This window comes from Strix aluco, chromosome W, assembly GCF_031877795.1.
Source record: "Strix aluco isolate bStrAlu1 chromosome W, bStrAlu1.hap1, whole genome shotgun sequence".
NCBI classification, from domain to species: Eukaryota; Metazoa; Chordata; class Aves; order Strigiformes; family Strigidae; genus Strix; species Strix aluco.
Window position 1 is genome coordinate 36,215,201 of NC_133970.1, and position 71,541 is coordinate 36,286,741.

Below are 71,541 nucleotides of genomic sequence, written 5' to 3' on the forward strand. Positions count from 1 at the left end.
TGGATCTATCTGTCACAGTGGTTTTAGCGTGGACCCTCCTGTTGCTTTACCTGCCCCTCTGTTAGAAATTACTGTCCCCAAGAAAGGTGGCAGAGGCAGATCTGTGCCTGAGCCGACAGTCAGGCACTCGAGCTGTGACAGAGTAAGGGCTAAAAGTAATGCCTTGGCCTCTGAACCGTCTGGCTGAGGACAGGCACAGGTTGGCTTCTGTCGCATCTGCTGTGGCAGTGGTTGAATTCCAGAGCTGCTGGAAAGTGAGCAGGGAGGTCCTATGGCTGGAAGTGAGCTCTCTTTTTGGTTCCAGACCTGCTGTGAAAGCGTAGCCCCAGCCAGTCTCAGAGCTCAGTTCTCCCTCTGGCCAGGAAGGATGGTGGCTATCAAGGGCATTGACTGATGGTCACTTAGGATGACATTTGGCTTGGCAACTCCAGTAGGACTGATAAGGCCTCTTGTTTATTCACAGCTAAAGCCACAACAGGACTTAGGTGATACAATATTTCTGTACCCATACACACCCTGCTGCCTGCTGAGCTCTTCCAGGGCCGGTTAATGGGTGCAGCCCCCTTCCAGCCCCAGGAGCACATCCAGAGGAGAGGTGTGAAGCCAACGCATTGCAGGGTCCTTGGCAGAAAACCTGCAGCAGGAAGGGTGGGAACATCTTTGCCACACGATAGCCTCTGGCCTCATGGTTAGGACATGGCTTTGAAACCTCTCAAGGGAAGAAAATTGAAAGTGTGTCTCCCACATCCTGGGAGTGTGCTGTGGCCACCACGCCACTGGGTTAAGATGGGCACTATTGTTTTCTGCAGGTTTCTACCTCAGGAGATGGTAGAAACCTTTGCTGCCCTTGTGATGAGCTCTTCCTGGGAGGATGCTACCAGCAGGAGCTTCCAGAGCACAAAGTAGAGGAACAGTTCAAGTCTGAACACACTTGGATCTTTGCTTTCAATGCCTGCTGAGAGTGAGGTCTTCCTGGGCATGCACAGCACAATCCCCAAGGCTGGGTGGTATGTACAGGGGAGCTAAGAGGGATGGCACCAGGGGAGTTTAAGGTAAAGTCCTATGGAGTTGAGATTCCAGTAGGATTAGGAGGCAGCTGCCTCCTACACAGGAGTTTTCAGGAACATGATTTTGGACTCACATGCCTAAATTTTCTGCTTAGGATCCAAAAGTTCTTTTCGAGTCAGCTCATGCAAGCTAAATATCCAAGGCAGCTGGTACACTGGGGGAATAATCTGGGTAAATCTCAACAAGGGCACATGCTCAGCTGCCCCAGCCCTGATCTCAGCACCAGATATATGCTAGGTTGCCTCTGAGACCAGTAGTTAACCTCCCAACAAAGATGAAAACGTGCATCTCATTTCCTGACACCACCCACAGAAGCTCCTACCTCTACACTTTCACCACTGCAAGCTCTCAGCAGCTGATCATAAACACATGTTGGGGAAACAGAAAAAGCAAGTAACAGAAAATGTGCCCTGTTTGTTTTGGATCTGATTGATGAACACAACAACCATGTGATAATTCCTACCGTGTGTCAATGACTGTGATGGTTTAGCCCCTGCCGGGGTCTGAGACCACGCGGCCGCTGCCCCTCCCCCACAAAGGGAGTGAAATACAAAGCCCCAGGACTGAAATAAGGAAAGGTTTCATACAACAATGCTATAGCAACACAACAAGCAACAGCAATAACAATAACAGTAATAGTGACAGCAATGAACAGAGCAAAATAGCTACCAAATACAGCACTTTGAAGCACGATGTACAAGACCACGAGTGCACCGCGCTCCCGCGCCAGGAAAAATGTGACCTGCCAGGATGTGACGTCCGCATGGTATCTGAATAACCCGGCTAGAGCTCCCCCCGCCACTGCTGGGGAAACTTAACCCTATCCTGGTTAAACCAGGACATAATCCACCCCTTTATTCTATACCATGTGCGTCACATCCAGCTGCCACTTAGCAATTAGCACTGACAAAGAAAAAATTGACAAAAGCACAGTATAACTCACAGTGTGTTTTCACCCACAATCAAGTCCCCTTGTGGCACGCATCGGACCTCTCCATCCTTCTGCATCACCCACCAGGTGCACCCAGGTCCTTGAGCAAAAACAATCCCGTGGATGGGTTTGCCTTTGCCTGGCACAGGACTAACCCAGACCATTTTTCCCAGCAGGTCCCTCATGCGCACCACAGGGACTTTATCCCCATCTACAACACGTGGGAGTTTTGACTGAGCCGGGCCAGCTCGATTGGCAGATCCTCTTGTGTTCACTAACCAAGTGGCCTTTGTCAGATGTGTGTCCCAGTGTTTGAAGGTTCCACCCCCCATTGCTCTCAATGTAGTTTTTAACAGTCCATTGTAGCGCTCGATCTTCCCGGAGGCTGGTGCATGGTAGGGGATGTGGTAGACCCACTCGATGCCGTGTTCTTCTGCCCAGGCATCTATGAGGTTATTTCGGAAGTGAGTCCCATTGTCCGACTCAATCCTCTCTGGGGTGCCGTGTCGCCACAGGACTCGCTCTTCAAGGCCCAGGATGGTATTCCGGGCAGTGGCATGGGACACTGGATAAGTTTCGAGCCACCCAGTGGTTGCTTCCACCATTGTGAGCACATGGCGCTTGCCTCGGCGGGTCTGTGGCAGTGTGATGTAGTCAATCTGCCAGGCCTCTCCATATTTATATTTCATCCATCGATCTTCATGCCGCTGGGGCTTCACCCGTTTGGCTTGTTTGATCGCAGCACACGTCTCACATCCGTGGATGATCTCTGCGATGGTGTCAATGGTGAGGTCCACCCCTCGATCTCGAGCGCACCTGTATGTTGCATCTCTGCCTTGGTGGCCCGAGGTCTCATGGGCCCACCGGGCTATGAACAGTTCACCTTTACGCTGCCAGTCCAAGTCCACCTGAGCCACCTCGATCTTAGCAGCTTGGTCCGCCTGCTGGTTATGTTGGTGTTCATCAGTGGCCCGACTCTTGGGTATATGGGCATCCACATGGCGCACCTTCACAATGAGGTTCTCCACCCGGGCTGCAATGTCCTGCCATACTTCAGTGGCCCAGACGGGTCTGCCCTTGCGTTGCCAGTTGTTCTGCTTCCATTGCTGCAACCACATCCACAGGGCACTTGCCATCACCCACGAGTCAGTGTAGATATAGAGCCTCGGCCACTTTTCTCGTTCAGCAATCTCCAAAGCCAACTGGATGGCTTTCACCTCTGCGAACTGGCTCGATTCACCTTGTCCCTCAACAGCTTCAGTGGTTCGTCGTGTGGGATTCCACACTGCAGCCTTCCATCGTCGATGTTTTCCCACAATGCGACAAGACCCATCAGTGAACAGGGCATATTGTTTTTCTTCCTCTGGCAGCTCGTTATATGGTGGGGCCTCCTCAGCACGTTTCACCTCTTGTTCTGGTGACATCCCAGCATCTTTGCTCTCTGGCCAGTTCATGATCATTTCCACTAATCCTGGGGGGTCGAGGTTCCCTATTCGAGCCCGTTGTGTTATCAACGCAACCCATTTACTCCACGTGGCATCTGTTGCATGATGTGTGGAGGGAGCCTTTCCTTTGAACATCCATCCCAGCACCGGCAGTCGAGGTGCCAGGAGGAGCTGTGTCTCAGTGCCGACCACTTCTGAGGCAGCTCGAACTCCTTCGTACGCTGCCAGTATCTCCTTCTCAGTCAGGGTATAGTTAGCTTCAGAGCCTTTGTATCCCCGGCTCCAAAAGCCTAGAGGTCGGCCTCGGGATTCCCCATCTGCTCTCTGCCAAAGGCTCCAGGAAGGGCCATTCTCCCCGGCTGCGGTGTAGAGCACGTTCTTAATCTCCTGCCCTGTCCGGACTGGCCCGAGAGCCACTGCCTGGGTAATCTCCTGCTTAATTTGTTCAAAGGCTTGTTGTTGCTCTGGGCCCCATTTAAAATCGTTCTTCTTGCGGGTTACGTGGTAGAGAGGGCTCACAATCAGGCTGTAGTTTGGGATGTGCATCCTCCAGAACCCCACAGCGCCCAGGAAAGACTGAGTCTCTTTTTTGGTGGTTGGTGGGGCCATGGCTGTTATCTTGTTTATCACCTCCATTGGGATGTGGCGACGCCCATCTTGCCATTTTATTCCTAGGAACTGAATCTCCCTTCCAGGCCCCTTAACCTTCTGTCGCTTGATGGCAAAACCAGCCTTCAGGAGGATTTCAATTACCTTCTTTCCTTTCTCAAAGACTTCCTCAGCTGTGTCCCCCCATACAATGATATCATCAATGAACTGCAGGTGTTCTGGAGCCCCACCTTTCTCCAGTGCAGTATGGACCAGTCTATGGCAAATGGTGGAGCTGTGTTTCCACCCCTGGGGCAATCGATTCCAGGGGTACTGGATACCCCTCCAAGTGAATGCAAACTGTGGCCTGCACTCTGGTGCTATTGGGATGGAGAAAAACGCGTTAGCGATGTCAATCGTGGCGTACCACTTGGCTGCCTTCGACTCCAGCTCATACTGGAGCTCTAGCATGTCCGGCACTGCAGCACTCATCGCTGGCGTAACTTCATTCAGGCCACGGTAGTCCACAGTCAGTCTCCATTCGCCATTAGGTTTTCTCACTGGCCATATAGGGCTGTTGAAAGGTGAGTGAGTCTTGCTGATCACCTTCTGGCTTTCTAGTCGACGGATCAGCTGATGGATGGGGACCAGGGAATCTCGGTTAGTACGGTACTGCCGCCGGTGCACCGTCTTGGTGGCAATTGGCACTCGCTGCTCTTCAACCTTAAGCGACCCCACCACCGAGGGGTCCTCTGAGAGGCCGGGTAAGGTGGACAATTGCTCAACCTCCTCCAGGGCAGCTATACCAAAGGCCCACCGGTACCCTTTTGGGTCTTTAAAGTACCCTCTCCTGAGGTAGTCTATACCTAGGATGCACGGGGCATCTGGGCCAGTCACAATGGGGTGCTTATGCCAGTCCTTCCCAGTTAAGCTTACTTCAGCTTCTAATAGGGTCAGCTGTTGGGACCCCCCTGTCACTCCGGAGATGCAGATGGATTCAACCCCACTGTGGCTTGATGGCATCAAGGTGCACTGTGCGCCAGTGTCTACCAAGGCCTTATATTCTTGTGGTTCTGATGTGCCAGGCCATCGGATCCACACCTTCCAGTAAATCCAATTATCCCTTTCCTCCACCTGGCTGGAGGCAGGGCCCCTCTAATCCTGCTCACCATCACTCACTTGATCTAAGAGTGACTCCTGCAGGAATGACTTCCTGGTCCCCTCAAGAGGGTCAAGCATACTGTTGGCCATTCTATTCTGTCTGGGGGATTTCTGACTAGACACTGGAGCTGCATCTCTCTTGGAAGACTCCCCTTTCATGGTGGTCTTCCCTTTCAGCTGCTGTACTCGTGCAGCTAGGGCGGAAGTGGGCTGTCCATGCCACCTTCTCATGTTCTCCCCATTGTCGCGGAGGAAGAACCACAGGGTGCCCCGTGGTGTGTACCTTCTACCGCCCTTCTCTTGGGTGGGGAAACGCCTGCTTCTAATGGCTGAGACATCGGCCCGTGCAGGTGAAACATAGGACATGTCCTGTTCCATTTTTTGGAGCCTCTGAGACAGTTCCTCTACGGCTGAAACCCAGGCATGTTGGGAGGAAGGGAGACTTCCCTCATAGTGCCGGAGCTGCATAGTCACTTCATCCACTGTCTGATTGTCTCGCCACCAGGATGCTGCTGCTAATGCTTTGGAATGTGCCTCTGGTCCACTTTGCAGGAACTTCCGCCACATCAGCTGTGTGCAAGGGACCTGATCTGGATCCAATGGTGACTGCTCATCATTCAGATCACCATAGATCATGTCAAACACAGACATTTCCCTGAGGTTTTTGATGCCTTTCTCCATGTCGGTCCACTTGCCTAACCGACACAGAGAATCATCCTTGTAGGGGTACCTCTCCCTCACAGCGAGCAGGAGTCGCCTCCAAAGGCTGAGGGTTTGAGCCTGTTTCCCTATTGCCTTGTCAACACCAGCCTGCTTGGCTAAAGGTCCCACCTGCTTGGCCTCTCTTCCCTCCAATTCCAAACCAGCAGCTCCAGTATCCCAGCACCGGAGCAACCAGGTGCAAATTTGCTCGCCTGGACTGCGGCTGTAATCCTTCCGCATATCTCGCAACTCACTGAGGGATAGAGATCGGATGATTACCTCTGGCTCTTCCTCCTGCTCTTGTGATGGGCCTGGTTCATTATCGCCCTGTGCACTGCGAGGGGATTTTTTGGTATATTTGGTTTTCCGTATCGGGGCAACTGATACTGGCACTGTTTGTCCCTCTGGCTCAGCTGCTGTGCTGGTGGAGGCGACCGGTACTGGCGCTGCCTGTCCCCCTGGCCCAGCTGCTGTACCAGCAGGCTCACTTTCAGACCCTGCAGCCCTTTCTCCCCCTTGAGGGCAGTGATCAGTGTTAAGGGCGATGCGGTAAGCATGGGCAAGCCCCCAGCACATCGCAGCGAGCTGCATCTCCCGGGGTTTGTCAGATTGGCAGCACACCTTTTCCAAACACTCCACCAGTTTATCAGGACTCTGCACTTGTTCGGGAGTAAAATCCCAGAACGTTGGGGGTGACCACTCACTCAGGTACTTGCCCATCTTCTCCCACACACCTTGCCATTTATAACTATCTGCCCCCGGGGCAGGTTTCCGGGTGGTGCTATTGTTGGAGAAGTACCGCATGGCCCAAAACAAGATCTGGCAGACACTCAGAAAGCACAGAGCCGCAAGCACACTGGCCTGGGTGCTCCAGGGATAGCTGAAACTCTCAAAAACCGAGAGGATCTCTTCCCCTGGCTCACCCATAGAGGGGGTGAGACCCCAAACAAAAGACCAGGCAGCAAACAGGTAGCGGTGCACCCCCACAAGCAGCGAAACGAGCCCATTATAAGCAGACAGTAACCAGTATAGCAAAATAAAGCCCTTGACACATTTTCCACCGACAATAAATGCCAGTACTAGGAGCACAGAGTGGAGATGAGGATTAATCCAGCCCCACCACGCAAGCAAATTGCCCAGCATTGCAAACATTTCTTATCAAACAATACAAGTAAAACAGAAAAATAACACCTAACAGATTGCTCTAACACACTTCTCCTTTTGTCCTTATTTCAGTCTTCTCCAGCCCCACGTTGGGCGCCAAAGTTGTGATGGTTTAGCCCCTGCCGGGGTCTGAGACCACGCGGCCGCTGCCCCTCCCCCACAAAGGGAGTGAAATACAAAGCCCCAAGACTGAAATAAGGAAAGGTTTCATACAACAGTGCAATAGCAACACAACAAGCAACAGCAATAACAATAACAGTAATAGTGACAGCAATGAACAGAGCAAAATAGCTACCAAATACAGCACTTTGAAGCACGATGTACAAGACCACGAGTGCACCGCGCTCCCGCGCCAGGAAAAATGTGACCTGCCAGGATGTGACGTCCGCATGGTATCTGAATAACCCGGCTAGAGCTCCCCCCCCCCACTGCTGGGGAAACTTAACCCTATCCTGGTTAAACCAGGACAATGACTTATGTCTCACACCTGTCTTCCAGCTTTGAATGTCTTGTTGCTTCTGTGCTTTGCTGCTAAGAAGCAGTTGCATGTAAAGGTGCTTCCATGGAAAGGCTGGTTTCTTCAACCAGCACTGGTTTCCTATGTGGAGGCATGTGTGGAGTGGAGGGCAGAAACGATGAAGGAGTCAAGTTGCATTCACATGGGCTGTGAGAGGTGATTCCCACAGTATGGTGGGGAAGGCCATGGAAGCATTTGAGGACCTCAGCTTTTGCTAATTTTAATTAATTGCATCTGGGAATTTAGCACTCTTGGAAATATTACGATTCTTGTTCCATAGGAAGGAGAACTGAAACACTGAAGTGTTGGAAAGTGTTGGAAGTCATCACTGAGATCTCTTTTTACATATTTACTGTTTCCTCGAAGTCATGAGACCCCAGAGGGGCCACTTTTTCTTGTCTGTTTATTTTTCTCTAGTAATGCTTGACTTAGTGTGAGAGATGAGAAACCAGGCCTGTGAGAAACTAAGAAAAACAGCCTGAGAAAGCAAAAGTTGAGGCTGATCAAAGAAATGCCTCAAACACTCGCAAGACAAAACTATGAGTCACAGGGTGCATTCTGTGGAGGTCGAAGCTGATAAGGCTGCCCGAATAACACAAGATGGGACTGGAGGAGGGAGCCCTGTGGAGACAGGACGGCTCTGCTCTGGTGCACCTGGCCAAATTTCAAGGGCCATCTGTCCGGTGAATGACCTTTGCTTCATTATCCACGAAATGCATATTAAAGTTAACACCCCTCAATATGCTAACGAGGGCTAACATGATCATGCTAATTACATCATCCCATGAAACACCTTACCCCTCCCCATACATGGGATACGTAGGGATGTGGGTTGACCTAGGGGACGGACCAAGGAAAGTGGGTATAAATCAAGGGGGGGAAAGAAAGGGGGGGCCTGGAGAGTGCAGTGAAGCGAAAAAGACAGATGCCTCCTGGAACCCTCGCTGGTGGGATGCCGACGCGGAAGTCTCGGACACAACTTAGACGACCAATGTGATCGAGTTGATGCCACTTTATTAAAGGCTACACAGCAATTTATACTCTATCTCAAACTTCACGCGCCGCTATCTTATTGCTAATAGGCTAAAGCTACTTGTTCACGCGCCCTTTTGCCCCCTATGATTGGTCCCGGTGTGGCGTCCACGCGATGCTCTCCCCCCAGGTAGACCCCCTGTTTTCGACATTCCAACATCTTTATCTCTTGGGAAGGAATGTAGTTTCTCAGGCCGTCTCGGCCTTGTTTTTGTCCTTGAACACAGCTGCAGCTTGTTGTTACAGTGAGGCCCCTTGGTCTGGATCGCTCATAATATGTCCGTTATTTTCCAGCCATTCCACAAATCCCCCTTTTTGTTTTTGAGCGATCCAGACTTCTCTTTTCTTAAACATTTGTTCACCCAGACTATTCAACATCCATCACAAACACTGAAACAGACAGGGAAGAAGCAACATCAAGATTAGTAAACCTACTAGCACTATCAATACTCTTTTGACCAAGGTCTGCAACCAGCCCCTCATCCCGAGTCTAGTCGTCCAAGATAACAAGGACCACTGACAGGTCGTACAGGAATACCAGGCCATGCTCTATCCCCACAAATCAGAAAACACTCCAGGTGGAAGTTTAAAGCCTCCGGTGGTTTCTACGGAGAATCCTCCTGTTTTCAAATTATTCCAAGAAGAATGCCCTGTCACATTTTGACACCTACAAATAAATCTCGGTGACCATTCTGAGCTAACCAAATATGCCATGGGTCACCAAACCAAACCACTCCTGTGCCATTCACTGGCTGCAGCTGAGGAACCACATTATGGCAGTTCGGCATCCCGGTAACATCAACATACTTAACAGGTGTAACACTGGCCAACAAATCCAATTCTTGCAAGGGTAAAGAAGTTAACTGGTTTAGATTCTCAATGACTGTCTTTTGCCAAGCTGCATTACGCATGGAGGGCCAATTTAAAATGAAACAACTATCATCATCTGGTCTGCCAATCAGGTCCACTCTCTGTTGTTTCCAATATCCTTCAAAATCAGTTTCATTTTCCTGCAACGGAATGCCAATTAAACAGGTCCTAAAAGGATCATCTGCTTGTTGTAGACTCAAACAGAAATCCTTTATCCCAGATGCGTTTGCCCAGGTTACCCAAATGGTTGCTCTGGGTTCGATGTCAAGAATCCCTTCATGGCTTAATGTGAGCCAAACTAGAACAAATGTGGCCCACATTTGACGTGTAGTCATCATTTCACTTTCCTTTCTCAGGTGTCCTGGTACACCTGCCAGCTTCGAGAGCCATTCTTTCCCAACACCACAACTCTTATCTACTATCTTATTGTTCTAATTAACACACTGCAAAGCCAAACGTCTACAAAGCTTCAAACTCAATTTCTGCTAGAATCCTTTATCTAAGGTTTTCAATTAAGCCTATAACTTTAACAAACTACCGCTGTTTTCTAAAAAATTAAGCCTGCCTTTCTGTAACTAAAAGTGGATTGCTGAAATGTTGGCTCGTTGGCAATTTCAGACGACCAGCTTGCTTCAATATAAACTTCTGAACTGTGATAAGCGGCTGTATTCGAACAGCCGTGCAAAACGACTGCAAGCCCAGGAAAAGACAAAAGGCTTCTCTGTTTGCTGGATGTAGTGCTGTTAGCAACGAGGTCAGAACCAGGTGCAGTCGATGTTCATGTCTCTGAAGTGCCTCAAAACACAGGGTCCTCCGTCCAGTTTGCAGAGGCCTACGTAGATGAATTATTACCTGTAAAAACACAAGCAGGAACCCCTGCCTAGGACCTGTGAGTGAGCCTAGTGCTCTGCGTCGTTCTTCCTGACTTCCCCTTTCCAGGGCCGCACCCATCGACTCGGTACCCATCTGACGCCGGTATCTGTAACAACACAAGCATATCCCCGACCGGTCATTCTTAGTTCTGCAGGTCCTCTCCATTCCCCTGTAACGACATCCCTGTATTGAACAAAAACATTACTGTCACATTGGTTTGTACCAGATTTCAAACCCAAACTATGTATTACTACTGGTGGTTCATTTCTATCACCTGTGAGCCGTAAGTAATTTAACACATACACTGCTTTTGCAAGTTGCTCTGCAGCAGCCAAGACCTCTCCCCCTTTTTGTTTTTGCAAAAGCGCTTTCAAGGTTTGGTGCGCTCTTTCCACGATGGCTTGTCCCGTGGGGGAATGCGGTATTCCTGTGATGTGACGTATACCCCAGAGTTGGCAAAAATGAGTAAATTTCCGGGAAGTGTAGGCCGGACCATTGTCAGTTTTGATCTCTGCAGGCACGCCCAGTGCCATAATTGCAGCATGCATATGTTTGATGACATGCCGTGCTGTTTCACCTGTTTGCGCTGTTGCCCAAAGGGCTAGAGAAAAGGTATCAATAGAGACATGCACATATTTAAGCCTGCCAAATTCTGGGATATGGGTCACATCCATTTGCCAGAGTTGTAAAGGTTGGAGTCCTCGGGGGTTTACTCCCAAACCGAGGCCGACTCCTACCTTCTGGCAATCGGGACAGGATTGCACAATTCCTCTAGCATCAGCCACAGGAATGTGAAATTGTCTGGCTAACATTTTTGCTGACTGGTGAAAAAACTGATGTGACAGCCTGGCCTGTTCAAAGGTGTTAACGGCAGGGCCCGTCCAGGCTGGAGCGACAAGTTGATCGGCTCGAGCGTTTCCCAACGCAAGGCCTCCACATTGTTGATGACTGCGGATGTGCATAATAAAATATTCATCCTGACGTTGGTTCAAAAGTGTCAGCAATTGTAACAACAAAGTATGTAATACAGGATTTCGCACAGGTTTCACCATGCTGTTTTCCAGACGTTGTACTGTACCTACTACATACAATGAGTCTGATACTATATTAAGAGGTTCTTGAGACCAGCGTTGAAATGTCCAGATAACAGCTCGAAGTTCTAAAGTCTGTAAAGAGTCACCAGGTACTCCAGGGAGTAATTGATGTTCCCAGGTGTCCCCTTCCTTCCAAGTGACTGCAGCCCTTCGAGATTTTCGTCCAGCATCAGTGAAGACAGTTATCCCTTCTACTGGAACCTCTGATCGCAAGGGTAAATGTACAAACCGCTGACGGCATAATAATGACAAAAGCTTATCCGATGGATAACTATTGGTGATAGTACCTAAGAAATCAGCAATTGCTATTTGAAAGACAGTTGAAGCAGATAATAACCAATCTAAATAAAACTGAGATACAGGTATGTAGATGACTTCTGGTTCGATGCCTGAAATATCTGAAATTCGCTGCCTCCCTTTTATGACAAGCTGTGAAAATAATTCAGGACGTGTAACTACTGTGTTTCTGGGCTGAAAAGGGAGAAAAATCCATTCCAAAATTCGTAAATTTGGTTTTGTTTCACTCAACTGAATAATAAGCCCCAATGGGTGTTCACGTTTACCCCCAGAGTTAACTATCATAAAAGAAAGAGCTTTATCATCCAGTCGCCTGTGAATATAAGTTGTCATGATTTTGTTGCTAATTACTTGTAAAGCTTGCTGTTGATCCTCATCCAGTTGACGGCGCTCCTGAGCTTGTACAGACGTGCCCAGGAGTGGCATCAAAGGTTTCAGATCATCGTTCGTAATTCCACAGATATTACGAACCCAATGGATATCCCCAATTAATCTCTGCGCATCAGACAATGTTTCTATTTTTGTGTTGATTTTAACCTTTTGAGGGCGAATCACTGCGTTTGTAATAATCCAGCCCAGATACAGCCATGGTCCCTGCTTCTGAATTTTCTCTGGTGCTATCTCTAAGCCCCTCTCCCTGAGACTGCATGTTAGCTGGCCCAATATTGTCTCGCAGTCTAGTTGTTTTCCTGCTACTAAGATATCATCCATGTAATGATAAATGAGTAAATGAGGATACTGTTTTCAGATGGGTTCCAGAGCCCACGCGACGAAAGACTGACAGATCGTGGGTGAATTTTTCATCCCTTGCGGTAGCACCACCCAGTGATACCTCTTTGCTGGTTTGGCCTTATTAATCGATGGCACTGTAAAGGCAAACCTTTCAGCATCCTCTGGATGTAAGGGGATTGTAAAGAAGCAATCTTTTAGATCGATAACTACCAGATCCCAGCCTTCAGGTAACATTACTGGGGAAGGCAAACCAGGTTGTAAGGTGCCCATGTCACAGATAACCGCATTAATCGCTCTCAAATCATGTAACAGACGCCATTTCCCAGACTTTTTCTGAATTGTAAAAATTGGTGTGTTCCATGGGCTAGTTGAAGTCAGGATATGTCCGGCATCTAGCTGTTCCTGTACCAAATCATTAATAATTTGCAGCCGGTCCAGTTTTAGCGGCCACTGGTCGATCCATATGGGATCATCAGTTTTCCAGGTTAATTTTAGGATTGGCTGCTCTACCGTGGCCGCGCCTAAAAAGGCGAAGTAATCAATCGAGCTCCCATTTGACTGAGCAGATCTCTGCCCACCAGTGCCACAGGTGAGTGCATCACATAGGGACGTGTGGTTACTAGCTTGCCATCCGGAAACATAAATGCTATTGTGTCTCTGCTGATGGATGTGACTTGAGTTCCTCCAACCCCTAGAATTCCTGTATTAGCAGGCAGTAAAGGCCACTGACTAGGCCATAGATAAAGTGGTACAATTGTGACATCTGCTCCAGTGTCAATGAGCATTCGTAATTTACTCGTCTGTCCATTAGGGTGTCTCATCTCCATCTGCTCCTCTGGCTTCCCCCGACTAATGTCCAGGGCTAACAAAACATCTGGTTGTCCGGTGGACCCAAAGCCTTTTTCACCTCTCTTCTTTTGTTCTGCATTAGGCACTTTTGATTCAAATGGAATTAGCTGAGCAATTTCCGATCCCTCCATGATAGTCAAAGGAGGAGTAAGTGTGTATACCGAGACTTTAATTGTTCCCTCAAAGTCAGCATCAATAAGTCCTGGGATGACAAAAATACCTTTTGTAGATGCTGAGGAACGTCCAATTAATAAGGCACTTAAACCATGTCCCAGAGGCCCCACCAGATTAGAATCAACCAGATGTATTGTAGTGTCTGTAAGTGTAATAGCTACTGCTGTTGCCAAGTCCACCCCTGCGCTTCCGGAGGTGGCAGCGGAGCAGCGGTCCAAGCACCCTGGACTTGTGTCGTCGCGCGAGGGCGGGGCGCGCTCTGCCTCCCGTTTCCCCTCTTACGAGACACGTGAGCACGACATTCTGATTTAAAATGACCCAGTTGTCCACAGTTAAAGCACTTCTTATCTCGCTTGCCTTTGATGTGTTTGCCTCTGACAATTGGTGTTACTGCAGCTCCTACCGCAGCAGCCATAAAGGCAGCTTTCTCCTGATCAAGCATTCGCTCTGCTGCCTCCAGCAGCTGACCTGCAGTAGATTGTCGTGGGAGAAGGCTTAAAGCTTTCTTAGTTTTGTCGTTAGCATTGTCATAAGCAAGCATATCAAGGAATTTAACTTTCATTTCATCACTTAAATCAGGATTGCTATTAATGGCGGCATGCAATCTGTCGATGAATTTTGGGTAGGGCTCCGTGGGCCCCCGTCTCACGCCTGTAAACGCTGGCGCCGCTTTTTCATCATGTACGGCTAGAATGATTTTGAGAGCCAATTCCTGGGTTAACCGTAACACTTCTGGTTGAAATCCCACTTGCCAATCTGGGCTAGCAAAAGGACCTGCCCCCATCAGCATCTGAGCTTGCACCCCATATAGAGGGTCTCCTTGCTGACGGGGTGTGGCTGCGGCAGCGTCGCAGGCCACTTGCCAGTGCTGGAAAAACTGCAATTGTTGTGAAGCTGTTAGTAAGGTTTGTACAATCATGCGCACGTCATACGGAGTCAATAAATGTGCTGTAAAGATATGCTGAATTACCGAATTTGTATATGGTGATTTCAACCCATATTGTGTTACGGCTAATTTTGCTTCTTTAATCATTTTCCAATCTAAGGCTTCCCACTCATTGCCCTGTGGGGTCACTATTACCGGGAACGTCATTGGGCCAAGTTCGTTAAACTGCCCCTCTATTATAGCATCCCGAATAACTCCCCGCCAACGGTTTGCCGGATTATTATTACCACTCGCGCGTCCCAGTGCCCCCCCTCCCCTTTGAGCCAGTGCCCCCCCTCCCATTTGGGCCAGTGGTGGCGGAGACCCGATAGCCACCGTTTCCCTCTGACCAACGCCCCCCACCGTGTCACGGAAGAAGGGGTTAAAAGGAAGAGGCGGCGGTGCTGTGGGGGTGGGCTGAGCCGCTTGCTGCATTCGGATTTCAAGTTGCTCTAACTTTCTCGTTAACTCTTGCAAGTGCTGATCTTGTAAAACCGTAACGAGATTGTTCTTGCGGCGACTGAGGTGTCGGGGGCGAGGACGGGGGCAGGGGTGGGTAGGCGCCGTCCTCTAAAGAGGAAGCAGCTGCGGCGGCTGCGGCGGCGGCGGGGGGGTCGGGCGGGGGCCGGCGAGAGCGGGGCCGGCCCGTGCGCTCCGGTGATTGATCTTTTGGGCTTGAGGGAGGGGAGTCGAGCTGGAGCAAATCGGCTGATTTTTGCTCGCGCCGTACGGGTGCCGCGCGTGCAGCGTCCCCGTCCCTCCTTTTTGGAGCCACCTTAGGGAACAGGGATCCCGCGAACGTCATAGCGGTAGCGGAATCCTTGGCACCAGCACTTTCTGCCTCTGCTGACAAGGCAGCGAAAGCGGAGGCGGTGGTCTGCCGTTCCGCTTTCATTTCTTTCAGAGTGTCTAGGACCACTCTCCACACGGTGGAAAGTTTCCTACTGTCTTTGGAACCTGAACTAATGTCATCCCACAGTGCCGCGCCAATCTTTTCCCAAGTAGTTAACTCGAAGGCTGCGGTCTCTGAAGCAATTAGTTCGTGCTGCCGAGCCCACAACAGCACCCTCCTCAGGTTCCCCTCATCATAAGAAACTCCTCTCTTAGAGAGTATATGTTGGAGGAGCTTAACCGCTGCCGCTTCTTCTTTACTCAGCGTGGACCCCATCTCCTCCCCAGCCGCTCACCTGATCAGGGCGAGATTCCCGACGATTGCGCGCGCGTCTTCCCAGGCGCCGGGGCAGCGCCTGCTACGGCTGATACTGCCCCCTCTGGGCCGTCTTCTCTTGCTCGGGCGAGCACCGACGGGAGGGTCCCGATTCCCCAGGGCTTGAGTCCCGCGTATTCGATGAGACTCCCTCGGGTCCCTGTTCGGGCGCCAATTGCCGACGCGGAAGTCTCGGACACAACTTAGATGACCAATGTGATCAAGTTGATGCCACTTTATTAAAGGCTACACAGCAATTTATACTCTATCTCAAGCTTCACGCGCCGCTATCTTATTGCTAATAGGCTAAAGCTACTTGTTCACGCGCCCTTCTGCCCCCTATGATTGGTCCCGGTGTGGTGTCCACGCGCTGCTCTCCCCCCAGGTAGACCCCCTGTTTTCGACATTCCAACATCTTTATCTCTTGGGAAGGAATGTAGTTTCTCAGGCCGTCTCGGCCTTGTTTTTGTCCTTGAACACAGCTGCAGCTTGTTGTTACAGTGAGGCCCCTCGGTTTGGATCGCTCATAATATGTCCGTTATTTTCCAGCCATTCCACAGTGGGATCGATGTAGAAACCCAGACCAGTGATCTGTATTTCCCTATTCCCTCTATCCCTCTTTTCCCTTTCCCATTAAGCAATGCAAGGCATATTGTATTGCTTGCCACAACTTGCTATATACTTAGCCAATTATCGTGTGTTCAATTAGTACATTGTGGGTAGTTAATAAATGTTTGGACTTGGAGACTTGTCCACTCCATTGGGGATTTGCGAATCTGAGTCACTTGTCTCCCTCGTCTGAGCGGGATGTGACACTTAGAAAGGCAGTCCTACGTTTATTTTGGCAGTGCTTATCCTTCTTTGCATTACCACTATTCTGAGATGATTGTGTGTACTGAGGCGCTGAGTGCCTTCTAATCCCATGGATGATGATGGAAGTGCTAATTGGTGAAAACAGATCTTGAGTATCTCAAAGCAAGCATGCAGGACCAAAAGCTAGCGTGTGTTCTTGTGAGTCTGGGCTCCTAACTCTTGTTTTCATGGCAACTTTGTATATAAGAAGAAGAAATAATATTTGCCTGCATCCCAGCAGGTTTCCCTGCTTTGAGATTGGTGCTTAGAAGTTACTTGGAGACTTTGCAGAAAGCTTCCCCTGGGAAGCAAAGTAAAGGGCACATTTTAACACAGGTGAATGGAGAGCTGCAGTCACAATCAGAGCTCTGCAGTGTCCAGCCATGTAAATATTTCATAGAATCATAGAATGGTTTGGGTTGGAAGAGACCTTAAAGATCATCTGGTCCCAACCACCCTGCCATGGGCAGGGACACCTTCCTTAAATAGTTAAACTATTTGTGATAGTTCAAATATTTTCTTCTTCCCATCTGGGTGAAATCTTAGCTTCAAGGCTTTGAGGGTTTTTAGCACTAAACAAGAGATCCAAAAATAGCCTCATGGTCAGAGCATTTACATGGGCAGTAAGTTCTTGCTCTGCTGATTTCTAAACTGTTGGAAGTGTGGGAAAAGCAAAACAGTGAAAAACTGCAAAACACACATTTCCTTAACACATGGTGCCCAGAACAAACACAGGACGGGATGGAGATCCAGGGATTTGTGTTGCCGTGGCACCAAGGAGGAATGCGAAGCCAGGTGGAGGCCACGCGGTCCCATTCTTCCACTTTTCTCAAGGAATATTTGACACGACTATGCAGATTTATCTCCTGCTCTTCCCCTTCTCTCAAGGACTGTTTTGCAGAACTCTGCAGACCTTATCTCTCATTCTTCCTCTTTTCCCACAGAACCAGCGCACACCTTGCACCAAGGAATGTGCTGTGTCGTTACTCAAGAAACAATGGCTTGACCACAGTCCCACCCACTCACATATACATACTTAGATAAATACTACCCCGAGTTTGTATCGAACTTGGAGGCACGATAATCCGATACCAAATTGGAGGGACAGATCGACGGGTTTGTGCTCCTCGCCCCACCCCAGAAGGATGCCTTTTGGTAAGATTTGGGCCCTCGGCTATGCCGAGTGATTGCCCAGGAATTAAGTGTGTGTGATTGCAATCGGTTTTTGTGTGTAGTGCTATATAGCCAACCTGCAGTTTGTGCATTTATCATAGGCAATCTCCAAGAATCTGTAGATGCTGCATAAGAATAAACCGTACTATTCATGAACCTGACTGCTTCTCTTGAATGCAACCGGACCTACAGCATACGGGCTGTTCGTGCATCTGGTGTCAGGCCTATAGTTACAGCCATAATTGGCATAGCTATTAAGAGATAAGTCCAGCCGCCCCCAGCCCCTCTAATCTCTGAGGACCGGCTAGAACACAAGGGGATTCTCTCTTACCAAATTAATTCATTACCTTAAATGCAACATAAACGCAGAGTTGAACCCAGACTGTCTCATGCCAGGGAGGTGCCTGGACACCAGACTAATGGCGTCTTGGGAAGATGTTTCTCTTCTTTTCCCTCTCTGTCAAACTTTTCTCAATGAGCCTTTTGCTGGAGCTGGGTACCATTTTCAGGAAATGTTTGTTTTATTGAACTGCTGCTTTGTCAAATTTCCCAAGTAGTTCTACTTGCATACACAGCCTAAAATGTAAAGAAATATTTTATTTTAACAAATAAGTTGTTGGGTTTTTTATAATGGTGCAATAAATACCAGTTGTAAGTTATAAACATGAATCTCTTTGGTCTCATTTCTTGGATACCTGTTAAGAGATATGCTCCTCTATTCTCATCCTGAACTGTCATCTAGCTGCAGCCCTTAGGCTTGCTCCTTTGTCTACTCTCAACTGATCTCTGGTCTGCAAACAACAGTGGCCTTGAGCTGAGGGTTAATAAAATTGTGTCTTGGTTCCAGTGACAGGCTTTCCTGAATAAAAGAGATCTTTTCTCCGGACAGCAAGAGATCTGACGGGATTAAACCCTCAGGGTGGCGGCCCGGCGCCATTTTGCAGAGGTAGGCCTGGGGCTGTGGGGAGCCCTGCACAGGTGTGTGTCTGCATCCACACTCCCGCACACAGACATGAGGATGTTACCTGGTGCACATGTACGTTTTATTTTCTCATCTCAGGCTCACACGTGGAACCATGCCACTCTGACCAGCCCATCACCCTCAACCTGCCACCACGCGTTTGTCGACAGTCCCTCCAAGCGCCCTTCCCCCCGCGTTCGGCGCAACACCTCCGGGACACTCCCTGGCCGAAATCCTGTCCGGGCTCTCGCGAGATCTGGAGAATTTGCCAGCTCCTGGCATATCCTGTTCTTCCCCTTTCCTGCTGCTGCTCTGAGTGAGGGAATTATAGCGGTTAGGAAGTCGATCTCATCTGGGTCCATCCTGTTCAGGGCGCCTCGGGGAAGTGATGAGGGGGCGAGGGTTCGGTCCGTCTTGCTGGACGCCCTCGGTTTTTGCGGGGCTGGCGCGGGAGAGCTCGGGGATGGCAGAGCTCGCGGTGAGGTGGAAGCAGACCCTAGGGAGAGGCCATGGCTGTGGTGATGACTTTCTTAGGACACCTTTGGATTTAATTGTGAAAAGAAAGTATAATTTCTGAGCAGCTCCTTCCGTTAGCTGTCAGCAGTAAGGTGAGCAACCCAGGTTCTGCATGTCTGTGTTAGAAGCTTAATATAGGGTTTTTTTAATTGCTTGTTTGCAGTTGAGCTCCAAAAATGGCGCGCTATTCTCTGGATCCGGAGAACCCCACAAAATGTGAGTTGTTTTTCGTGAACGTTGCGTCAGACCTTCACCGAAGCCATGGAGGTTTTAATTCCAACAGTTGTTCTTTTTTCTCTGCAGCGTGTAAGTCTCGGGGATCCAACCTGCGAGTGCATTTCAAGGTACGCAGTGTGTGCGTACAGGAAACGCAAATTCATTTGGTTTGGGGTTTTTTGTTTGGTTTGGGGTTTTTTTGTTGTTGATTTTTTTTTTCAAGGAAGTGTCTTTTACTCTCCTGTATCGTTACATAGTTACCTAAGGGTGGTAGCCTAGGTTTATGGCCTGTGTTTGCTATAGCTGCTTGTGATGGTTTTCATGTACAGGATCAAAAATAAGATGGTGCGTCCTAAAGAGCTTCCTGTCCAACATAAATAATAACATACAATAGGAAAACGGTTGCAGTGAATTTAGGAGGAGGAATTGGACTAGTGGTAGATAAGAGATTTATTTCATTTATCTTAGACTGCCTTTTTGGTTGTTTGGAAAGAACATCATGTTCATCTGATCATGCTGCTGGGCAAGAAGTATGGCAGGGGAGGCTTGCGGTATTTGTCATGAGGACATGGGTTCCTCTGGAAAAGGTTTAGGTGCAGGACATGTTCAAGTTAAGCACAAGACCAAAGCTGAGTGGATGCTTTTCTGTTCGGTGTTATATAGTGCAGGTGAAAAGATTTCACTTCTTTTGGTTTGCTCTTTTATTGTGATCAGGTAGCGTTATAGTTACTCTCTGACTTTCACATTTAGTATGGTGTCTTAAGCACTGTGATACCATATCCTTGATTTTTCTTTTTGAGACTTTTCTTTTCTCCCCTTTATAATTCCCTTATAGAGATAATTACATTGCTTGTAGCTTGTTTTCTCATCTCTTCCTTTGTGGTGCCATATTTGACATTTTAGTAGGAATTTATCCTTCGGGCTCCTGCCTTTTTTGATTAGCGGCCAAAGAGGAGCTATGAAAACTGTAAATACTCAAATTTTAATTTTGCTAGTTGGAAAGATCTAGCCATTAGGTAAAAAAACAATAAAGATGTCCCAGAGCTGCAAATTTAGTAATGGAAGTCATACCAAGGGTTAGAAAAGTAGGTAGCAAAAAAAAAAAAAAAAAAACCAAACCAAAACATTGTTAATTATTCTTAATTATATATTTTTTTTTGTGTGTGTGAGTGCTTCTTTTAAACTGAGTTTGTAGCAAAAAGAATAGGATCCAGGAAAGGGAGAGGAGTGCTTTTGCTCGTGTTGTAACTTGGGAAGATGTCTTAAGAGGAACTTTGCTGTGCTTTTTGTTGCTAGAACACGCGTGAGACTGCCCAGGCCGTCAAGGGCATGCACATCTGCAAGGCCACCAAGTACCTGAAGGATGTCACCCTGAAGAAGCAATGTGTTCCCTTCTGTCGCTACAATGGGGGAGTTGGAAGATGCGCCCAGGTGAGGTCTGAGATGAAAATGTGGGAAGGAGGCCTTGGCTGTGGCTTGTTGAGAGAGAAAGATGACGTTGAGACGGTGTGGAGAATAGTCTGTCATGGTTGATGATAATGTTGTATTAAAATGTAAGAGTTACTCTTAATTCCAGTATAGCAAGCATTTAATCTACTTGCAGTGTCAAGTCATTGATCAAATTTAATTATTTTGGTATGCAGTGTTACTAAAAGGGGATGTAATGGCAAGTTAATGGTGTGCAAAGGGCAAGTTGTGTTGCACCAGGACAAAAAGGGAACTCTCTTCTTCTAGGCCAAGCAGTGGGGCTGGACGCAGGGACGCTGGCCCAAGAAAAGCACCGAGTTCTTGCTGCACATGCTCAAAAACGCGGAGAGCAATGCTGAGCTCAAGGTTGGTCACGTATATGTTATGACACCAAGTGCTGGTGTCATGCTGTGTGTCAGTGCTCCTGAACTCAGTGGCTGGACAAGGCCTGAATTGTACAGAGGCTTTGGTGTACTATTTGTTTGAATTGGGCTGCGTACGTTTTCTGGGTTAAAACGTGAATAATAATTTTTCACAGGTAGCTAGCTTGTGCATGGTTATTGACTGTTTAGATTAAGTGTGGTTTAGATCTCTTAAAAAATCTACCAAAAATAAGCAAAATCTGCAGACTCTTGGTCAATTTGTCTTTGTGATATACTCAGTGCTTAATTTGGTAATGTTGATGGCAGTCTTAGGACACCTTTGGAATAACAGTGAAATAATAACTCCTTCCTCCTGAGCCATCAGCATAATTTTAAATCTGTCATGACCTGTACAAGGGTGGTTGGTGTTTTTCTGACTTCAGCTGGTGCTTCCTCGGTAAATACTCAGTTCTGTGATATTGCCAAGTTGATTGAGTGTGGGGGGGTGGTTATTCATGTTTTTGCTGTGGAGATTATTAATTTGAAGAGAAAAACAAGTCACAAGTGTTATCTCAACCCCTTGCCAGGGTCTTGATGTGGATTCTCTGGTTATTGAGCACATCCAGGTCAACAAGGCTCCCAAAATGCGCAGGCGCACCTACAGAGCGCATGGCAGAATCAACCCCTACATGAGCTCCTCCTGTCACATTGAGATGATCCTCACTGAGAAGGAGCATATCGTTCCCAAGCCGGAAGAAGTTGTTGCTCAAAAGAAAAAGGTACTGAGTGTTGTATCTTTACTCCTCTTTAATGTCACTGGCAAGAAAACGGAGTGTTGATGCTCTGTGTTTTTCAGACAAGAGGGGGTGCTGTGATGACTATCTTAGGACACCTTTGGAACACCCATGGAAAAAAAAATAAGAAATTATTTCTGAGCAACCTCAATATTTACTGTAAACACACTGTTGAGAGATTAGGAAAATGGTTTCTATTGCATGGGTGGTTGGTTCTTCCCTCCCCCAGAGCAGCTGCATTATTCCCTGTCCCTGCACGTAAAGCTGTGATATGTTACAGTAAAATTTATGTTGAGTTGACAGCCTGTAAGCAGCATAGTACTTGTGCACAGGTATGGTTAGTGGATCATTTTGTAAATGTGTGAAGAAATTTCTAACAATTCTCAGTACTCCTTTCAAAGGATGACCGTAAACTTACTTGCAAGATGTTTTGGGAAGGTGTTGACTATTGCCATTTTCTCATTTCTGTGTTTGTTTTTCAGATATCCCAGAAGAAGCTGAAGAAGCAAAAGCTCATGACTCGGGAGTGAATCTCTTAGAACAGATGTACATAAATAAAATTTAAAAGTTATGGTTTATTGTGTGTGCTGCTTTGCTCTTTTGAGGCTTTTGCTGTATATCTTGGCTTTCTGCACCACTCAGTGTGTTACACGGGTGATGGGCAGTCAGTGCTGCCCTCACAAACTGTGTTACTTCACCCGGGGGGGATGTTGATGACTTAAGAGTGTTATTCATGTATAAAACAAGATAATCAGAAACAAACAGTCGTGTTTATTTTTCTGCACCTCCAAGGCCCGAGCCTGCAGCAGTTGTACGCACCCCAGGCCCGGTGGGGTTCGCTCCGTCCGTTTTTCCAGGCTGAGGGCCGCCTGGCGGGGGTCGTGGGGGAACCGGGGGAACCCCGGCCCGGGACCGCGACCACCGGGTTCTAACGCGCTTGCGGGGGCGGGGCGTAGGCCATGTGACGCGCACAACGCCTTCTCCCATTAGCAGTGAGGCCGCGTTGTGCGTCAGCTGGAAATGTGGGGGTTGGTTTTGGTGCAGTGGAGGAGGTTGCGTTAGCCGGTAACGGATTGAGGTGAGTGTGGGGTGGGCTCCGGGGCTACTTCCACTCCCGCTTCCCCGAGGGGCTCTGCGTGGTCTGCCAGTCCTCCATCCCGGCCGGGGCCCGGGCATGGCCACCTGGCTGCAGGTGGCCCCGGGGGCTGCCCTCGCCTTGCTGTTTGCTGCCCTTCTTTGTGGCCGGAGTGGTCCGTTAACAGGGAGCGGAGGGGTTGAATCTCGAAGTGTAACGGCTCATGCTGAGGTGCGGAGCTCTTTTTAACGCGTGTTTGAGTGAAAGTTGAACGATTCGGAAACTTTTTTCGCTCCAGCCTTTATCTCCGTACCAAGGTGAGGGGAAATGCCGCTGCTGGTGCTGTTCATCGGTTACTGTAAACCGGCAGGGCTGGCCTGGCTTCCGGGGAATATTCGAGCCTAAACGTCGGCCTGCAGAGAAGCAGAACTGGAACGTATTACATAAATTAACCCTTCTAGACTAGGTCATCCTTAATGAAAAAAACCCTTTTGTCCGCGTAGCCTTTTTTGTTTTCTGTTTCCATAATAGTTGACTAACGACTGAGTTACACGTGGAAAACAAAGACCAAACGTACTTAAATTTGCAATGTCATGCCTGTTCTTTCTGCTGGCCCCAATGTATGGTGGCTTACAGAGAGAAACAAAAGCTTGCATCACAAAGAAATAAGCTTGCTATTAGAATTGGATTATTTGTTCTTTTACTCCTTTTTTTTTTTTTCCTAAAATTAATTGCCTGCTAAGCAGCCAACAGAGTATCACCAAATCACAGAAGAAATTCGTGAACCATATTTCAATGTATTAGGAGTAGTGTTATGCTTCCATTAATTTGCTTTTGCATCTGGTAGGGGTGTGACTTATTTTTTGGTCTGAAATCTTGATGTGAAGTGCCTGCAGAGACAGAAAAACAGCCTGGGGTGTTCCCTTCAGTGACACTCTTTATCTAATGGATAAATCCACTACATCTGGCTGAAAAATTAGTATCTAGGAAGTTCTGGCAGAGAGTACCTGAATTGTCTTTTTGAACAGCTTCAGTGGGGTACCTTATCCATGTTGTCTCAATTTAAGATTCAAACTACATTTGAAGGTGGCCAAAACTACACTTGGAAGTAGTCAACTGGAAACTTGTATTGTGTTGTTCCACAGGGCCTGGGGCTAAAAATCTTTAGGATAGCTTAAAAAAAGAAAAAGAAACTGATCCCACAACAAAGCGTACACACGTGCCTCTTCATTCTCCGTCCTGGAAAGCTTTTGTTTTGCTTCTTAATGTTAAGTATTCAGATGTCAGCAGCCTAGAAAGGAGGACTGTGAAGGGCAGAGCTGTGCTGTGCAGCAGAGTGTATCTAATATATTGCTCATCAGCACTGAGAGGGACAGCTCTAATCCTACTTAACTGCCGCCTCTCCCCGTTGTACCTTTCTGCCCCTGTGCTGTGGTTTTCTGCTTTTTTCATTGCAGACTTCAGGCTGCCGTTTCGGAAGACTTCTTCCTGCTTTTGGGAGAGAGGGAAGGATTAATTTTTCTAATGGTTTGGCCAGTGGTGTGGGATCAAGCAATTCCAAAATCTGTACGGGAGGAAGGAAGTAACCCATATTCTCCTTTTCTCAAATCCTGACTAGGATTCTCTTCCCCTCTCCCACTGACCTGCCCTTCAGTGGTAGCAAGCCATTAGGTGCATTGGAGTCCTGCCATTTAATTTCACCTTAAATAAAAAGGGAATGAGAAAAAAGAAACCTTTTGGACCCTCTGTTGTGATATAGTAAGAACTGGGCTAATATCTGTAGCTCACTTTTTGTGTGGTTTAAACAAAAACTTTTATTTTCTGAATTTGTTTTTCAAAGTTCCAGCTGTTGGACCGCTGAATTAATAGCAAGCTACTCCTTTTTTTTTGTTAAAATGTCAAGAATATTTCCTTTGTTGTTGAGGACTTCGTAACATTGGAACACACAGTGTTTTTGGAACTTTAACAGTTAATCCATAATTAAAGAATTTTTTATGTTTGAATATCAACTGCAATCTTTATTCATTATTTAAGACTCTTTTCTTAGCTCATGGCATACAAACACAGTCATCTTAAGTTGTTGGGTTTTTTCCCTCACCAGCTTTGTCACAGAACAAGAGGAAGCCATGGTGTGCATTCCTTGTATTGTCATTCCGGTTCTTCTCTGGGTCTACAAGAAATTCCTTGAACCGTATATCTATCCCATTATCGCACCTTTTGTTAAGCGTGTATGGCCCGAGAAAGCTGTACAAGAAACAGCAGCCACAAAACAAGGTCAAGGAGGCAGCGCTGGAAATCCATGGGCACCTTCAGCCATGAAAAGAGATCAGGAGGATGAGTCTGAAATTTATAAAGTAAGATTAATGCATTTAGCTAACCAGGGAAACTCCAGATAAAGCACCCAGTAATAGTTCAGGGTGGGCACCACGAAAGAGTAAATAGTTGGGTGTTTTTACAGATGTTTTTGTGGATATTTTCTTACGAAAGGGAGTTACTGGTACTGAGCCAGCTAGAAATAGTTGCTTCAAGACAGCTTCTGGTAGGTCTTGGAAGTATAAGCATTGCACCTGTTTTGTGAAACAGGTTAGTTTTTTGGCTTTTTAATGACTGGCTATTCTTTCAGAGAAGGAAGAAGTTAAATAATTGGTACATCACACCAGATACGTGAAGCAGAATTAAACCCCCACACACTTTTCAGCTAGCTGTGACATTCATAATGGGGGACGATGTTTACTGTGTGTAAATTGTGCATTTATTATTTATCTCTTCTAACAAAATGCAAGGGTTTATATATGTTGTCTCTGCCCTCATTCCCCCCCCCCCCCCCTCCCTCCCTGAAGCAGTAATTATCTATAAATCTAAAGGGATACCACCACTTTGGTTCACACTGCACATTTCTTCATAGATCTTCATTGGCCTTGACTCTAAAAGCCTTTTTCATCACCAACTGTTACTGTTCTGGGTGTAAAGTCCTTTTTTGACATCCCATTAATAATGCTATCTTGTATTTGCAGTTTGAAAGCAATGTTGTTGCAAATGGAGTTGCCACAATGAGATCCACAGAAGTTTATGACAAGAAAATGGATTAAAGGAATTAATTCATAAGGATTTTATTCTCTTGTGTCCAATATGAACTGGTGATATTTCTCTTACTTTGAGACTTTTTTTTCTTTGCACATTTTAGCTGAATAAAACCCCTTATTGCTTACAGGAGAGGGTCTCTCTTGCCACTGAAATGGCAGCTAGCACATTTCTTAATTTAAAATGTTTGAAAACTGAAGTTCTTTATTTTCCTCACTGGAACTACTTTTCATCTGTAATCTATTTGGTGTGATTAGAATTTAGGTTAACATAAATAAATCTAGCTTTTAGCATCTTAGTTTCACTAACTGCTAGTGCAATACTTAAGGCTTTCACCTTAAAAACTATAGCTGTTTTTGATCTTGCTAAAGAACTATGAATTGCTTTGTGACAACATAAACATCATGGTTAAATTATGAAGAGTTTAGATTTTTCATGTCAAATCTGTGGATGAGCTAAATGAGTTATGTGATATGCAAAATTCACTTACTAAAAGCAGAAAGTCTTGATTTGATACTTCTGTTAATAATAGTCCTTGAAACATTCTGCCTTTCTTTCCTGAAGAGGAGCAGCAAGGGCATGATGCAAGACAATTGTTGCTTTATATTCTGTTGCAGTGGTTTAAAATGGTGCAGTTCTGTGTTCAAAAAAAAAAAATCCAACTAAAATCTCTTTAACAGACTTGTGGAATTTGAATTAGAATAAACCAGGATTTTTTTTTAAAATAAGCTGTTTTGTACAATTGTTCTTAGATATTTATAGCTCAGAAGCCTAAAGTGGTAACAAAATCTTTGAAAACCTGTAGATGGGCCCCAGGCAGAAGGAGGTCATAAAACTACTGACTTCATGATAAAGAAAGTGAACTCAGCAAGTCCAGTGTTGCTTCCTCCTGGGAAGATGCATTCTGGTACTGACTTGCATCCCAAAATCACAGTGCAATTGTGAGGTGTTTTAGATGTCCATGTGCTTAGTAAGGAACAGAAGTGATAATTCCTGCTTTGTCCTCTCTGCCAAACCAGAGCGTTCTTTAAAAGATTCAAAACAAAGCCATTTCAGCAATTTTGGATTGCTATTTAGAATTTATCATTTTCCCAAAAGTCCTACCTAAAGTATGCCTAAAAAGGCATACCTTTTTATATATGCAGTCCTTGAACCGTCACCGAGGTCCAGGCTTGTTCTTGTGACCATGTTTTCTCCTACCAGATAATTAATTCTGAAGATTTGCTTGATGCCCACCAAATGCCTCTGGTGAGGTGTATTGTTTCCTACCACTACACAGTTTTGTCAGGTCTTGTGTGAATCAATCTGCAATGTTCACAGCTGGATATCAGGCCCTTGTTTCTACAACCATTACTTCTGTAATGAGCTGAATCAAAGAAAACTCCTTGTAAGACATTGCCTAATACTGTTTGCTCTTGATACAGAGAAATGTCCACTTTCCTTGCAAATTATTTACTTATAACAACATATGATGATTTCTGAACGTTGCCTAAGAATCCTGCTTGCCCAGACTGTTTTGTGGATTCAGTGTAGCTTACCCAGATAGTTTGGGGATTGGCTATGATAAAAAGTAGGTAGCTCTGGGGTATGAATTAAAAAGACAACTCACTGATAGCAGGCTCAAAGCCCTCAATGGGCACTTAGGCAAACTTTGTGAGATATGTCGATCTGATTCGTGCCCATGTGAGTGATAAAATGTAATTCTCATATGTATGGAACTCCTAAAAGCTTTTGTATTTTTTAGGAAATAAGATGTTATGTACATAGTTCTTGTTGTTAAAGGGGAGTTAAAATGGCCTCCACCATCAAACCAGACAGTGTCATGTCTAGACTTGTCTAGACTATGGCTGCAAGTACACCTGTGCTGAGTCATCCTCCGTGCTGAGTCATTCCCCCCTCCATGATGGAAACCCGAGAAAAGCCCGCGAAAATTGTTACAACTTTGCAGACCCCTCAGAGAACACACCCATCCTCATGAATATGTATAAGGACTACATTATAAAAAGACTCGGTTTTGGGGGGGGGGTGTGTGTCTTGGTGGAGCGGAGACTCCCGGCACACCCAGCGCTGTTTGCTTGTCTCTATTCAAACAATAAATTTGGAATTAAGTTTTTAAAATCTTAATGAGTCTGAGCTCATTTATAACAACTTGAACAAAAGGACTCAGAGATGCTATCTAGGGAGGATGATCTTGCCGACTTAGGAAGAAGACACCTGGACTTTGCTTCACAACGCATGCCCTGGAAAGAGCAGACACCGTGAGGAGGACCACGTACTTCTCCCCTTGACCACCAAAGAAATAATTATAATAATCATGCCTATCCCCCGAACTAATTGTAATAACCCAACGTTTCCTATGAATATGTATGCTTTGGTGTAATAAATATTTGGCTACTTGCCAGAGACAGTGTGCAAGCTTTGTGGAGAAATCCCCTTGCACCCTGGAATAAACATACCTGCTTTATAACTCTCTCCGAGTTGTAGTTTGTTTCCGCGTGTCACTCTCCCTTAATGTAATAAATAGGAGCATGTTTGTTCATCAACCTTGGTGTATGAGGAAGTAAAATTACAAAGTCGTTGTCTATTTATTAAACTTTAATCTCACCCTATAAGGCATAGAAGTATCTCATATAGATGTCATTCCATAAGATCTTGCTGTCTGAAATATTGTAAAAATAGAATGTGATACCCTGTGTGCATCCAAAATGATTTGGATCACTATAACCTATATTATAATAATAATAATAATGAATGTTTGAATATATATGGATAAGCTATAAAGTGTGCTGTTTGCTTGGAACGATGTAACTGCTTCTCAGCAACCCCACCTAGAGCTGATAAAAAGCCTGCCAAAAGATGAAATCATGAGACTTTCAAAAGACCCAATAGGAAAAAGCTCGTGCCCTGACAATCCTACGAGAGCCTATCTGGATGAAGAAACCACAAGGCGCACAAACGCAGAACACACTCCTCAGAGAGACAAAGACACTGGAAGATGGAAGATATAAAAGGGAAAGCTTTCAGGAAGTAGGCGCGCGCCGTTGGTGGAGTTACATTCCGCGGCCGCCCAGCGCTGTTTTGCTTGATTGCCACTTGCTAAATAAATAATTAAAATTTGATTGGCTCTGACTCCCATATTGGGCAATTTGGGAATTAATCTATAACACTTAATGAGCTAGTCTATTAGGAAGTGAATTCAGTATTGCTGTTTGATCAGCTTTTGCATCATCCTTGCAACATAATCCTCCCTCTGATCAGTGTGTCACAGATATAGCTTCCTCCTAGACCCCTTTGTGATATTAAAACCTGGGTTTATTATTCTGAGTATACATACATGGCATAATTCACACAATAAAATATAACAATACTAACTGTGCACTCCTATAACTTCTCACAGATGTTTTTGTGTGGATTGTGTAGTAGAAAAGACAGGGATTAGAAACAGGAATATGTGTTCTTGCACCGTAAGCATTGCTGAAAAGATTGTCCCTTCCCCTGTTCTTCCTGTCCCAGGGCAGGTAACCTTAGCCACTGTTTTAAAATGTCGCACATCTAACAGGCCAAAGTTTTGGAGTAATATATTTACCTATAACAGCTGTGAACATGGTAAATAGTAGAGCAAGAGCTGTACTGGGGCTCCTTTAATTTGTAAATGTATGCAGTCAATTTATAAAGTGTACATAATTATTTTGAGTTATTTAGGATATTATACAAAGAAGTGCATTGGACAGTAACATGGAAAATAAACTGTATAGTAAATTAGGCTGCAGGCTGAACTGGGCTTCTAGCTGCGTGCCAGCACCGCATTTAAACACCAGGCCTACTGAAAAGACTAAAAAGCAAAATAGGCAGATAATGCAAGTAAAATTACACCATTTGTGCTTTCTGGAATGGTGTTTCAGTACTTTTATTAGCTGCAGTTAAACACTAATGTGACTAATCTTTAGTACAAAACTTTCCTAAATGAGGCACTTCACTGGAAGTCCTGACAGGAGTTTTGTGTTGCAAATTTTTCCAAGAACAGGTCAGTAATCCTTTTTTGTTGTGAGCAGTTAAGCAAAAAATAAGTGAAAAAACAGGTGAAGGAAATGAACTGCCTCAGCTTGGGCAGGGGTGCAGGAGATCATCTGCTGGGATGCAAAGAAGTGCACAAACCCTTGTTTAAGAAAAATAAATAGAAATTAAGGAAATCCTCACATGAGAGAACAATATATATCAAGTAAATTTAATTTAACTGAGAAAATTTCCGTATGTTTGTTACTCACTAAAAGCAAGATTTACAAAAGGGCTTAGGCACCTAATGATGGCAGGTGGACATTTACCAGAATTTACTAGACCAAGTAGCAACTTCATTTACGCTGAAGACATTTAGAAAATAAAAGAGTAGGTATCTTTAGGGACCAAAGTACTTCTGCAAATCTAGTCCTAAGATCTTCAGTATTAAAGGTGTCTGGGTTTACTTAAATACTATTGAGGAAGAATCAAGAAATCAACCAATATTTGAAAAAATATTCAACTAATTTGAAATATTTTTTCTTTCTGGGAAGGTCTAAATGTGACATGCTACCTTCCATGTGTTGGTTTACATAGGTAGCTGGGTGCCAAGGACTTAAAACTTAATTGAAATACACCTTTAAAATACTGCAAGTATGTGCAAAAAATTCTTAAATAAAAGTTCAGAAGGTTTTATGTTGCTGATTATTTTGATGGGCCTGATTCTGCAAGAAAAGGAAATTCTGGCAGGTTAAATTGAGCATGATCAGCCTCTAAGGATGTCTAAACTGACAATGAATTCTGTGCAAAATGATCTTTATTCAGATGTGTTCATATAGAACACAGTTAAATTCTATCCGCAAAGCTGATCTAATGACAGTAATACAATATGCTGTTATTACCCAAATGTAGTAATCATGCTCCAGTGTTCTGGGAGCTGTTGGGCATGCTGCTAAGGTTCAATCCTTGGAGTCATTCCTTCTTGATTTCTAGACAATGCATAACATTATTGCTGAAAGAACAGTCTTTCAGAGGCTGCAGGTAAAGGAAATGAAGAGAAATTGAATTTACACTTAGATTAACTATATCTGCCTTCAATGAGAAATAATTCTGTTTCATTAAACTGCCTAAGATATGAAAGAAGGGATTATCTTCCTTGTGCAGTTCTCTGATTGTTAGAACATGCTCACTGAACCAAATCATATTTTGGGTTTTGCAGACTGTCGGTTTTGCTTTTCAGTGAACCTGACTACAGTAGTTTAATTGAAATGGTCTAGGAGACCATGTTTGCCACAGTGATTCTCTTGCTTTAGAAATGTTTTTAGATCATAGTGCTGTATCTTTCTTTCATTGTATTTGAAACAAATTATTTGAAATGTTGTGAATAGATGTATTTATGCATAGATAGATGTAGCAATACTTGTATTTTGTGTGAGGATTGTTTTTCAACTCCTTTTTTGTGCACATAGTCCTATGTCTTTTATAGCCACTCCAACTGTTGACTGTGCACCATTTTTATTGCCGTAGTGGTCTGATCAAGCGCCGTATGAACATGAGGCCAAACCCTATGCCAAGATTTTTGCTTTTACATGTCAATGTACATGAAGTGGTTACACCCCACCTTTCACTTGTGCTGTCTGCATACATGCTGTTTGCTTGCGCAGCTGGGTTACAGGTACGTGTAAGAGCTGGGCTGCACATTTAGTGTCGTGCACCGTGATAATGGGATTATGCTCAGGACTTATTGGGAAGGGTTTCCCTTTCAAAAGAACCATCAGTCACTTATAGAACCAGATACCAATGACACAAAAACCACCTCAGATATGGAGAGGTTACCAGAGGTAGAAGCAATGATTTAAAGCTGCGTGACAGCAGGGCTGTGCCTGGGAAATCCTCCCTTCCTCTGGCTCTTGGTCCTACTTGCTCGAGTTACCTCATGTCCCACTGCCTGAAAACACAGCCTGCAGCAGATAGGAGGCCGAGCCAGTCAGTCTGTGCCCTCGACCACCCTGCGGGTTATTGAGAGAAGCCTCTTGCCACAGGACATGCTCAACCGGAGGATGCCCACCAGCCCGTAGAAGCCTGTTGCCCTCAGAGGCGGCGGCTGGGCTTCCTCGCCCCGGACTATACTTGCCGGTGAGCCCCTCCTCATCCCTGGCCGGCCTGTGCGTATGCGCGGCCCGGTGGTGCCAGCGACGGTGAGTGCGCACACCCGCGGCGGAGAGGAATGGGCTAGGCCGGGTGGCCCCGCGGCAGGGGCATGGCTGTCAGGACCTGCGGGAGTCGTCTGGGTTGGCGGGCTGTGGTTGCTGTGGGTTGTGGTATTGGCCGCCTCCTGTCGTGCAGCGTTGTGGCACAGGCGGACGGGTAAACGGGTCTTTGGCGGTACATCAGACTCGCCCTGTTGCTGGGATCTGGCGAGGTGGCTGAGGGGCACAGGCAATGGCCACTAACAGGTGGATGCCAGTGGCTCTGTCCTGTCCTCCTTCAGTGCTGGCTGCGAAAGGGGAGGGAGCGCAGGGGCCTGCTGCACGCCTCTAAACATCTCTGTTGTCCCCCTTGTCCTGACGCCCACTGTAACTCGGCCCCATATCGTGATAGTGATATAGAGAAATGATTACTTGTTTTGAGACTTATTTACTTACTTATAGCAACTTATAGTATTTCTGAATATTGCTAAGAACCCTGCTTGCCCAGACTGTTCTGTGGAATTTTACCAAGGACTACTGTGTCCATCAAAACAAAGCAGTTTACTGTGAAAATCTACCAAGAACTGCAGTGTTCAGCAAAATACCATGTTTTTGTCCTTGGGAAACAGATGTGCTCTAACTAGTTGGGTCTCGGTAATGAGTAAAGATAGCCATATACGGATGGTAGAAGTTTCATTGCTTCCCTTAAATAAGATAGGATGAGTAAACCGGCTGAAAACACTCTTGTTATTCAAGAAATTGGCCAAGAGAATCTGCGCATGCTCCGGGGAAAAAACAAGGTGAGAAAGACTGTGAGCCTTCCTCCCAAAGACCCCCAGAGACGCCCCCCAGGAGGCAATGCGCAGGTGCAAAGAGAACATAAACTGCTGACACCAGCCTCTAGAACTAACCCAGCCTCACTCATGCATATGTATGTTTGTGTTATGTAATCCAATGGATATGTATATCCACACTCTATAAGTTTCTGGTAAAATGTGCTGTTGGTGTGCAAGCTTTGTGGAGAAATCCCCTTGCACCCCGGCCGGAGTAAACATACCTGCTTTATAACTCTGTTTCGAGTTGTAGAGTCTGTTTCTGCAAGTCAGTTGGCACCCCAGATGGGACCCTCTCTGTCCAGCTGCAGGACCGGCTGAGAGGGGGACGTTCTAAGCGCGCCCCGAGGTTTCTTTCTCGGAGAACCTCCCTCGCTCTCCCGATCTCGGCAGGGACAGACAAGGACCATCTATCGGCAGATCAGGTATGTTGGAGAAAGGGGAGACCTGTAAGTCGTGAGGAGACGTCCTACACAAGGTAAAGAGCCTTTGTGCTCGTCCTGTCCCTGGGGTTGGGGCGCGAGTCCCCAAGTAGAGTGGTAGTGGGCCCGTGGGTTGCAGGGTGGTTTCGACACTCTGACCACATTGGGATCCTGGGTCGACCTGGGTACTCCTAGTACGGTGATACAGGAGTGGTGTGAGTTGTGTGAGTGGAGTGGCATTGCTGTGTTACTATCAAATGTAAAATCTGGTACCATTTATAATAATTTAGTCGATATCAATCAGGTGTTGGATCTGTGGTAAATGATAAACGGCAAACGGCTCATGGTATATGATTTATGCTTTTGGCTTTGATTTATGACTTTTATGATTTAGCAATTGTTGTAATTGGTGTTTTGATGCTTGTAGTATTTGTCATTTGATGTTGTGTGAGTAATAAGTGTAAGGGCCCCTTTGTGTGGGTGTGTGACTGTTCTGCGGGTGTGAGGCGCAGCCCAGCTGCAGCTGCGGAGTGCGGAGTTCTCTGACCCGCAGTCCCGTTATCCCGCGAGGGAAGCGGCCGCAGAGGAACGAAGCGCAGGGCAGACTCTGTACCAGTGGGGGGGTAGTGCAGGACGAGGGAACATTCCTTAGTACAGAGCGCCCTAGTGCCCGCCCGCTGGGTCATCGGTGCTGCCTGTTTGTTCGGGCTCAGTGTTTGAAGTGTCATAGGTGAAATATCTCCTCTAGCAGAGGCAGTAATTCTGTGTTAATTGTTGTCTTGAATTTAGGTGCGTACTCTGTGGGGAGAGTGCACCCTTATACCATCTGCCTGAGGGCGATATTGTCAGCTTACTTGGGTAGCGTTTTAAGGTAAAGTAGACAAGATGGGAAGCGGCCAGAGTGGGGGAATAGTCAAAAAGAGTCCCCTGGGCTGTATTTTAAAACGCTGGAAGAAGATAGGGGGACCTCCAGGCGCAAGTGTGAATAAAAAGACACTAATCAAATATTGCAATCAGTGGTGGCCCCTATATAAATTGGATGAGGGGGAAAATGGCCCCTTAATGGGTCCTTGAATTATAACACCCTGCTACAAGTGATGCTGTTTTAAGAGGGATGAAGTCTCCTATGCAGACATGTTTTTCACCCTCCGAGACCATCCTGAATATCAAACAGACTGTGGCCTGGCACCCCCATGAGATCCACTAGTGCTGGCACCGGAAAAAGAAAATAAGCAGGAAGGGAAAGAGAAAGGGGCCGAAATAAAGGATTTACCAGAATACTATAAACCACTGGTAGGAAGCTGACAGGAGGAGAGTGAAAGTTTGGAGGAGCCAGAGCCAGGCTCCCCACCTCACAGCCCCGTATCCTCTCACCCTCGGAGACCGGAGAAGCGAGCGGTGGTGCCGGCTCCTCTGAGAGAGGCCGTAGGGCCGGATGGGGGGGCCCTGTCAGAATAAAAGTCCCGTTCACTTCCTTTCATCTTGCAACTTGGAAAAGTGCAGCGAAGGGATATCGAAGCGACTCTGTTGGGGTGACCAAGCACTTTCAGTTTCTAATAAAACACCCGCGCTGGGACCCCAACAGAGGAGCCCATATGAGATTGCTAAATGCACATAGAGATTGGATTGTAAGGGGCATGGAGCGGGCTATACCGAAAGCAATTAACTGTGCGGCCCTATACGCAGGGACCTAAAGATACTCCATCAGAATTCCTGGAGAAGCTGCGGGATACCGTGAGGTGACACACCCTTAGATCCAGGATCAGAGGTGGGAATACAACAGTTAGTGTCATTATTAGCACATGACATTCGAAAGAAGTTGCAGAAGCTGAAACTGCCAGAGAGTAGGAATTTGGAGACCTTGTTGGACAGATCATAGAGAGCATATAGCAATAAGAGAGGAGGAGATCTGCATCCTGTTGTAGCAAACCCACATACACTATTGATCAAATTAGTACCTGAATTATCTTGGTTTACCGTGTTGGACCTAAAAGATGCCTTCTTTTGCTTGCCTTTGAGCTCTGAAAGTCAGTTACTGTTTGCATTTGAATGAGAAAACCCCGAGTCCGGAAGGAAGATACAATTAACATGGACTGTGCTACCCCAGGGGTTTAAAAATAGCCCCACTCTTTTTGGAAACCAACTAGCTAAAGATCTGGAGCAATGGGAGTGGCTGCATAGAATCAGGGAAATTCTGCAGTATGTAGAGGATTTATTAATAGCCACAGAGACTAAAGAAATGTGCATCACATGGACTATTAGTTTATTAAATTTTTGGGACTTAATGGCTATCGAGTCTCTCCACAGAAAGCTCCAGTAGCTCAGCAGCAAGTAACCTACCTGGGATATGAGGTCACAGCTGGCCAACGGACCCTAGGGACTGCAAGGAAGGAGGCCATCTGTCAGACCCCTCGGCCACAGACAGCTCAAGAGCTCTGCGCGTTCCTAGGAATGACGGACGGTGTCGCCTGTGGATATATAACTATGGACTCATGGTAAAACCCCTTTATGAACTATTAAAGTCAAATCCAAAACCCCTCACTTGGAATGGAGAGGCGGACAGAGCATTCCATCAGCTGAAAAGAAAGCTGGTGGATGCCCCTGCTTTGGGTTTACAAGACATCACTAAGCCTTTCTGGTTATCCTCCCACGAGAAACAGGGAACAGCCCTAGGGGTCCTGGCCCAAAATTTGGGACCAGATAGAAGGGCAGTGGCATACTTCTCTAAACAACTCGATGAAGTAAGCAAGGGATGGCCTAGCTGCCTGAGGGCAGGAGCAGCAGTAGTTTTAAATATCGAGGAAGCACAAAAATTCACATTGGGCCAGAAAATCACAGTACTAGTATCCCACACAGTGTCTGCAGCACTCAACATGAAGGGAGGACACTGGCTTTCACCTCAAAGGTACCTGAAATACCAAGCCCTCCTAGTGGAACAGGATGATATAGAAATAGAGGTTACTAATATTGTCAACCCAGCTTCTTTTCTCAGTGGAACCACAGGAGAACCTGTGACACACGACTGCCTGGAAATGATTGAAGCAGTTTATTCCAGCCGGCCAGACCTCAAGGAGGAACCATTAGAGGAAGCTGATGGATCCTGGTATACGGACGGGAGCAGTTTTGTTTGACAAGGTATCCGCAAGGCAGGATACACGGTGACCACCGAAGATCAGGTAATAGAATCTAAAGCTCTTCCTCCAAATACCTCAGCACAAAAGGCAGAAATAATAGCTTTAACTCGGGCACTAGAAGTGGCCAAGGGTATAAAAATTAATATATGAACGGACTCTAAATACGCTTTCAAAGTGGTCCATGCTCATGGGGCAGTATGGAAAGAAAGAGGACTCCTGTCTGCACAGGGAAAACATATAAAGCATGCCAAAGAAATTCTCAAACTCCTGGAAGCAGTGCAACTACCTGAAAAGGTGGCTATAATGCATTGTAAGGCTCACCAAAGAGGAAGTTCCACCCATGAACTTGGCAACACTATGGCAGATCGTGAGGCCAAAGGAGTGGCTAAAGAAGGTAAAGTAGAAGTGCAGTCTTTGGTTCCAGACAGTAAAATACAAATTGATTTTTCTGAACTCCCAAGAAAAGGGGTGTTTCAGTACCTTTTGGTCTTGACAGATACCTTTTCCAGGTGGCCAGAAGCACTCCCTTGCTGAACTAAAAAGGCCAGAGAAGTAACTAAGGTATTGTTACAAGAAATAATACCCAGGTTTGGGGTTCCAGCAACAATATCCTCAGATCGGGGATCACATTTTGTGGCAAAAATTGTCCAACAGGTTAGTAAACTTTTAGGAATAGACTGGCAATTACATAATTACATACCCCATATAATCCACAAGCCAGTGGTCAAGTAGAAAAAATGAATCATTTAATTAAACAACAAATAGTAAAACCAGGCCAGGAAGCTGGATTGTCCTGGCCCCAAGCATTGCCCTTAGGCCTTCTAAGAATCAGAACCAAACCCAGAACTAAGGAGGGATTAAGTCCTTTGGAAATAGTATATGGGAGACCATATATGATACAGGCAGGAATATCAACCCAGGTTGGAGATGAAATACTAACAGATTATGTTATAAGTCTACAAAAGCAGCTGCGAGAAATAGAGAAATTGGTCCTGGGGACCAGACCTCAAGGTCTGGACGGGCCTGTACACAACATTAAACTGGGTGATTATGTATATATCAGATCTTTTTCAGATTCACCTCTGGAACCAAAATGGGAAGGTCCATTTCAGGTGTTATTAACTTCCCAAACAGCAATCAAGATTAAGGAACAGACATCGTGGATACACCACACTAGAGTGAAGAAGGCCTCTAAGCCAAAATGGGAATTGACACCTGTGGGACTGATAAAGCTTCGCATCCAAAAATGGTGATATGGGTATGGGTGCTTATAACTTGGCTGAACTGTAATTTAACAAGTGCTTGGGAATGGCCTTGGACAGATGCTTATTTTGGACATACAGGCATTATGGGAAAGAATCTATTGGGGATGAATTTAGCAACCGTTCTAATATATGACAACATGACATTTGTCTGGACACTGAACAAAACGTCTGCCAATTCGAGATTCACCCTAATGAAACCCCAGAGACTATTATCATTTACATGGGGGTGGGATGTGTTTGTTTAAGAACCCTGTGTGACTTTGTACAAGTAGATGACCTTATAATAGATACAAGTAATCATTCGAACATCTGTATCTGCAATTTCATTAGTCTTACAGGGTGTGATTTCAATTATACTGCTCCTGTCACAACTTATCAATCGTTACGATCTAATTATAAGTTAATTCAAGATTGGCAGCCCACGCCTATTGGAATGGATCTGACCCTAGTAAGAAAACTTTTGCATCATGAAAATTTAAAAAGATTGATGAAACAGGTCCAAGAAAGTGGACAAAAGACTTTAATTACTGTCCAGCATGATACAGAGAGAATACACCAAATCATGGAACGAGTGAAATCAGATGGAGAACACTATTGGTGGGATGTGTTTACAGGCTATTCCCCATCAGCTACCAAAATCTTAAATATACTGACTCATCCAATATTGATATTACTAATAATCACGACCATGTTAACAACAGTAAACCTTATCTTTTGGTGTGAATTGAATTACCTAACACCAGCCTCTAGAACTAACCCAGCCTCACTCATGCATATGTATGTTTGTGTTATGTAATCCAATGGATATGTATATCCACACTCTATCAGTTTTTGGTAAAATGTGCTGTTGGTGTGCAAGCTTTGTGGAGAAATCCCCTTGCACCCCGGCCGGAGTAAACATACCTGCTTTATAACTCTATTCGAGTTGTAGAGTCTGTTTTCCGCAAGTCAATAGGGGGCTGCTTTTGTGCTGTAACTCTCAGCATTGTCACTGTGGAGAGTTCCCGGGGCCACTGGCTCTGCCGGGTGTCCGCTCCCAGGGCACTGGCATCCGCTGTGTGTGTTCCGTTCCTCCCCCTTGCCCGGAGCCTGCTGTGCCCCTCCCGGTACTCGCTGTCAGGGCCTCCACGGGCCTGGGGTTGGGTCTGCTGTCTCTTTATACGTGGTCAAAAACAGAATGAGAGAGGTTCATCCCCATCTTTCTTGTTTTGTACTCATAATGGCATTTATTATTAATGAAAAGACTATAAAATGGCATATTTTCCATTCTGCTTTTGTGAACCGGAGGGTTTTTATAGTGCTCAGTGATTGTTTCCGCAGTATAGCGGGTCTGCTTAGTCTCAGTCTGCTTCCTTGTCACTCTTGCCAGTTTGTTTTCATACTTCTGAAGAATAATATTTAGCAAGAGTTGAAAATATTTTGCTTTAAAAGAGAATTTGTGTTTTACCTTAATTGACATCAGGTTTTGTCTTGTATGCTTTCATGCAAAGCATTATCTCTTTTTTTAATCTATTGTGCTGAGTATAGTGAGTTTGTAATCTGATTTCTTTCATTATGTACGTGTACTGAGGGATAACATGTTGGGCTGCAGTTATAATCACTTGAGGTGTTTGTAGAAGTAAGTAGATTGTTAATATTTCCTGCACTGAGCACTTTTGGAGTGCAGGGGAGTGGAAAGAAGCTCCCGGGGAATTAGGTCTGGTTTCCTAATGCAGGCTGCTGGGTTGTGTAATCCCCCGTTTTGTCCATTCCTAAGTGAAAACCGTTGAATTTGCTCCAGTTGGGGTGACTTGAAAATTGTCCTTGCTTCTTAGATTGCCAGGAGTTCAGGCAGGCCTCCTTCTGCTCTTTCCCTGGGCTGTTTTCTCTTTTCACGTTTCTGCTGCATCAGGAGAAGCCGGTGGATGGCCCTGGGGATGTTGGACCCTACTCAGCACTCTCACCTTGTTACTGATTTGATATGTTATTGATTTAATATAGATTAGTATTAATTTGTTTAATTTTAATAGGAATATAGAAGATATTTAGTAGAAATCATATGCTGCATTTGCACTCTATACAGGAACCGAGGCTACTACGAACTCCCCTGTACAGCCCTGTACCAAGGCCGAAAGAATTGGTCAGAATCAACTAGTAGGAACATTTAGAACTAGATAACAGGCTTAAGATTCAAGATGATTTATATATATAACATTTACTTATAAGGTATTTAATAACTTGAAAGAATGCAGAGAGATGTCAGAATCCAAATTAATGGGAAAATGGGGAAATCGACTGAAGCAGCATATAAGTTTAAGCCAAGAAACAGTGTCCTCAAGCAATAGGTAATTCTGACAGGGGGAGATCGCGACCACCGACTCATTGACCACCGACTCACATTACACCCCAGACCCATTTCCAGGTGTTTCTGGGCTCTACTGCGCAGAATCGGAAATAGGAGGAGAGTATGATAATGATTTCCAGGAATTGTTATGTTTATGCATGAATACTTAATGAATATGTATGAGTGAGTTCTATATAAGATGTATGATTTTGGTGCATGGTGTGCGGCGTTGGTGAAAGCATTCACCCGCGCACCCGGCCGTCAATAAAGAGTGTCTGCTTATCTACAGCAAATTGGTGTTGATAAGTTTTATTCCGAGTTTTTCGGTAACAACCTGGCTGAAGCAACCATCTGCTCCTTCTCTTCCAGTCCTGTGCTGATGCTTTTTTACTAGCACAACATCTACTGCTTACTATTTTGTGATAAATTCAGTAGAAAAGTATTTATAGCAAATTAATACTAAACTTAGATGGCTCTGGTGCTTCCAGTGATTTTATCAGATGAATAGGAAGATCCCAGGATGTTTTTAACATGCTGATGACTGACAGAGGATACTAAAAGTAAGAAATCCTGTTTGGTGGCTGATGAACTGCTGTCAAAGTGGATGGTTACAGATGATAACAATATTTCTTCAAAGTGTATTCTCTAGAGTAGAAAGTCTGTTGCACCTTACAGTAATTGCACACTTTGGCAAGTATAATTTCATTTGCAGTAGACCCTGGAGATAGGTGATGTATAGTATAATATAAAATTAGGTATACATACAAAACCGATTTGGGCATCTGTACAACATGCATTTTTTATGCTGTAGATAGATTTCTAGCTGTGGGAAACACATTTAAAGCAGAGATAAATATCTCTGCTGTAAAAATATGTGTAATGCACAATTGTGGGAAGAGTACAGATGCCAAAATAATTGTATAACCTTTGAAATATAGCAAAATATACCAATATTAAAAAAATGCAGACCTTTTAATGAACATCTAAGCATCTTTCTGAAGCTTCTAAGGTAGTTAAATTTTTCTTTTTGAAACATCACTTTGGCCATTAGACAAGTTTTATTTATGTCTGAGAGTGAAATAGGGAGAACATCTTAAATACATGTAACAGTAATCTTAACATCCCTTCCATAAAGCAATATCTGTACCAAGCTAGTAGCTACTTAGATTATTAAATCATGCTAGGTTTAGCATGACTTGTGTTATATCCAGCTGTGCATTTTAATTATGATAGTAACTGAATGAATTACTATAAATTGATTTTTAGGTAGGTATACTGAGTATAAAAAAAAAAGGACAAATTCATCAATAATCATAAAACATTTTCATATAGAACAAAATTTCCAACACTATAATCCATCATAGATTATCAGTTAGTTTGTGTAAAATTGTGCTTTTGAAGACCATTGCTGTATTTGTGGTAATAAATGTCTCTTTTTGGTCACTGGAAGAAGGTATGGTTGAACCAGTAATACTGATACTGATATGCAGTATATTCTTAAATTGTGAAGTCAGGTCTCAGTATGGGTTGTGCATATTCTTGATGAGTCTTTTTTTTTTTTTTTTTTTTTTTAAGCTCCATATTCCATTGATATTCTTGTTTAAAGTTCAATTTGTTCTTATTTTATAGTTCCAGTACAGCTGTCCTGCAAGCACCAGGAATCTCATTGGTGAGGGCAAACAAGACCTTTAAAGAAATATCTGCCCACTGCAAAGGGCAGAATTCGTATTTGAATTTTCACTTCTTGAAACTTTTGAAAAATATGTTATATACCTGTAGTAGTTATTTAACAGGTAGAGAAAAGTTGAGCCTTTTACACAGAAGTATAAGGTGTACTTGACCCAGCCTTCCTCCCTTCTAATGGTGTTTTGCTAATCAGATTAAAGAAATTATTTCTGCATGTGTTCCAGAAAACACTTGCTGTGTTTGAGTTCCGACTTTTACTTGGGACGTAGGAGTGTAAGGGTAAGGACAGAGGGTGGTGGGTTTTTTTCTTAATTGCCCCCACACCACCTCTCCTTCCCTCTATGATAGGATGTATTTCTAAACCTAATGATGTCATTCTACTCTCTAATTGGTAGGCTTGGTGCAGTAATTATTTAATAAAATGTTATGACTGGATTTACATAGGAGGTCAGAAAAATGATATTTATAGTTGTTGTACCTTTAAATTTTCTTAATTCCTGACAAATTTTAGGGGCTTTGAACCTTCAGGGAGATTTGGCCACAAGTATCATGTTTTAGTGTGGGAGTATAACTAGCAGCATTAAAAATGGACAAAATTAAGGAGTCCCTAACAGGTCTTGTGGAATTTTATATTAATGAACTAGAGACGTGTTTTGTTGCATGTGTGTAAATTAGACAAAGTAGTACTTAAATGCTATAAATGCTTATTTACCTGTAAAAGTGAAATGAAAACTCTCTGAAGTGACACCAACTTCTTAACAGAAAGGTGTTTGTCAGCTCCTTCAAGAGGTTTAATACATACCTGCTGTCTTGCCTCTGACAAAACATTGTGACTGAGGGGAGAGAGGACAAATAAGCCTAACATAAATTAGTTGTGTCACTTAATGGGTTTCTTCCTCCATTTAAGGGGTATGTGCTAATGTAAGGGCTAATACATGGTGGATGGAAATATGATAGTTTTTAGGTTTAGGTCTTCAAAACAAGATTAGCATTTGCCACAAGCATATATTTGCTTGTTGGTGTCCAGTGCCATAATGTAACATTTTCATATTTTTTAGAGCACTGTGTATTAGATGTTTTTGTTCAGGGGCAAAAGGTTGGAACAGTAAGAAGGAATGGCATTTTTATGTCAAGTTTTTTTGGATCTTGTGTAACTTTAGAGAAAGGCAGTTTGAGCAAGGTGTTTGGTTTTTTCCCCTATGAGTCAATAGTTCCAGTTCAGAACAAGGCTGTGAATGTGATCAGTGAAGGTGACTAGTGGTTCATATGAAATAAGCTATTTCGAGATTAGTAAACAGGCATCTCCTTAGTGATCAAAATTAGATTTGATCACTACAACAGTAACTTGTTGGTTAGTGATTATGTGTTGTTATAAAGAATGAAAGAAAAAGTGTGTTAGGTTCCTGAGATGGCACTGAGAAAATACACAAGCTGTACATCTCAGTCTCATTTATAGAATTTAGGTTTTCATTTTTCTCTTGCCTCCTTTTCAGAACACTTTATTAAAAAATCAGCAAACTCTGGGATTACCATAGGGTGAACTGGCAAAGACAAAGGTGATTTATAGCACCTCTTGTTGAGCAGTTTGTTCAATGACCACAATGTCTGGGCTCGCTCACGTCTGCTTTCTTCTGCTTGAAATATGCTACCTAACCAAGAAGGTCTTGAAAAATTCCTTCTTCATTTGTGAGCAGAACAACTGTCCTGTAGGTGGGACACGAAGTAAGTAGATTGTGCTCTTCAGAATTAGGCTTTTATTGACAACTGACTCCCACGTAACATGTGTGTGGAAAAGGAACTGGAGCAGAAAACACAGTATCGTCACTATTTTTTTCAGCTGCTGTTTGCCTTCCCTATGAGAGGCCTTCTTTGCCTGCAGTAAATCTATCAAGATTAATCACTTCTGCTACAGACAAGACTCTAGGCTTCAGTGGAACCCATAAACACCATACTAATGTCGCTACAGTGCTGCTTTGTTCAGGCTCTTGCTCAAGAAGAGGAAGGCACTAGAACAAGTTACTGGCCAGGAGGACCAAAAAAGATGCTGTTTGTTCATCCAGCAGAGTAAACAGTGGACAAGTCAGATAATTTATGTTGAGAGTTACCTAAAGACCTTAAGATGGGGTTTTCTTTATTTTTCTTATACTTAAGCATTGCATGGACCACTTCATAATTGTGTTGCATTTCTTACTGCTGTCCAAAAGTAGATCTGTCCTAAGGTATTGAGCTTTAAGGAAACATACTTTGGTACCTGGTGAATGGTTAGTGTGCTGTGCTGCTGCAAAAAATATATTAAAGGATTGTAGATATAGTGGAGAGTTTCATGACCCCAGACAGTAGCCATCAAACTTGGTAGAGTCTGAAAAATAGTGGGTAGAGGAGAAAGAGAGAATTTGACCAATAGCTAGAAAGCTGATGGTATTTGCCCCCCAGGTTGCAAAGATAGACCCCTTTATGGTCAACTGGGTTCTCTAAAAGAGCTCATATGTTGTATTTTTCACAAAACCAGCTTGTCTGTTTCCCCCTACTTTGCACAAAATTTTTTTTTTGTGTGTTTGTTTTTTGGTTTTTTTGTGCTTGTATGTGTCTGAACACTTTCAGTGTGGAAAAGTAAGAGGCATGGATAAAGGGAATTGGAGAAAGGAGTGGTCACCAAATATGCAGTAGAAAAGGGGAGGAAAATTACAAATCAGTGAAAAGTAAAATGAGCAGAAACAATCTTTCCTGCATAACTCATTAACTTAAAACCATCAGGAAACGTTTTTAATTTGTAGTTGTGAAGGTTGCATTTATTCTGTTCTGAAATCTCCACTGCCACTTGGTTGTAAGGGACTGGTGTATAAGAGGAGGTGAATTCTTAGTAGTGGTATGATTGCCAGGCACAAAGTTATAGCTGAAATATTGACTCGTTAACAGTTCTTTTAGAAGTTCTTTTAGTTCTTTTTAGAACTGGTTTTAATACCTGGTCTAGAACAACCCGGCCTTGGAGGACCTTGGTCTTCCTCCTTGTCTGACTCATTTTCTTTGTCCTTCTCTGCTTCATTCAAAAGTTCCAGGGCCCCGAATCTATTGTGAAGGGACACCATGGAGGGTGAGGGAGGTTGGGAGAGGATTTTCCTGCCTCCCTGAGCAGGGACCTGCTTCCAGCCTCCCCCATCTCTTAGGTCCCCTCTTTCTGCCTGGTAGCAAGAGGGTGAGGGATCGCCTGCCTCTTTTGGAGCCTCCATTTCCTCCTTTTGCTTCAGGGGTGCTAAGGTGTTACTCCACCAATCAATTTCCCTTTCGTACTCCCTATTATTTCTTAGTCTTTCAACCTCTTCTCTGAGTTCCGCCACCAGGCTGAGCAGGTCATCCAGCTGATCACAGCGCACACAGGTGTTATCACTGGTGCCTTCCGACAGGACTGACAGGCTCAGGCACTCCCTGCAGCCCGGGACCTGGACCGCTGCATGTTTGCATGGCAGCTCCGTCTGGGTTGACATGTTCTTTCTGGTGGTGGTTTTGACCCGAGTGGAGACCATGGTTCAGTCTACTCGTGGAGGACAATAAGATGAAACTAGCTCAGATAAATTCTAGACCCAGGAGATGGACTGCGCCCTGTCTGCGCGAACTGCCACGCAAACTGCCACGGCTCACCCTTCTGACTCGCCGCGCTCCTGGTCGCTCGTGCTCTCTGGGGGCTGCTCTTGTACGTGAGGGGCGTGGGGTGTCGTCACTCCAGTCTCCGCCCACTCTGAGTCACCAACGTCCTCGTTAGCAGCAGCTCACTCTTCCCGCTCAGCTCAGGGGGGAGGTGACTTGAGGCTCTCCCTCTTCCCCGGGGCTTCTGCCTTCTCGTCTTGTGGTTTTGCTGTGGGGTTTTGATGCTTTCAGAAGGGTCCCCCGACGCTGTCCTCCTCTTCGGAGCCCCTCTCCTCAGCAACTTGACACCCCTGTTTAAATTTTGAATTTCCTGCAGTTTTCCCCACTGGTAGCAGCCTTGATATTGATATGAATATGATACTGTGTTCTTGCTGAGTGTAATTTATGAAAATCCAAGTGAGGTGGTGACTGAAGAATATAGCACAGTAACTTTTATCTTCTCAGATAAAGATGTTATTGTCCTAAGTTTGCTGAAATAAAATCTTTTTAATGTCTTCCTATTGAAGCAAAGAGGCTAACTCAACAGTCAGAATCCAATATCACTGTTAAGCAGGTATTCTTTATTGCAGCGCTGGGCAGCACTGGGGTTTACTCCACCATGAGTGCTCCAACTACTAACAAAATGCTCTAATATACACAAAAAGCATACATATTCATCAGATTTCCTGGAAAAGGCAGTCTTATGCTAATGGATTCTCAGAATTCATTTACATAGTCGGAGCATGCATAGTAAAAATAGAGTGAGGGTCTTCCCCACCTCCTGGGGGTCCACATAGTCTTCCTCACACTGTCCACTAGTTGAACTTTGGGCTTCCCGTGTCCACATATGGTCATGGAGTTACCTCATCCATCCTTCGGCTCCTGTTTGCTTCAAGGGGGTTAGTCTAAACCAGCTTCCAGTCGCTTATCTTGACACTGGCATCTTCTCAGGTGCTTGTCTTGCATTTTTAGGTCCCTGTTATCAGGGATGTACCAAGGGAGTTTACCAGATTGTCCAAGGCCTGTTTTATCTCCACTAGGCAAGGAGTTACAGTTTTCAAAACATTTTACAAGTGGGTAAGAGTACAGAGGGTAGTTAGGAAAAGAATATAAATTAAGTTATATACATTGCATAAAAATAACATTATTGGTTTCTATACATTAACAAGGTCAGGAGGTCTTGTAATTTCAAGTATACTTGCAGCAACCTCCTTTCCCTATGAAAGGGCTCAAACAAATGAATTTCTGACAATCATTGATTAAGACTAAACTGTGATGCATGAAAGCTTTGCTTGTGTTTTACTTCATTTGTTTCAAAGTTTTGCTTGTATTTTTTGTTTCCCAAGGACTCCTTAACTGTTTCCCTAGACCTCTTTGTCTGTTTAGATCTCCCTATATAACTCACTGATAGCAGACTCAAAGCCTTCAATGGGCACTTGGACAAACTAAGATGAGGGGAACAGGTTTCAAGATATTTTACAAATGGGTAAAACTACAGGGGGTAGCTAGGAAAAGAATATAAATGAAGTTATATACATTGCAGTTAAATACAAAGATAAAAATAACATTGCTGGTTTCTACACACTAACAAAGTCAGGGGGTCTTGAGAGGTGTATTGGTCTTGTAATTTCAAGTATACTTGCAGCATCTCCTCTTTTACCACCCCACCCATCTGTGGCTGGCATCTGCCATTGCTACACCCTTCCTCAATAGTCAGGAAAAGAGGGATATGGCCAAAATACTGGCGAGTAAGTTGAATCGTCCACCAGGGAGAATGAGGTAATTACGTCCAAGAGAAATCTGCACACCTATATATGACCCAAGTAACCGCCTGCAGTTCTGTTTTGTTGGCAAGTGTATTCCTTCAGAAAAGCAATCTCATGCTTCTGGGTTCATAATACTTCTTTCAGTTCTGATTAGTGGAAAAAGACTCTACAACTCGAAACAGAGTTATACAGCAGGTATGTTTTACTCCGGCCGGGGTGCAAGGGGATTTCTCCACAAAGCTTGCACACCAACAACGCATTTTACCAAACACTTATAGAGTGTGGATATACATATCCATTGGATTACATAACACAAACATACATATGCATGAGTGAGGCTGGGTTAGTTCTAGAGGCTGGTGTCAGCAGTTTATGTTCTCTTTGCGCCTGCGCATTGCCTCCTGGGGGGCGTCTTCGGGGGGCTTTGGGAGGAAGGCTCACAGTCTTTCTCACCTTGTTTTTTTCCCCGGAGCATGCGCAGATTCTCTTGGCCAATTTCTTGAACAACAAAAATGTTTTTCAGCCGGTCTACTCATCCTATCTTATTTAAGGGAACCAATGAAACTTCTACCATCCGTATATGGCTATCTTTACTCATTACCGAGGCCCAACTAGTTAGAGCACATCTGTTCCTCAAGGACAAAAACATGGTATTTTGCTGAACACTGCAGTTCTTGGTAGATTTTCACAGTAAACTGCTTTGTTTTGATGGACACAGTAGTCCTTGGTAAAATTCCACAGAACAGTCTGGGCAAGCAGGATTCTTAGCAATATTCAAAAATACTATAAGTAATACTATAACTTGCTATAAGTAAGTAAATAAGTTGCTAAGCAGTTTTCTGTAAGTAAATAAGTAAATAATTCTCAAAACAAGTAATCATTTCTCTGTATCAAGCTAAGGAGCTTGGGTGTGCACGATAGGTGGAGCGATCCCCCGTGCACCCAGCGCTGCAATAAAGAATGCCTACTTTCTAAAACTCTGACTTTGAGTCTTAGACAGTTCTTTGACTGGCTTTTTCGGTATCAGAAGTAGGATAATTTTTTTACTCTAGAGTATCACCAATTACCTCCGTGAAAACAACACACAACATTTATATGGCTCCCAATAACACTTGCAAACAATCACTAATTTTGCAACAGACAATTGGAAAAAGTGTAATCTGAAAACAGAAGAAAACTTTAAATTGTGTCCTGTTTGATAGGTGGAAACTGGCTCCTTTCCACACCAGTCATAAACTAGCATCTTGCTCCTGTCAAAAGTATGACTTACACTCAAGCCTCATTAAACAGAACAGAGTTAACTTAATATTTCACAAACTTTCAATCTCAGAAATGAACACTGACCCCTAATTGTTCTGTTCCTGCAGGCAAAGTTATCTGATTTAGACAGTGGCCAAGGGTGCTGTGCAGCCAACATTGTCTGACATCATTTGTCAAATGCTTCTTTCAGGTAGATGCAACTTAATGGGAAATTTCTGTTTCCTTCCAATTATTAAACTGCACAAAAGATGCCTCTAAAAATATTTCTCTTCCAGCTGCCAGGCGAGAGCACCATCTGGTTGGTGCTCAGCTAATTAAACTTTCAACCTGATTTTGAATCAGTTTTTTTGTTTGCTTGCTTTTTTAATTATGTTTCTTGTTTGGGTTTTTTTTGTTTGGTTGGTGTTTTGGTTTGGTTTGGTTTTTAAAGCAAACTTACTCTGCACTGGATCTGACTCAATGAAATAGGCACAAAAAAGCTGCAAAACAAGCTGTGAACAACTCCTTTACTTTGGTGGGGTAGGGAGAAATAGTGGAACAATTAAAGAAATTACTGGGGTTTCATATATAACTATTTCTCCCTAAAAAAACAAAAAACCAAAAAAACAAAAAAAACCACAAAAAAACCCCAACAATGCAGTATTATATGACTTCTTGTCCATCTTGTTAGTCATGGGTAGGCTGTAAACAATTCTTGTGTCTTAAGGGATGTTAAAGAAAAAACGACTGCTCCCTCAACCACTGCCAATTGCCAGTTACTACCATCCATTTCAAGCTTTACAACCCTTCACAACACTATCTTCTTGCTAACCTCTGGCTCTCTCCATGTAGAAGCCAAAATCCTTTCTCCTCCTAACTCTTTACAAAAATAATGCCTAGTAAATGCCTCCCAGTTGTTTACCTTAACCATTTTTCCTCCCAGTTGTCTGAACTTTGACTTACTCACAGCCACTCTAGTATGAGACACAGATTATCCACCTGATCTGCTCCTAATTGTTATGAAAATATATGTGTCTCTTTCCCTTTCAGAAGCTACTGTGCACAAGACATGGCACAGAGGTAAGTCATGTAAAATGTAAACCATATCTTGTTACAGAAAATTGTAACCAAGAAAACTCCCCAACCTAAATGAGAGTTTAGAAAGCCGACATTGGTTTACTGCAGTGCTGGGTACATGTGGGATTTTCATCTCCTAACATGTGATATAAGAAATGTTTAGGTAAAATAAAATTTTAAAGTTGCTATATGTTAGCAATTCCTCTTCTGTATGATGAGACAGAGAAATGATTACTTGTTTTGAGACTTATTTACTTATAGCAAACTGCTTAGCAACTTATTTACTTACTTCTAGCAAGTTATAGTATTACTTATAGTATTTTTGAATATTGCTAAGAATCCTGCTTGCCCAGACTGTTCTGTGGAATTTTACCAAGGACTACTGTGTCCATCAAAACAAAGCAGTTTACTGTGAAAATCTACCAAGAACTGCAGTGTTCAGCAAAATATCATGTTTTTGTCCTTGGGGAACAGGTGTGCTCTAACTAGTTGGGCCTCGGTAATGAGTAAAGATAGCCATATACGGATGGTAGAAGTTTCATTGGTTCTCTTAGATAAGATAGAATGAGTAAACTGGTTGAAAAACACTCTTGTTATTCAAGAAATTGGCCAAGAGAATCTGCGCATGCTCCGGGGAAAAGTACAAGGTGAGAAAGACTGTGAGCCTTCCTCCCAAAGACCCCCGAAGACGCCCCCCAGGAGGCAACGCGCAGGTGCAAAGAGAACATAAACTGCTGACACCAGCCTCTAGAACTAACCCAGCCTCACTCATGCATATGTATGTTTGTGTTATGTAATCCAATGGATATGTATATCTACACTCTATCAGTTTTTGGTAAAATGTGCTGTTGGTGTGCAAGCTTTGTGGAGAAGTCCCCTTGCACCCCAGCACCGGAGTAAACATACCTGCTTTATAACTCTCTCCGAGTTGTAGAGTCTTTTTCCGCAAGTCAAGCTTACTTCTTAAATGCAGGTATCTTATACATATTCATAGGGTTATACAATACAAATATACATATGCACGACTAAGGTGGGGTTAATTAAAAAGACTTGTGTCAGCAGTTTTAAAATGTTTATGTCATCCTTGTGCCTGCGCATTGCCTCCTGGTGGTCATCTTCAGGGGTCTTCAAGAGGAAGGCCGGCAGTCTTCCTCGTCACCTTTCCCCCAGTTGTAACATCGCCAGGTCACAGAACCAGTTCTTTCTGGTCAAATTGCTCGTTAGCCTCCTTATCTGTAGAATGTAGCGCATCCTTGGGCCTGGTCTTAGTCCTCTGCGTAATAAATTGTCCGTTATCTTCCGTTGCCATGGTTTCATCTCCTCTGTCCTTGGTGCCTCTATCTCTGTTCTTTAAGGCTCAGCAATTCTTTGGTTAAACATACAATTCTTAGGCCTAATATTATTAGTCATTTTAGTTTCTCCATATCCCTGTATTGTTAGTCTTTTAGTTAGTTTTTCAATATCCCTACATCACTTCCTCAAATTTTTGCAAGGATGGAACTGAAATGATCCCCAGGGAGAAGAGGGTCATATTCTCTGGATGCTGCTTCTGCTTTGGACATACTTCTGTTCTACATATGGCAGTACTATTGTTGTCCCTCAAACAGGGTTTGTTACCCAGTGTGCAAAAGCCAATCTCACACACAGAGCTGAGATATCAGTTTATTCCATAGTTGCGCAAAGATGGATGCTAGGTGGTAATTCCACAAAGCTAGCACACCGCACAAAGGAACAAAGTTCAACTTCAGGATCGGTTAATAGTACATGTTTCAAATCAGGTCGGCTAGAGTATACTTGCTCCATGACATGCAGACAGTTATGCTCCAGCTCTCCCCTCTCATCTACCAGCATTTAAGTAGCAGGATTCAAGGTTGAAGACATCCTTAAAGTGACATCATCTTGTTCAGTCAGCATTGCCTGATATTGAGCTAGTCTGCTAGGAGAGATCCAATGATGCCCCTTTTGTTCAAGCACAGCTATCGCTGCCTGTGGTACAAAAACTGTGATAGGTTGTTTCAAAGTTAGCTTTTGGGCTTCTTTAATTAACACCACAACTGCCACCACTGTTCTCAGACATGCAGGCCATCCTTTTCCTTACTTCATCCAGTTGCTTAGAGCAGTAAGCTACCGGCCTTTTCCAGTCTCCTAGAGTCTGGGTCAGGACCCCCAATGCTACATGTTGTCTCTTGTGGACATGTAACACAAAGGGTTTACTCAGCTCCGGCAGACACAAAGCAGGAGCTCTCATTAATTCAGTCTTAATGGAATAAAATCTTTTCCGGCACTCTGGTGTCCATTCCAAAGCTTCTCCAGGCTCTTTGATAGCTGCATATAATGGTTTAGCAATCAGGATAAAATTTGGTATCCAGAGTCTGCACCATCCAGCCATCCCCAAGAACCCTTGCAGTTCTTTCTTAGATTGGGGGGTGCGATAGACAGTAAACTGTTTGTTCATCAAATTCCATTAAAGATACTGGGAGCTCGTGACATGTTATTCCATAAACTATGTAGGCCTAAGCTTAATCTTAACTATTACACTGTGTAACGACTAACTGACTGCAAGTGCTTATCTAAGTTGAAATGCTGAAGCAAGGACTCCTATTGTACAAAAGACTGAAAAGAGGGAGAAAGGGAAGAAGGACAAAGGGGAGAAAGACAAAGGGGAGAAGAAGAAGAAAAAAAAAGGGGGTAGTGTCTATATTCTGTAAGATATAAACAAAAGCTTTGTGAGCCACTCTCAGGAAAGCAGGAAATACGAGAAGCTGGTGACGTGAGGAAGACCCGGATGGAGCGACCCCCTAGCTGCAAAGTGCGCAGACGCAGGGTACACCTCTCAGAGAGACCCGATACCGGAAGGCGGAGGATATAAAAAAGACGGACCCTCGGGAAGTGAGTGCGCGCCGTTGGTGGAGCAGGGACTCCCCGGCCGCCCAGCGCTGTTTTGCTTATTGCCGCTTGCTAAAATAAATAATTGAAATTTAATTTGTCCTAACTTGCATCATTTTGGCAAAGATAGTCTATAACAAAATTGGTGCCGTGACTCGGATAGAGGCAATCTGGTGGGAAGCCCCATACGGGGAGACGCGCCCCGCTGAGTTCAGCGGCCCCGGCTGAGTGCTATCACATCACACCCTCTACCAACGAACTCCAAACCTCGTCAACAAGCAAAAGAATACCGGTAACCCCGTAATCTTTGTGCACGAAGCCCCGGACGAAGACGCAGGGTTGCGTGAGTATAGGCCGGTTACCGTTCGGTTGGGGTTGGGTTTCCCGGAGCGTGGTGTGTGAGACGCCCAGCAGGGCGAAGCGAGTGCGGACCCCTCGGTAGTGCAGTTCCCATATCCCGCGAGGGACTGGGTCACGAAAAGGGGGAAAACGAATTGTGTGAGTGTGTGAAGGCGCTCCGGAAGATGGGACAGAAGAAGAGCAAGCTTTCTGATCCCATGGGTGATTTGGGACCCGAGGTGAGGTACCCCCAAATACCACCAGATAGCCCTTTAGGCTTGATGTTAAACCATTGGGAAGATTACCCCTCTAGGCGGGGTAAGGACAAAGCAAAAATGATTTATTATTGTATGGAGGTTTGGGGAGGGAAACAAATCAGAGGTGACCATCTCTATTGGCCTGTTTTTGGGTCCTTTGAAGAATGGGTCTGCCAAGCCCTAAACATTTATGTCAACTCAAGGGAACCCTTTAATTTGGAGGAGAGTGAATATGCACAGGTATGGATAGCATCAGATACCCGAATAAATCTATATCCTCTAAAAGAAAAAGTTAAGAAAAAGAAGGTACGTGATGAGGACGAACCTCCTACCTCTCCTCCTCCTTACATACCTCCACCCCCACCTCCGGCGCCTTCACCTCCTCCGACTGCGCCGGAGGACCCAGAGAATTCAGACTCCCCACCCGAATCCCCGAAAGAACCAAGACGAATAACCCGTAGTCAAACTAGAATGGGATGGGGTGACAGTAGCTTGTACCCCCTAAGGGAGGTTGCGATGGGAGGACCCGAGCCTGGCATGGGATATGTGACTGTCCCTCTTAATTCAGGGGACGTCAGAGAATTTAAAAAAGAGATGGGGAATCTATTGGAGGATCCCTTAGGTGTGGCGGAGCGGGTGGGTCAGTTTTTAGGACCAAACATCTATACCTGGGATGAAATACAAGCCATAATGGCTATACTATTCACTGTTGAAGAAAGGGATATGATCAGGAGAGCAGGAATGAGAATTTGGGACCAACAGCATCAGCAAGGTCCGGCAGCAGATGTAAAATGGCCTCTAAATCGACCTAATTGGAATAATCAAAATGAAATCGATAGAGGTCATATGCAAGACCTGAGGACAATTGTAATCCAGGGTATAAGAGAATCAGTCCCTAGAGGACAAAATATAAACAAAGCTTTTAGTGAACATCAGAAAAAGGATGAAACCCCTACCGAGTGGTTAGAGAGACTGAGGAAAAATCTTCAGCTTTACTCAGGACTGGACCCTAATACCCCAGTGGGACAGGCATTGTTAAAGACACAATTTGTGGCAAAAGCATGGACAGATATTAGAAAGAAGCTAGAAAAAATAGAAGATTGGCAGGATCGGGGGTTGGATGAATTACTGAGGGAAGCACAGAAAGTCTATGTCCGAAGGGAGGACGAGACTCAAAAGAAACATACCAGAATGATGGTAGCTGCGATAAGGGAAGGACAGAGAGTGAACAGTGCTGGGAGAAAACAGGAAGGTCAAAGAACAGGCTATAGATCAAAGGAACCGGAGAGGGAGAGAGAAAAAGGGAGTATTGTCTACTTTTATTGCGGAAGAAAAGGTCACACAAAGAAGAGCTGCAGAAGGAGAATGATGGATGAGAGAATGTTTAAAGAAACTGAGCCCTTGATAAAGTTAAAAGTAGGTCCTCGGCAACAGGAGGTAGAATTTTTAGTAGATTCAGGAGCGGAGAGATCTACCGTTCAGTCATTGCCCCAAGGGTGTAAGATTTCATCAGAAAAAGTACAAGTAGTCGGGGCGAAAGGAGAACCATTCGGAGTACCGGTAATTAAAGATGTACTCCTTGAAACAGATTCTAAAGTGGGGGTGGGATCCTTATTGTTAGTACCTGAGGCAGATTATAACCTACTGGGGAGAGATCTAATGATTGAATTAGGAATTAGTTTGGAAGTAACAGAACACAAACTTGAAATCAAACTATGCCCCCTACGGGTTGAAGATGAGGCTAAAATCAACCCTGAAGTATGGTACACTCCAGATACGGTGGGAAAATTGAATGTTGAACCTTTTATGGTAACCATCCGGGATCCTGAAGTACCGGTGAGGATTAAGCAATATCCCATACCTCTGGAGGGAAGGCAAGGATTAAAACCAGAAATTCAGAGATTAATAAAGCAGGGATTATTGGAACCCTGCATGTCCCCTTTTAATACTCCCATTTTACCCGTCAAGAAGGCAGATGGGGGGTATAGATTAGTCCATGACCTAAGGGAAATTAACAAAAGGACTGTAACTAGATTCCCTGTAGTAGCTAACCCACACACTCTCTTAAGTCAATTAGGCCCGAACGACCGGTGGTACAGTGTAATAGACTTGAAGGACGCTTTCTGGGCATGCCCCCTAAAAGAGGAATGCAGAAACTATTTTGCTTTTGAGTGGGAGGACCCAGATACCCACAGGAAAACTCAACTCCAGTGGACAGTCCTACCCCAAGGTTTCACTGAATCCCCAAACCTGTTTGGGCAAGCTTTAGAACAAATTTTACAGGATTACCAGATAGGAGATACCCTTACCCTAGTTCAGTATGTAGATGATCTTTTAATAGCAGGGGAGGATGAGGAAAGGGTTCGGGAAGAAAGCATCAAATTGTTAAATTTCCTGATCTTAAAGGGACTGAAGGTGTCAAAATCCAAATTGCAATTTGTCGAAAAGGAAGTTAAATACCTAGGACATCGATTAAGTCAAGGAACTAAGAAATTGGATCCGGAAAGAGTTAAAGGGATACTTTCCCTACCAAGTCCAAAAACTAAGAAACAAGTCCGGCAGCTATTAGGGCTATTTGGATATTGTAGGCAGTGGATCGAAGGGTATAGTGGAAAGGTAAAGTTTTTATACACCAAAATAACTAAAAATGGATTATTAAAATAGACTCAGGAAGATGATCAACAGTTAAAAGAACTAAAAACTGAATTAGTAAATGCTCCTGTTCTGAGCTTGCCCGACCTAAAAAGACCATTTTTCTTATTTGTCAACACAGAGGAAGGAACTGCATTTGGAGTATTAGCCCAGGAATGGGCAGGAAAAAAGAAACCAGTAGCATATATCTCAAAATTACTGGACCCCATAAGTCGGGGATGGCCTACGTGCCTGCAAGTTGTGGTGGCAGCTGCTTTGTTAATTGAGGAAGCGCATAAAATAACTTTTGGTAGTGAATTAAGGGTACTATCACCCCATAATATTAGAGGTGTGTTACAGCAAAAAGCAGAAAAATGGATAACCGATGCTAGACTGGTAAAATATGAGGCAATCCTCATTACATCCCCCTACCTGACCCTTGAAACAACATCGTTGCAAAATCCAGCCCAATTTTTGTATGGAGAACCTAGTCAAGATCTTTTTCATGATTACCTCCGTAACATCGAGGAGCAGACTAAGATAAGACCAGATTTGGAAGAAGAGGAATTAGGGAAAGGAGAAAAGTTATTTGTAGATGGATCCTCTCGAGTGGTAGAAGGAAAAAGAAAATCAGGGTATGCCATAATTGATGGAAAAACTTTTAAGGTGATAGAATCAGGGCCCTTGAATCCCAGCTGGTCAGCACAGGCATGTGAATTATATGCAGTATTAAAGGCTTCACAATTACTAAATGGAAAAGTGGGAACTATATACACCGATTCTAGATATGCCTTCGGAGTAGTACATACCTTTGGGAAAATATGGGAAGAGAGAGGCCTAATCAATTCTCGGGGGAAGGGCCTAGTACATCAGGAATTAATATCACAAATTTTGCAAGCTATACGAGGGCCCAGCGAAATTGCGGTAATACACTTAAAGGGACACTAGAGGGGGCTAAATCCTTTAGTACGAGGGAATAACCTTGCTGATCAAGAGGCAAAGAGAGCAGCGCTATTAGCACTGCACTTGGATGATCCGATAGAGGCCAGGCAGCGGTGTGTTAATTGTGGAGATAATTACCTCCCCTGTTATGGTTGCTGGAAAGAATTCGGAGTAGATGGCATAGAATGTGTATGTGAAAGACCAGGGTTTAAGTGGTGCTTTTTTCATGGAAAATCCTATGAAATTTTAAGCTTTACTGTTCAAGAACAAGCAAAATTAAATCAAATGGGGATTAAACAGAAAGCTAATGGAAAATGGGAACTCCCGGACGGCCGAGAAGTTCTCCCAAAACCCATAGCTACCAAGATAATGCAGCAATTCCATAAAAACACTCATTGGGGAACTCAGGCATTAGTGGATCAATTTGCAACTAAATACATGTGCATTGGGATATATGATATAGCCAAACGAGTGATAGGAGAATGTCTCGTTTGTCAAAAAGTAAATAAACATCAAATAAGAAAACGAGTATATGGGGGGCGAGAATTGGCTCATAGACCTTTTGCAAGAATACAAATAGACTTCACCGAATTACCAAAGGTGGGGAGGTATAAATACTTATTAGTAATTATAGATCATTTAACCCAATTCGTAGAAGCCTTTCCCACAGCCCGGGCCACAGCTCACACAGTAACAAGGATATTACTTGAAGAAATTATACCTCGGTATGGAGCAATAGAAGCAATAGACTCAGATAGGGGTCCACACTTTGTATCCAGAGTAGCCAAAGAGACTTTGGCTGCTCTGGGTACACAGTGGCAGTACCACACTCCGTGGCACCCGCAGAGCTCAGGGAAAGTTGAACGTATGAATGGAGAAATAAAAAAACAACTTACCAAACTAATGTTAGAAACCAAAATGTCATGGGTAAAGTGTCTCCCTTTAGCATTGTTAAATATCAGAACTCAGCCCCGAACTGATGTAGGCATTTCTCCCTTTGAAATGCTATATGGGATGCCCTATGATTTAGAAATGCCACCGGATCACCCCCAACTTGAAGAATTAAAGATAAAATCCTACCTGATACAACTAATGGCAAGGAGAAAACAACTGCAGGCCCGGGGGATGGTAGTACAAAGGCCTCCATTGGATGTGGCCATGCATCAAATCCAACCAGGAGATAAAGTACTAATCAAATCATGGAAAGAATCTTCTTTGACCCCCCGTTGGGAAGGACCCTATGTTGCTCTTATCACTACAGAAACTGCTGTTCGGACTGCTGAGAAGGGGTGGACACACGCAAGCCGAGTAAAGGGACCTATACAGGATTCGGCCTGGAAAGTGACCAGCCCTCCTGGGGATCTACGAGTCACCCTTCGGAAAACCTGAAAGAGCTCTCTACACATTGTGAGATAAGAACCTACGAAGGACTCGATGAGTGAGACCCTGGTATTTTGTCCAATTGAAACTTGTATTTGTTTTCCTTTCATATGCATAAAGTGTAATGTATGTAAAGAAGGCTGGGGGATTCATAATGCACATGGAATAAATCTCTGGTCTAGTTGTAATCAGTGTTATCAACGAGAACGGAGATTAACTAATCAGGCCCTAAAAATTGGAGTAAAAACGGGAAAATAATTGAAGATTCTAAAACTTGGTGGAAAATATTTACTAAAGGGATAAATCCCGAAAGAGAGTGCACTCACTCTAATTGGCCTACTGAATATCACCCTCAGATCCTAAGGGTGATCTGTAGAAAGCAGATCCCCTGGGTCCCCTGTCGTGAACCCGAGGTCAAAGTTAAAAAAACTGGGAGACCTATGTGTCCCAGAGTAGAGGCAAACATACCCCTGAAGAATACGGCTGCTGCCGAGAAGATGGAACACCCTGCTGCTCTAAGCAACAGAGTAGGCAGAGGAGGCCGAGACGTACCAAAGTGGGGAAAACTTTACTGCCCTACTCTGAAGAAAAAAGGGTCCCTGAGGGAGAAGGGCCAGACGAGAGTGCCAAACACCTTGATACAAAAGAGACTAAGAAAAAATATGCTAATCTATAGAATCCCGCCTGTCTTCTATTGGAGCTATTGGATAGTCTGGCTAGGTGTATTAGCTACAATGAATACACTACCAGGATGGGCTAGAACGACTAACCAATCCCACCAACCTTTTGAACATACCCTAACTAACCAAATTATATGGCCTTGGACAGATGCTTATTATGGACATACAGGAAGTATGGATGCAGATTTGTATGGGACAGAGTTAGCAACCGCCATACTAAGCAATAACCTAACACTCCAAACATATAAATGGGAGAATTCATCCCATACCTGGACAGCTAAAAAAGGAGATGAGATACAGATAGGATGCAGAGTATTCAATGTAAATGTGATAATAAGTCGGCACCCTTTAATTCAAACCGTCCGTCAGCCCCCTTTTACTCAAATCATTATCAGAGACAAAACAGAATCTAAAATAGCTCAAACCCATTGTGAGTCAGAGGCCTGTTGGTATGCATTTACTGCAACCCAACCAGTGTCCATAGTTTGTTTGGGAGGGACCAGGTCAGGGGATCAAGCTATATCTTTCCGATTTCCATTGAACGTACAGGAGGAAACTACAACAACCACAACCCACGCTCCCAAAGAGACTACTCAGACTGTTCCAACACAACCAACAGTCGTGCTTAGCCCAAGAATCTTTGAAATTGGACCATATGCAATTAGAAATACAGGTCAACAACAAATGCTGTTTAACCCGGCGTGGTCTCTCAAACAAGTTGAATTGCTGATGCAAAATAATGTTTCAAATATTCAGCCAGCCTGTTCACCTTTCCTAAAGACTTCTTACGAAGGATGGACAACCTGGCTGCAAAAACAAACTCCTCACACAAAAAGAACGCAGAGAGACTTAACCGGTGCTTTGGGAACAGGATTGGGAGTTTTAAATAGTATTGATTCGGAGGTGATAATGAACAAGTTGGCTACCTCAATTAGTGATTTAACTAATATACAAAGGCCTTTGTGATCTTCCTTATTGGCTTTGGGGGCTAACCAGTGGTTGTTGTCAAATATATTACCAAAAGGGGAAAAGGTAAATATAAAGGATCATGAATTGATTACAGATGCACTCAGTGTGCTCCAAAATAACCTCTCTTTAGCTCTCAGCTGCATCCAGGCTCAAATATGGATGCAGTCGATAGCTGCCTCAATTATAAGAGAAGGTGAAGAAGGTATTCTTCCTACTGAAATTCGGAGAATAATTTGGGACAGTGCTACTAATTTTGAAAAGAAACTCCAATCCTGGTGGAACCTGGTAAACTTTACCTATGACCCCATCACAAACACAGCTACTACCTTTATACTCACTATTTACAATGCCACCATATACCAAATTTATCCTGTCATTGCATTAGGGCTGAATCACAACGGGACCATACTCTATCCTTCTGAGCATAGAGCATGGGCCCGAAAGGTAAACGAAAAATGGCAAACTGTCAATCTAGAGTCTTGCATTGTACGGGAACAACAAGGATTCATTTGTGAAGGCAATGCAATTGAGGCACAAGATATTTGTTTAGATACCGAACAAAATATTTGCCACTTTGAGGTCCATCCCAATGAAAATCCTAAAACAGTACTTATATATATTGGCAAAGGTTGTGTATGTTTGAGGACGGTTTGTGAATTCTTAACCGTAGACAAGGTCATAGTAGAGACTAAAAATTATTCAAATCTCTGTGTTTGCAATTTCACAAAGATAATCGGATGTGACTTTTCCTATTTAGCCCCGGTCATGTCTCACCAACTCCTGCAATCCAATTATACATTAATACATAATCTACAACCTACACCCATTGGAATGAATCTCACTTTGGTTAGGCAGTTACTTCAACACAAAGACTTAGTTAGAATTTTAGAGAAAGTTAGAGAAAACGGACAGAAAACTCTAATAACTGTTCATCACAATGTGGAAGAAATACATCGAGTCTTGGAAAGAGCAAAAAAGAATGCAGAACATAACTGGTGGGACACCCTTTTTGGATGGTCACCTACTGCTACAGGCATCTTGAACAAGTTGTGTCACCCCATTGTGGTTCTCTTGATATTAATCTTAATCAGTTTGACTTTGTCAATAATATTATATGTCATAACTTGGAGAATGATGCAACGGGTAACATATCTGATGTCTGTCACCCGTCCAATACTCATTAAAACCAAAAACGACCAATTAGATGACGACTTTAAATTGAAAAAAACTCTCCTGTTAAGTCAACAAGAATTGCAACGATTTGATGAACAAAATGATAAAAAGAAAAAGGGGGGATTGCGATAGACAGTAAACTGTTTGTTCATCAAATTCCGTTAAAGATACTGGGAGCTCGTGACATGTTATTCCATAAACTATGTAGGCCTAAGCTTAATCTTAACTATTACACTGTGTAACAACTAACTGACTGCAAGTGCTTATCTAAGTTGAAATGCTGAAGCAAGGACTCCTATTGTACAAAAGACTGAAAAGAGGGAGAAAGGGAAGAAGGACAAAGGGGAGAAAGACAAAGGGGAGAAGAAGAAGAAAAAAAAAGGGGGTAGTGTCTATATTCTGTAAGATATAAACAAAGACTTTGTGAGCCACTCTCAGGAAAGCAGGAAATATGAGGAGTTGGTGACGTGAGGAAGACCCGGATGGAGCGACCCCCTAGCTGCAAAGTGCGCAGACGCAGGGTACACCTCTCAGAGAGACCCGATACCGGAAGGCGGAGGATATAAAAAAGACGGACCCTCGGGAAGTGAGTGCGCGCCGTTGGTGGAGCAAGGACTCCCCGGCCGCCCAGCGCTGTTTTGCTTATTGCCGCTTGCTAAAATAAATAGTTGAAATTTAATTTGTCCTAACTTGCATCATTTTGGCAAGATAGTCTATAACAGGGGGGAGCTACGTGACAAATAGCTTCTTTCGTTCTGCACTCAATTTCCTTTTCCTTGCGATATTTCAAATCCCAGGTAAGTCACTGTAGTCTGAGCTAGATAGTCCCAGATGGGCCTTTTTCTGGGCAACACGATATCCCGCTAACCCCAGGAAATTGAGCAAGTCGATTATATCATTCCTGATCAGTTCTGGTTCCCAAAAGTACATCATCCATGTATTGCAACAGTGTGATAGAAGGATTCTTACTTGCCATTCTTCCAATTCTTTGGCAAGTACATTACTGAACAGGGTCAGGCTATTCTTGAATCCTTGAGGCAGCACAGTCCAGCAGAGTTGTACTTTCCTACCAATAGTGGGACTCTCCCATTCAAAGGTGTGAGAGACTGAAATGTCAAATGATTGTCTCAAAGCTTGCTTGTGTGTGTGCTTTGAGTCTTGGGGTGGTGTCAGTAATGCCTCAACTGTTCATCAAGGACCAGCTGTGGCCTTTGTAATTAATCTAAGGTATGTCACCCAAGGAAGCAGGAGTGTATTGAAGGATGCACCCTCCACTCCCTTGCAGTTAGCATTGACAAACTCCTTAGATAAGCCTCAAAGAGGGGGACTGAATGAAACCAGGTGTTTCTCATCAAGCACAAGGACCGCTGATCACCGACCATTGTATAAGTCTGATACTTTGTGGCTCTATTGTATTGCTAATGACTTTACGCCTTTGCCATTGAACTGATAAGAGGAGAGCTTTTCTGCCCCAGAAGCCGGATGATTGCTCAAGAAGCATGAAGTCAGCAAAAACCCGTGGGAACAGAGGACAAACTAAAGGTGGGCAGATATGCTGATCAGCTGATAAGACAAACTTAAAAGGTGACCGAGAACTTTGCTGTGTGTGCACCCACCACTGAAGAACTGAAGACTGAGGACCAATGGGACGCCGCTGGATCCATGGTGGTGACTATTCTTGCGACTCTATTCTGGATGCTTACTTGATTTCTGTCTTCCTTCCATTCTGTCCTATTGCTACCACTCTTCACTTTTAATAATAAAAACTGTTTTGGGTGTACAGCATTTGACCTCGTTTGTGTCTTAATCTCGCTCTTGGGTTCATATTGAAACCTCCCCTGACATTGGATTGGAACAAAAGGTGAAGATCTTCTGGCTTTCCTCCTCCAGAGGGATGCAAAAGAAAGCATCTTTTAAGTAGCACGGTTGTGATCCTGATTTTAATTCTGCCTTTACTGGAGTAGCATTCTTTGCTCATCCAGGTTTCTCGGAGGCCCATACTAGAGGTATTACAGCATCCAACATTTCTTCTGAGATCCTGGTCTTTTCCCATTTCTTTTCAGTCAATAGACACAATTGAGCTTTCCACACTGTCTCGTCAGGCACATGTAGCTGAATAGACTCATCAGAAAATGTTAGTTGGACTCAAAATTAACATAATAAGTCATGTCCCAGCAGTGGGAGGGGGCACTCTGGCATGTATAGAAATTCATGAGTTAATGTAGTAATTCCAGTTGTACAGTCCATAGTTTTTAAAATGGCCTTAAAGCTCACTTTCCTGTTGACTTGTGGAAAACAGACTCTACAACTCAAAGAGAGTTATAAAGCAGGTATGTTTATTCCAGCACCGGGGTGCAAGGGGATTTCTCCACAAAGCTTGCACACCAACAACGCATTTTACCAAACACTTATAGAGTGTGGATATACATATCCATTGGATTACATAACACAAACATACATATGCATGAGTGAGGCTGGGTTAGTTCTAGAGGCTGGTGTCAGCAGTTTATGTTCTCTTTGCACCTGCGCATTGCCTCCTGGGGGGCGTCTCCGGGGGTCTTTGGGAGGAAGGCTCACAGTCTTTCTCACCTTGTACTTTTCCCCGGAGCATGCGCAGATTCTCTTGGCCAATTTCTTGAATAACAAGAGTGTTTTTCAACCAGTTTACTCATTCTATCTTATCTAAGAGAACCAATGGAACTTCTACCATCCGTATATGGCTATCTTTACTCATTACCGAGGCCCAACTAGTTAGAGCACACCTGTTCCTCAAGGACAAAAACATGATATTTTGCTGAACACTGCAGTTCTTGGTAGATTTTCACAGTAAACTGCTTTGTTTTGATGGACACAGTAGTCCTTGGTAAAATTCCACAGAACAGTCTGGGCAAGCAGGGTTCTTAGCAATATTCAGAAATACTATAAGTAATACTATAAGTTGCTAGAAGTAAGGAAATAAATTGCTAAGCAGTTTGCTATAAGTAAATAAGTAAATAAGTCTCAAAACAAGTAATCATTTCTCTGTATCAATTCCCCCCTTTTCTTTTCCCTAAGCAAATTCTTTTGCAGTCAAAAGGGTTTCATTAGATTTTATTACTGTCTGTAAGGTCCATATCTGTTTTGTTAGGTAATTCAATTCACACCAAAAGATAAGGTTTACTGTTGTTAACATGGTCGTGATTATTAGTAATATCAATATTGGATGAGTCAGTATATTTAAGATTTTGGTAGCTGATGGGGAATAGCCTGTAAACACATCCCACCAATAGTGTTCTCCATCTGATTTCACTCGTTCCATGATTTGGTGTATTCTCTCTGTATCATGCTGGACAGTAATTAAAGTCTTTTGTCCACTTTCTTGGACCTGTTTCATCAATCTTTTTAAATTTTCATGATGCAAAAGTTTTCTTACTAGGGTCAGATCCATTCCAATAGGCGTGGGCTGCCAATCTTGAATTAACTTATAATTAGATCGTAACGATTGATAAGTTGTGACAGGAGCAGTATAATTGAAATCACACCCTGTAAGACTAATGAAATTGCAGATACAGATGTTCGAATGATTACTTGTATCTATTATAAGGTCATCTACTTGTACAAAGTCACACAGGGTTCTTAAACAAACACATCCCACCCCCATGTAAATGATAATAGTCTCTGGGGTTTCATTAGGGTGAATCTCGAATTGGCAGACGTTTTGTTCAATGTCCAGACAAATGTCATGTTGTCATATATTAGAACGGTTGCTAAATTCATCCCCAATAGATTCTTTCCCATAATGCCTGTATGTCCAAAATAAGCATCTGTCCAAGGCCATTCCCAAGCACTTTTTAAATTACCGTTCAGCAAAATTATAAGCACCCATACCCATGAAGTGCTAAGGCTTGGACAACAGGCCCAAGCCAGAGTTGACCTATAGATGAATCCTGTATATTTTATAACCGATAACCATTGTGCTAGTAGGTATTGTACTAAGTTATAACAACCCACTTATGCTGGTGTAAAAAGTGCTAAAGCATTGAAATACTGCAGCCTGAACAACAGGCCCCAAGCTGAAGCTGCTAACTTAGCATGTAGTCATTAATAAAATATGTAAACTCGCTAGTGAAAGACAAAATATAATCAGTAGAGAGGAGAGAATGTATCCAATTTTCCTTTCGCAGCCTTGTTCAAGGCTGAGAACCCAAGTGTTTGGCCTTGTTAGAAACTCCCTTGGTTCCCCCCCCCGAGCCCTGGCCAAGCTTTGGGTGGAATCCAACAGGAGAATGAAAGCAGAAATTTTCTGCTCAAGACAAAGGTGCCAGCTATTCTGGCTTGTCGATCTCTGGTATATAAGGCTGGGCCCGTTTGCAGCGACTTTGGAAGCCTCACCTACGGGTGGACGCACCGCGTAGGATTTCCCACTTGCCGGGACAGGCTCTCCAAATCCTCGCTGTAACCGGGGCTGCCCAGAGTCTGCGGATCTGGATGATGATGATAATATATGCAAGTGGTGATGTATTTCTCTTAATTACTATTCTCTCTCTCTCTCGTGTAGTAATGGTTTGATGCATTACTCTGTTTGTTGCTTTAAGTGCACTGTTCTGCTTCTTCTTACTGCATGTTCTCTGTATTACGCTGTTACATTACTTGGTTATTACCAGTAAAGTACGCCTACTCTTTTCACTCTGGTGTCTGAGTTTAATTGGTATCCTTAATCAGCAAAACATAAATTGGTGTCAGAAGTGGGATCCAACAAAATGCCATTATTCAAGTTCAAAGGGAATTTGTCAAGTCCACCAGATACTCCCGGTTGGGAAAATCCTCCCTATAGTTCACTGGCCCAGGAGTGGGCTCAGGTCAGAGGGCCGTGCGAACAATGGGAGACCTGGCTGAAAGAAGCCGAACCATCAGATGTTCTAAATTGCATGAAAAGGATACCTATTGGAAAAGGAAAAGAGATCACAAACTCGAGTAAACGAGGATGGATTTTGTTAACTGCATATAGAAAACAACACCAGAGTAAAGAGAGGCTGTTGTTGGAACGCTCCCAGATGGAGCGACAGAGATGTGATTTGCAGAGTCAAATAGTGATGTTGCAATGCCAGAATAAGTTGCTTGCTGATAAGCTGGATACTTATCAGGCAGTGGCGGAGAAAGCCGCAGTGCGAGTAGCACAATATAAGTATAAGAAAAGGAGGGGGCGAGTGGATCATAAAAAGGTGCACGCAGTGATTGCGGATGCCGGTGCGCAGTGGGACCCAGAGAAGTGGGATGGTGATATTTGGGATTCCACAGATTCTGATGAGGTTGGTTCCACAGATGAATTTGTAGATGCAAAACCTGTGTGGAGGCGAAAGGTAGAAGCCGATTCTCACGGGCAACCTATAAGGAAGGATACAATAGAGGACTATACACAGCATGAAGTAAATGATATAATTGAAAGATTTAAGCAGAAACCAGGGGAACCCCTGCTTGCTTGGATGGTGCGTTTGCATGATCAGGGAGCTGCAGGGATAATCCTAGATGCAGGAGATTCTAAAAAGTTTTTGATTTTATGCTCAGATTCTTTTGTGCAAGATGCATTTCGAAACAATGCTCAGGATACTAATTTGTTAGCATTGGCTGCTCTGGGATGTAATAACAAATATCCTACAGAAAATGATTGGCTGGCATCTGACCGTCAGTGGTATACTTTGCGAGATTGTATACACCGAATGAAAGAGGAAGGGATGAAAGCAGCTATTTTTTTGGGAGACGCTGACATTATGATGCAGTGTCCTTTGTCAGTCACTATGAGAAACAGGGTGATTAAAACTGCTCCACCTGCCTATAAGAATGTAATTATGACCCTTCTCATTAATGAAACGGGGAATCCCCTCAGTGAAGTAATTGAGAAGGTGCAACAGCTACGCGACCTTGGAGAGTGGGGCCCCCGGGGAAGTGCAGGGAACCGAGAGAATTCCAACAGAAATGATAACAGGATCTCTCGGCGAGAAATGTTTACTGCCTTATTAAGGGATGGTATGCCCCGTGATAAAATTGATGGCATTTCAACCCCAGAATTGTGGAAGATATATAAAAAGAGAGGGTTGCATAAACCCAACAAAAAGGTACAAAATTCACAGGCCAAAAAGGCAGGGACAACTCAGCCTACGGCGCCACCTCTCGAGCCTCAACGGGACCCTCCATCTGCTCGCGGGGGGCCCACCACGAGTGGATCACCGGTTCCGGGGGAGGAGGAGGATTGGGCACCATTCTCTGACTTGTACCCTTTGCAGGAGGCAAAGGAAGTGAATCAATATTATGATCAGCACAAATGAATTAATGGCCAAGCTCCAGTGCAGGGGGTACGGAAGGACCGGTGGCCTCATGTGGAGCTTAAAATCTTTTGGAACAACCGGTCCCCGCAAACTGTAAATGCCCTAATTGACACTGGAGCGGAGGCCTCTTTAATATTTGGAAACCCCAAGAAGTATAGGGGACAATCTAGTTATTACTGGGTTAGGAGGGAAACAGATTGAGGCAGTGCAAACACAAATAGAAATGAAAATAGGGAACCTCCCAAAGAGATTGTACCCGGTAATGATAGTTCCTATTCCTGAATATATAATTGGCATAGACATTTTGAAAGGATTGACTTTAAATCTTTCTGACGGTCTGTATCAATTTGGAGTCAGACCCTATATTAGTGCCAGACCTGTTACAGTCGGTAGAGTAAAAATGCCTCCTGTGCAGATCCCGGCTGCAACTAAGTTAGTCACATTGAAGCAGTATAGAATTCCAGGAGGACATGAAGAGATATCACAGACAGAGATTTATTAGATGTAGGAGTTTTAAAGCCCACCACCACAGCATGGAACAATCCAATATGGCCTGTTAAGAAAAGTGATGGATCCTGGAGAATGACGGTGGATTTTAGAGAACTAAACAAACATACTCCACTGCTTGCAGCAGCTGTGCCAGACATTGTCACTTTAATAGAGAAGGTTCAGAAACATCCAGAAACCTGGTACGCTGTAATAGATTTGGCTAATGCATTTTTTACTATCCCTATTGCAGAAGAGAACCAGGACCAATTTGCCTTCACATGGCAGGGCCGGCAATATACTTTCACTAAATTACCACAGGGGTGGTTGCATAGCCCCACTATCTGTCATAGAATTATAGCTGAACACTTAGATGAAATACAGCTGCCTCCTCACACACAATTAAGTCAATATATAGATGATATTTTGATACAAAGAAATGATGAGGAGGAGGTACAACATGTTCTTGAGTTAGTGGTAGACCACATGAAACAGAAAGGTTGGGAAATTAACCCTGAAAAAATCCAAGGACCGTCTCAGATGGTGAAGTTTCTAGGAATTCAGTGGCACTGTGGGCATCAAGAAATACTGCCTAAAGCCTAACAAAACCAAAAAATTTGGATTTTGCTGTACCACAAGACAAAAAGAAGCTCAAATATTTATTGGGCTACTCAGCTTCTGGAGGCAACATATTCCCCATTTGGGATAAATTTTAACCCCTTGGTGCAAGGTGAGAAGGAAAAAATATGAATTTGAATGGAGAAATGAACAGCAAGCAGCTTTTGAGTTAGCTAAAGAAGCCATTCAAAAGGCTTTAGATTTATGGCCTCTGCAGAAAGGAGAAGTGGAGCTAAATGTGTCAGTAAATGGATGCCCAAAGATCACAGCATTCTGTCCAAAGGCTCCAACAATCATGCCAGCCCCACATGGCCTTGACCACTCCAGAAATCCATCTCCTTTGCCAGGACAACCTGTCTTACTCAAACTCCCCACGGTGGGAGCAGTACCATTGGTATTGGATACCGCAATAAACAAGTATACCTGGAAAGCCAAAGATGCTCCTGGAAAGGAGCACAAAATTAATACAAGGTGGATTATCCCATCTTTCTAATTATAACCCACTTCCGGTTCTCAAAATGAACCGAGAAGCTTTTCTTTCCTTTTTCTTGCAGGTAAAACCTCCTGGAGACAGATATCCTGACTCACGACGGGGGATCCTTATGTGAATTTAAGTTTTTGTATAGTGTTGATGCTGTCTTATTAATGTTTTAGGATGTATTGTCTAGCATTGCAAAATTGCTTTGGGTGACCGTTCTCCTCTCCCTTGGTTCAGGGGGAAGCTCCAGCTTCCTAAGTGTTAACCAAGAATGGGAGGAAAGCGAATTTGTGGTTTTAGGTCATTTTGTTGCCAGTATTATGAGCAAACAATAGATACCAAATCAGGGGAAGGTCCCTTTGCTAATGGGGCCTGGGCTTTAAAAGGTCATTACTGAGCCCATGGAGGCGAGATGGAAATACCAAGGCCTAAACTATACATGCGCTCTGGGCTGGGGTGTGGAAATACATTTTCCTGCTGCGTAGGAATTTTGTATTTTGTTAAGATACTGCTCGGTCCCCTAGTTTGGTTCCTCCTAAACAAATAATGGATACTGGTTGGATTGCAGTAAATACATACCAACAAACCTCAGCCACACAATGGGCTTGGCCTATTCTGGATCCCATTCTCCCATTGGAAATTTTCTTGATAGTAATTTGAGTCAGGGGAGGCGGATCTTTTACATCACTTGCATTGAAGATTCTACAACCGATCTGTACCTCTTTTCCTCTTTTAACTGTCCAGGTATGGATTGAATTCATATTTTCCCATTTGTCTGGTTGAAATATCATGTTGTCATATATTATAACGGTTGCCAAATTCATCCCCAATAAATTCTTTCCCATAATGTCCAAAATAAGCACCTGTCCAAGGCCATTCCCAACCACTTGTTAAATTACAGTTCAGCAAAATTATAAGCACCCATACCCATATCACCATTTTTGGATGCGAAGCTTTATCAGTCCCACAGGTGTCAATTCCCATTTTGGCTTAGGAGCTTTCTTCACCCTGGTGTGGTGTATCCACGATGTAATCTTGATTGTTGTATGGGAAATTAATAACACCTGAAACGGACCTTCCCATTTTGGTTCCAGAGGTGAATCTGAAAAAGATCTAATATATACATAATCACCAAGTTTAATGTTGTGTACAGGCCCGTCCAGACCTTGAGGTCTGGTCCCCAGGACCAATTTCTCTATTTCTCGCAGTTGCTTTTGTAGACTTTGTGAGAGACGAGAAACCAGGCCTGTGAGAAACTAAGAAAAACAGCCTGAGAAAGCAAAAGTTGAGGCTGATCAAAGAAATGCCTCAAACACTCGCAAGACAAAACTATGAGTCACAGGGTGCATTCTGTGGAGGTCGAAGCTGATAAGGCTGCCCGAATAACACAAGATGGGACTGGAGGAGGGAGCCCTGTGAAGACAGGACGGCTCTGCTCTGGTGCACCTGGCCAAATTTCAAGGGCCATCTGTCCGGTGAATGACCTTTGCTTCATTATCCACGAAATGCATATTAAAGTTAACACCCCTCAATATGCTAACGAGGGCTAACATGATCATGTTAATTACATCATTCCATGAAACACCTCACCCCTCCCCGTACATGGGATACGTAGGTATGTGGGTCGACCTAGGGGATGGACCCAAGGAAAGTGGGTATAAATCAAGAAGGGAAGGGGGGGGGCGCGGCCCGGGAGAGAGACAGTGCAGTGAAGCGAAGAAGACGGATGCCAGCAAAAAAGACGGATGTCTCCTGTGCCTCCCGGAACCCTCGTCAGCAGGATCAGCGCAGAAACCCAGACCGGTGATCTGTATTTCCCCATTCCCTCTATCTCCCTCTTTTCCCTTTCCTATTAAGAAATGCAAGGCATATTATATTGCTTACCACAACTTGCTATATACTTAGCCAACTATCATGTGTTCAATTAGTATATTGTGAATAGTTAATAAATGTTTAGACTTGAAGACTTATTGTCCGCTCCATTGGGGATTTGCGAATCTGAGTCACTTGTCCCCCTCGTCTGAGCGGGACGTGACAGACTTATAACATAATCTGTTAGTATTTCATCTCCAACCTGGGTTGATGTTCCTGCTTGTATCATATATGGTCTCCCATATACTATTTCAAAAGGACTTAATCCCTCCTTAGTTCTGGGTTTGATTCTGATTCTTAGAAGGCCTAAGGGCAATGCTTGGGGCCAGGACAATCCAGCTTCCTGGCCTAGTTTTACTATTTGTTGTTTAATTAAATGATTCATTTTTTCTACTTGACCACTGCCTTGTGGATTATATGGAGTATGTAATTGCCAGTCTATTCCTAAAAGTTTACTAACCTGCTGGACAAATTATTTTTTTTTTGCCACAAAATGTGATCCCCGATCTGAGGATATTGTTGCTGGAACCCCAAACCTGGGTATTATTTCTTGTAACAATACCTTAGTTACTTTCTGGCTTTATTAGTTCAGCAAGGGAGTGCTTCTGGCCACCTGGAAAAGGTATCTGTCAAGACCAAAAGGTACTGAAACACCCCTTTTCCTGGGAGTTCAGAAAGATCAATTTGTATTTTACTGTCTGGAACCAAAGACTGCACTTCTACTTTACCTCCTTTAGCCACTCTTTTGGCCTTATGATCTGCCATAGTGTTGCCAAGTTCATGGGTGGAACTTCCTCTTTGGTGAGCCTTACAATGCATTATAGCCACCTTTTCAGGTAGTTGCACCACTTCCA

At 44.1% G+C, this 71,541-nt stretch overlaps 2 protein-coding genes and 3 non-coding genes across 6 annotated transcripts; all 5 read left to right on the forward strand.

Annotated features, from left to right (window-relative positions):
* Positions 1-19,128: 19,128 nt before the first annotated feature.
* Positions 19,129-19,197, forward strand: LOC141917872 (small nucleolar RNA SNORD58). Its single transcript, XR_012621490.1, has one exon. It is a non-coding gene; the product is annotated as a small nucleolar RNA SNORD58 (small nucleolar RNA).
* A 41-nt stretch (positions 19,198-19,238) lies between these two features.
* LOC141917627 (large ribosomal subunit protein uL22-like) lies at positions 19,239-22,548 on the forward strand. The gene is made up of 6 exons (XM_074810958.1): positions 19,239-19,347; positions 19,435-19,475; positions 20,644-20,778; positions 21,082-21,180; positions 21,764-21,955; positions 22,453-22,548. The coding sequence occupies exons 1-6, from the start codon at positions 19,308-19,310 to the stop codon at positions 22,498-22,500; spliced, it is 555 nt and encodes a 184-aa protein (XP_074667059.1). The 5' UTR covers positions 19,239-19,307; the 3' UTR covers positions 22,501-22,548.
* Positions 21,486-21,558, forward strand: LOC141917874 (small nucleolar RNA SNORD58). The gene has a single exon (XR_012621492.1). It is a non-coding gene; the product is annotated as a small nucleolar RNA SNORD58 (small nucleolar RNA).
* On the forward strand, positions 22,043-22,116 carry LOC141917873 (small nucleolar RNA SNORD58). Its single transcript, XR_012621491.1, has one exon. It is a non-coding gene; the product is annotated as a small nucleolar RNA SNORD58 (small nucleolar RNA).
* A 393-nt stretch (positions 22,549-22,941) lies between the features above and the next one.
* On the forward strand, positions 22,942-28,250 carry LOC141917739 (UPF0729 protein C18orf32 homolog). Of its 2 annotated transcripts, XM_074811158.1 has the most exons (4): positions 23,003-23,048; positions 24,503-24,716; positions 25,147-25,399; positions 26,060-28,250. In XM_074811158.1, exons 3-4 carry the CDS (start codon positions 25,172-25,174, stop codon positions 26,132-26,134), a joined length of 303 nt encoding a protein of 100 aa, XP_074667259.1. In that variant the 5' UTR covers positions 23,003-23,048; positions 24,503-24,716; positions 25,147-25,171; the 3' UTR covers positions 26,135-28,250. The 2 variants fall into 2 exon arrangements, with proteins under 2 accessions (XP_074667258.1, XP_074667259.1); XM_074811157.1 differs by lacking the exon at positions 24,503-24,716 and having other exon boundaries at positions 22,942-23,048.
* The last annotated feature ends 43,291 nt before the right edge of the window (positions 28,251-71,541 follow it).

Excerpts from the sequence above, each read along its gene's own strand:
- LOC141917627 (XM_074810958.1), top strand. The coding sequence starts at position 19,308 with ATGGCGCGCTATTCTCTGGATCCGGAGAACCCCACAAAAT. Across the intron at positions 19,348-19,434 it reads TCCGGAGAACCCCACAAAAT|CGTGTAAGTCTCGGGGATCC; the intron begins GTGAGTTGTTTT and ends TTTTCTCTGCAG. Across the intron at positions 21,181-21,763 it reads AGAGCAATGCTGAGCTCAAG|GGTCTTGATGTGGATTCTCT; the intron begins GTTGGTCACGTA and ends ACCCCTTGCCAG.
- LOC141917739 (XM_074811157.1), top strand. The coding sequence starts at position 25,172 with ATGGTGTGCATTCCTTGTATTGTCATTCCGGTTCTTCTCTGGGTCTAC. Across the intron at positions 25,400-26,059 it reads ATGAGTCTGAAATTTATAAA|TTTGAAAGCAATGTTGTTGC; the intron begins GTAAGATTAATG and ends TTGTATTTGCAG.